General features: G+C 47.3%; 6 protein-coding genes across 9 annotated transcripts; 4 read left to right on the plus strand and 2 right to left on the minus strand.

The window, feature by feature from the left end:
* The first annotated feature begins 27840 nt into the window (after positions 1 to 27840).
* gpatch1 (G patch domain containing 1) lies at positions 27841 to 35105 on the plus strand. Its single transcript, XM_029145171.3, has 20 exons — positions 27841 to 27981; positions 28599 to 28733; positions 28830 to 28915; positions 29628 to 29788; positions 29933 to 30030; positions 30307 to 30365; positions 30848 to 31096; positions 31172 to 31322; positions 31459 to 31538; positions 31891 to 32107; positions 32202 to 32528; positions 32675 to 32853; positions 32969 to 33096; positions 33228 to 33316; positions 33445 to 33641; positions 33763 to 34051; positions 34396 to 34470; positions 34595 to 34710; positions 34790 to 34908; positions 34987 to 35105. Exons 1-20 carry the CDS (start codon positions 27912 to 27914, stop codon positions 35015 to 35017), a joined length of 2856 nt encoding a protein of 951 aa, XP_029001004.1. The 5' UTR covers positions 27841 to 27911; the 3' UTR covers positions 35018 to 35105.
* A 581-nt stretch (positions 35106 to 35686) lies between these two features.
* Positions 35687 to 39096, plus strand: LOC114852085 (WD repeat-containing protein 88-like). 2 transcript variants are annotated; one of them, XR_003785316.3, is made up of 12 exons: positions 35687 to 35821; positions 36263 to 36373; positions 36514 to 36602; positions 36891 to 36954; positions 37052 to 37190; positions 37262 to 37391; positions 37546 to 37730; positions 37847 to 37929; positions 38005 to 38073; positions 38367 to 38465; positions 38661 to 38874; positions 38966 to 39096. XR_003785316.3 is itself a non-coding variant. In XM_029144175.3 (11 exons), the coding sequence occupies exons 1-11, from the start codon at positions 35741 to 35743 to the stop codon at positions 38784 to 38786; spliced, it is 1176 nt and encodes a 391-aa protein (XP_029000008.1). In that variant the 5' UTR covers positions 35687 to 35740; the 3' UTR covers positions 38787 to 39011. The 2 variants fall into 2 exon arrangements, 1 of the variants encoding a protein (XP_029000008.1); XM_029144175.3 differs by having other exon boundaries at positions 38661 to 39011.
* A 63-nt stretch (positions 39097 to 39159) lies between these two features.
* Positions 39160 to 48144, minus strand: wdr59 (WD repeat domain 59). 2 transcript variants are annotated; one of them, XM_029144169.3, is made up of 27 exons: positions 48029 to 48144; positions 47563 to 47612; positions 47287 to 47422; positions 47136 to 47221; positions 46768 to 46848; positions 46635 to 46672; positions 46156 to 46244; positions 45950 to 46066; positions 45787 to 45864; positions 45376 to 45532; positions 45172 to 45251; positions 44976 to 45099; positions 44678 to 44799; positions 44285 to 44449; positions 44003 to 44098; positions 43825 to 43929; positions 43599 to 43720; positions 43256 to 43409; positions 42748 to 42804; positions 41505 to 41638; positions 41331 to 41412; positions 41153 to 41265; positions 40852 to 41002; positions 40653 to 40734; positions 40446 to 40566; positions 40210 to 40352; positions 39160 to 40008 (listed from the first exon to the last, which is right to left on the minus strand). In XM_029144169.3, the coding sequence occupies exons 1-27, from the start codon at positions 48080 to 48082 to the stop codon at positions 39773 to 39775; spliced, it is 2973 nt and encodes a 990-aa protein (XP_029000002.1). In that variant the 5' UTR covers positions 48083 to 48144; the 3' UTR covers positions 39160 to 39772. The 2 variants fall into 2 exon arrangements, with proteins under 2 accessions (XP_029000002.1, XP_029000003.1); XM_029144170.3 differs by lacking the exon at positions 42748 to 42804 and having other exon boundaries at positions 48029 to 48143.
* Positions 48145 to 48832: 688 nt separating this feature from the next.
* On the plus strand, positions 48833 to 51240 carry LOC114852086 (uncharacterized). Its single transcript, XM_029144177.3, has 3 exons — positions 48833 to 48968; positions 49759 to 49915; positions 50051 to 51240. Exons 2-3 carry the CDS (start codon positions 49759 to 49761, stop codon positions 50986 to 50988), a joined length of 1095 nt encoding a protein of 364 aa, XP_029000010.1. The 5' UTR covers positions 48833 to 48968; the 3' UTR covers positions 50989 to 51240.
* A 561-nt stretch (positions 51241 to 51801) lies between these two features.
* On the plus strand, positions 51802 to 54754 carry nob1 (NIN1 (RPN12) binding protein 1 homolog). Of its 2 annotated transcripts, none has more exons than XM_029144173.2 (10): positions 51802 to 51961; positions 52197 to 52329; positions 52410 to 52543; positions 52655 to 52726; positions 52807 to 52941; positions 53114 to 53251; positions 53429 to 53638; positions 53737 to 53834; positions 53907 to 54051; positions 54266 to 54754. In XM_029144173.2, the coding sequence occupies exons 1-10, from the start codon at positions 51893 to 51895 to the stop codon at positions 54533 to 54535; spliced, it is 1404 nt and encodes a 467-aa protein (XP_029000006.1). In that variant the 5' UTR covers positions 51802 to 51892; the 3' UTR covers positions 54536 to 54754. The 2 variants fall into 2 exon arrangements, with proteins under 2 accessions (XP_029000006.1, XP_029000007.1); XM_029144174.2 differs by having other exon boundaries at positions 52810 to 52941.
* A 114-nt stretch (positions 54755 to 54868) lies between these two features.
* cog8 (component of oligomeric golgi complex 8) lies at positions 54869 to 57885 on the minus strand. Its single transcript, XM_029144172.2, has 5 exons — positions 57404 to 57885; positions 56885 to 57092; positions 55916 to 56740; positions 55558 to 55726; positions 54869 to 55340 (listed from the first exon to the last, which is right to left on the minus strand). The coding sequence occupies exons 1-5, from the start codon at positions 57730 to 57732 to the stop codon at positions 55036 to 55038; spliced, it is 1836 nt and encodes a 611-aa protein (XP_029000005.1). The 5' UTR covers positions 57733 to 57885; the 3' UTR covers positions 54869 to 55035.
* Positions 57886 to 58251: the final 366 nt, after the last annotated feature.

The following is a 58251-nucleotide window of genomic DNA, read 5'->3' on the forward strand; positions in this document are numbered from 1 at the left end:
GACAGTGAGAAACAGGGAGCTGCAACAGAACCAGTGTAGTTGCCTGTTAGAGTTTGGGTCCGGTTTGACTGACTCAGCTGCTGAATCTCTATCGGGGAAACACAGCCCTGCCAATCAAGCCTCTGGTTCTGGTTAGCCGTTTGACATGAGGCCAGACACTGTAGGTGTGTTTGCTTTGTGTTTCTGTCCTCAGTGGGACTTTCTGGGAGCGGTGCCATTGAACACGGACTCAGCATTCCTCCCAGTTTATAGGAAGAGATACGAGCTCTCCAGGGTTGATTTGATTCAGTTCTAACGTAACAGAAGAGATAAAGATTAAAGCAGCGTTCATCAGGAGAGAAGCTACAGCTCGACCTGTCGGCTCATCATGCTATACAAGGTGAACCCGACATTAAAGCCCCATGGTGGTTCTGATGATGTCATACTTGTTCCCTCTGTAATGACGTTATAATGATGGACCAGGGCTTCTCGTGCGGAATGTGCTGCCTCAGCGTCTGATTGGAGGAACCCACCCTGACGCATGGTGTCGGTCTTGGGTCGTTGACCCATGACGCTGGTTCTTCCTAGACAAAATCGTACCCAGCACCAATCCAGCTGGACCAAAATCAAGTAATGGAGTTAAAGAAATAGCAGTAATTTGGCCACTTGTCACCAGAGACATCAGCTCCGAGCAGCCACAGCAGTGGTAACTCTGTCTGTGGCTTAGGGTCAAGGTTACCAAGATCTTCACTGGGGTCTGGCTCTTTTTCTTCATGTTTTGTGTTGCTACGATGTTTAACAGTTAAAACCGTTACACATCTGGTTCATTGATGTCTAGCTCAGGGTGAAGGTCAGAGAGACACACCAGGACTCTCTGTGCTGCTGCTCAGTGCTGAACTAGTACACACGATGATATAACTTAGTTCACCAGGAAAACAAACACAGATTCAGAAGGATGGAAACGTTCTGAGCGTGTGAGGACACTGAGATTGAAGTCAATCAATCAATCGAAGTTTTATTTATATGGCGCCTGGTAACAACATACTGCTGACCGAGGTGCTGAACAAAATAAAATTACAATATAAAAGGTAAAAAGCCACATACTCTGTGATATGGAGCGGAAGGTTGCTATTGGGAGTCTACAAAACCAGCACCAACAATCTTGACGTGGCAGAACTTTCTGTGGGTTCTACTGGTTCTGACAGGTTCTGTTCTTAATCATCATTTCAGTGACTGCAGAGTTGAAACAGATCAACAGTGAACTGCAAGTGGCGTTTATGAACCAAGAGGCAGCTTTGCTATGTGTTTGGATCTTAGACGAGGCTGCGCATCCAACCAGAACCGGCTGTGTCTCAACATGTTCTGATGTTTCAGTGTGCGGCTGTTTTCATAGGGTGGGTGTGATGTGATGTGATTCCACGGAACGAGACACGGAATCTGTCTCATGTTTTCTGCCAGGGGCATTAATAGAAAGCTCACCACCATGTTTGTGCTGACTTGCAGATCGATGTCCAGATCCCACAATGTCGTGCAAGTGTGACCCTGGCAGATGGTGAAAACCAGAAGTGAAAGCAGGCAGATGTTTCCATGAGTCTCTGTCAGCAGTTTGACGGACAACGGCTCATCCAGCTGTGAACAGTCACTTCACACACATCATCATCACAACTGACCCGTTGGTTCCGACAGAGCGTCACACAGTGTCTGCACCGTGCTGCGTCCTGACCCGTCGAGCCTGGGACCATACGCCAGCAGCAGATCCTCCAACTGGTTGGTTCAGCTCTTCTCACAGGTACTGGACTAGACTCCTCAACCAGAACCAGGGAGCATTGTCCTGCGGGAAGAGGCCAGAACCTTTACAGAATTTGTTTGATCGGAGGGTGACAGGGTGTGGTCATCACTGGGGTGGAGCTATGGGTCACAGTGACATTCCTCCAGAACATGACCCAAAGCAGCACACTGGCTCACATGACCTGCTACCACTGCTCTGTGGTTCAGTTCTGATGCATGGACCCTGACTGGTCTATAGCCAGTGAGCAGCTTTCCTAACACCCACCCAGTCTTAGCTGGGTCGGACCACACGTGTCAGAATTCTCTCCTCACGTCCAGTGATGATCTCTCCTTGGACTTTTGATGGATACTGACTACTGCTGAGTGGGAAATATCCAAGAGGTTCTGACCCGATCTTCACACTGTGGACATGGACTCTCATTCAAATCCTAAGACTGAGGAGATGTTAGAATTGAGCCGAGTTTCATGTTGTAAAGTTTGTCTGTGTGTGATTTGAGACTTCTCACCTAATTTCTTGTAACAGTTTGATTGTATTTATTACGTCATAGCATCTGCTGGCGTCAAAGTTGTCTGACAGCATCTAAGCAGAACCAATGGACTGAACTAAGATAACGGGTTTAAATACAGAAGCAGCAGTTTTAGCATCGACTGACTCGACATCTTTTCTTGGAAAACATGTAATGATATTGCAGCAGCAGAGAACGCGTGTGTCTGTGTTTACCCTGCTCGGCTTCAGCCTATTTAAAGGGCTCGAGTATTTATGTCAGATGTATACAGCGTGGAGGAGCCGGCGGGGCTCGCTCTGCCGCCGTGGTTCTGGACAACACAACAAAGCACAACAAAAACAGGCCTGTCGTCGTCTGGGTCGAGTCAGGCCACGACAAAGTGTGTTGGACAAAAACTGCAGGTTTCCGTGAGACGAACAGTTAACACAACCTACAGTAAATGCCACAGAGCTGCGTCACGGCTGGTTCTGACCCGGCTCAGAGCCTCCTCTACCTGAGCTGCCTGCCCCAGCAGGATGTGCAGCAGCCGTCGTGTCATCCTGCTCAGTCAGACATCAGCACGCTCTTATCGAAGCTCCCATATTGACACAAAGCTGTCGGATCAGAAAGGGGCTCATAAATGTCGGATCAGATTAGATTCAGCTTTTATCAGCATCAGGTCCGGAACAAGGCATTGCTTCCAGTGTCGCTCCCCTTTGAGATGCTCCTGTCCATCAGCATCCTTTACTCATCACATCTATACAGTAGAGTCCTTGCTCTCACTGACTTGTGTTTTGCAGCTGAAACAGTTTGAGTCACGCCAGGGCTGGACTTCTTGCAGCCGTACATGTTGTTCTAACACAGCAGCCAATCACCTGCTTCTGTCTGCACTTCCTCCTGCAGCCATTCGGCACCAAACGCAGCTTACGTAACAAAATAAAGCTGAATTTATTCCACATATCCTTCATACAGACTTTATGTAACTGCTGAAAGAGTCGAGACGCAGACTGAGCCGGAGCAGGTTAAAGTCCAGAACTGACCCAGTAAGCAGGATTTATCAGCGCAGACTTTAACCTGTTGTCAAACCAGTAAAGGTTACTGATCAACCTGCAGCCAGGGAATGCAGCATGAACAGTGACTTCTGACCCGAGCCAGTCCACCTGCTCACAGTCCATCACACTGGTCACACGAACCGTTCCCGCGCCGGCTCCAGCCTCCAACACTGTACATTGCTACTTACCCTCGGCTGCAGACTCACAGTGTCGAGTCACGGCGGCCATGACTCGGCAGCGGCTGAATGAGGACCAAGTGTTTCCTGCGAGGCCTTGTTCAAACTAAAAATATCAGTCACCATCACCTTGACCATTATTTCTATAATGAATAGCGTCAAACTGCAGAATCACATCTGGACAAAGACCCACATCATCAACAAGTCTGGTTGTTGTGTTTCACTGCTAGATGTTGAAGTGTGAGGTTAAACTGCCGGGAACTGAGCTGATCAAAGGCATTATGAGCATCTCTTACTGGATAGATACCTGCTGACATCTACCCAGTCAAGTTACCAGGGACCAGTGAGATGGAGGATCAGGGACACATGGCTGTTTGTGGAGCTGCTTCACACGTTCAATCATTAACACTGTTCATACAAGGCGTCACGCTGAAACATAACCAAGAAAAATATGCAAGGTTTGTCATAGTTGGAGGTTCTCCACAACCTAGCAGAGTTCAAAGGGCACAGAGAACTGCAGTGAAGGGTCTCAGTGTAACAGTGCCAACAGAGTCCGATCAAAGCTCACTCTGGCTCTGGACAAACAAACACAGAACCAAAGCAGAACAAGGTCCCGCGGTTGCTGAGGGGGAAATCTTGCATTCATGGACCCTTAGGGAACCTGCAGGTTCCCATGTCTAAATGTGACAACAAGACCAACAAATGAATGGTTTGTCTGGTGGTCTACAGAAGCTGAAGCCAACAGAGCCAGAACAGCCTCCATCCACTCCGACCACCTCTTCATAACCAGCTCCACCAGCTCCAGTCAGTCGTAATTGTCATCAGATAAAGGTATCCCGGTAAAGCACCTGGACAGAGTCCAAAAGCGGGAATATGCAGCCAACCCGATATGCGGTTCTTCAAGAGAAAGCTGAGCAACGAGTGAAAGCCGGCCTCTTTACGCAGAAAACAGAAACACTGATTGTGTCAAACTGGAATGTGTTTCAGTATTTTATGACCTCGGGCCCCGTGCTGATGTGTTTTTATGCCTCAAACTCTCTTGCAGTAATCTTGATCCCGGTCGGGTGGAGGAAGTCCAGCAGAGCGAGATGCTATCAGCGCCTGCAGACACAGAGCAGGAAACCACAGCTCCAGGAGCAGAGACGAGCGAGGAGGAAGAGCGGCTGTGTAACCGAAGCTCGGATGTGATGGTGGTTGAGCTCTGTCTGCGTTACGTAGCTCTTATCTGGCTGACATAAGGGCAGAGCTACCTTAACACACACACTGGTTAAGAATAGTCCAACTGATCCTTTGTGTGAACATTGAAGGGAGGTAAATGCCCACACGACAGCAAATGTCTGAATGACCTGCGTTAGGACGGATCCAGCGTTCTGACTCATTCCCCTTCACATCAGTGTGAGTAGAGTCCACCTGACCCTGGATGTTGTGAGTCCAGCCGTGGCGCCTTGTCTTCACCAGTTTACTTTCAGTTCATCGCTGACGCCTGCCGTTCTCTCAGACTCTTGGGCTCCTGTCTTTGTTGTGTAGGAGGTTAAACCCTCCTACGTGATGCCCGTCCAGCTGTTTTTACTCTGTGGCAGCCTGGTGGCTCCAACTCTGACAGTGAAGGATGTGTGTGAAACCTGTGTGTGTGTGCGTTTCCTGCCTGATTTTCTTCTATATTCTTGTTTTACACAAACCAAAATGAAGGAGGTGATGGAGCCAAACTTGACTCTGAGGAATTCCTGAGTAGACTTTTTACGCTGCTGAGGTTGAAATGATGTGTGACAGCCCGACAGGCTGCAGCCTCATTGTTCTGTTACCCCAGAAATGGTTGGAGGACCTCAGACCTATGGGCTGATACAGTAACATTTGTTTTGAAGTGACAGGAAAGGCCTAAACAAGACAGCAGTTGCTCCACAGGCCACAAAAGCCTCGTCTGGGCCTCAGTCTTTGGATTGACACAGCCACAGCTTTAGGGCAGCTCTGGCTGCTTTAGGGCTTATCTGCATGTGGAAGGTGAGTTGTTGTGATGAGTCACATGAACAGATTAGTGATGAGTCTGGACCAGCAGGACATGATGGTCCAGAGCGACAGCTGCTCACATCCACTCATGAACAGGAAGTCGGGATCTATTAAAACCGTGAATGAGAGTCACTAGTCTGGACCCGGACCTGAAACCAGTTTCCACAGTCGATGGCTTGGACTCTAGTGAGTATTTGTTTCCAAGCATGCTGTTAGTAAAAGGACTCTGGTCCACATCCAGACCATTACCTCACATGTAATTGGACCCATGAAACCTGGAACTACTGTAGAAATAGAACTCTAGTTCTAGTTCTAAAAGATATAAAACAAAACAGTTTCACCATCATGTACAGTACATGAAGGAAAAACTTAAATGTCCTGGTTCTGTAGACTGTTTGGACCTGGGGCTGGTTCTACACATTTTCACAGTTCTTCACAACCGCTACTGGATTCAGTGGAAACAGGTTCAGCGATGGCGCCAAAGATGAACAAACCTGAAAAACTGTTCAGCGCTTTGCTTGACTTCCACTGGAGCTGAAACGCCAACGTAAAAACCTCAGCTCAGCCTCCAGAAGCTGCTTCGGCACAGCGTTATCATGCTGTAATATCTGACTGCAAATAGTTCAGGCTTATTTTGGGCTGATGTGTTGAACTTGGCACGTACCTGCAACACTCTGATTGTTAAATGGTTGCTGGGAAAAGAATCTGGAACAGAAACCCGGCTGGGGACAAGAACCTGGCCGGGTGAGAAAACCGGACTGGGAGCAGGAACCTGAGGGTGCGAGGGAACCAGGCTGAGGGTATGAAAGAGGCTGGGTGCAGAAACCTGTCTGGGAGCAGGAAACTGGCTGTAAGGAGGAACCCAGCTGGGGGCATCAACCTGTCTGGGGGAAGAAACCCGACTGGGAGATGAAAAAACAGGAACTCAGCTGGGGATGAGAAACCGGTTGGGGGCATGAACCTAGCTGGGGACGGAGTACCGGCTGGGTGCGGAACCCGTCTGGGAGCGGGATCCCAGCTGGCTAAGTAAGACTCATGTCTTACGCTGCTGAATCTCCTTCGTTCTGAGGAGAAACATGAAGGTCAACTTCTCCCCAGATGCTCCTCTTCATCTTTTTCCAGTCGTTTCATTTAATTAAACCTCAGATAAGTTAAAAGAAATAAAACATGGTTTTCAGATGAGTAGGAGTTCACCAGGTTCCTCGTTCTGCAGAAGGTTCAACTCCAGTACCTGGGTTCCAGCTACGGCTTGTGTAAGCAAGTCAGTGATGTATTTTCCTTTCTAGATTTTCTCACGAAATTGCAAAACATGAATGATTCCTTGTTTAAGTGTGCAAAATGCCTTAAAACAACTGAGAGTGTCAATAATTTTTGTGGATTAATTTTGCATTAACACTGAGGATTATTTTCTGACAGTATCTATTGCTCATGTTGTCTCACTGTGCGTCAGGCAAGCGGCCAAACGTTCTCCCACAGAGCAGAGATAACGCAGCTCTACAGCAGCAGAGTCATGCATGAATCATGCTGACGGTCTGGGTGGACGCTCATGACTCAGGGGCTCGATGCTGGACGCGCCGGTGGGAGACGTCACGGTTGTTATCAGAGCTTCTCTGGACGAAACCACATTCACGCTGTAGTCCGGTCCACCCTCCGTGACCTTTGGCTGCTGGGCTCGTTGAAGGTTTGACCTCTGACCTTCCCTTTGTTTAGAATGCTGGAGTAAAGCGTGTCTTGTGTCCAGTCCTTGTCCATCCAAACCATCCTGTCCTGCAGCCGGAGGCAAGGATGCATCAGCAAACTTATTTTGCAGAATCAGCAGTTTGGCACTAACTACAGGTAAGAAAGGCAGTCACCAACAAGCTACCAAACGCTTCAACTCTGCACAGCTCTCTTTTTTAGGACACATGCATGTAAACGTGATAAACCGATAACCTCAAAGACCTTAAACAATGACAGTAAAGTTGCTGTCATGGTGGCTGCTGCTGGGCGTCACCTGTGACTCCAGCCGCTTCCCTGTGATTTTGCACATCTGCCGTCTCACCATGTTTTTAGTGGATCTGGATTCTGATGGACCTCGGACGTGTCCCTGGAATCTTTATTCAACAGATTTGACTCTGTTCAAACATTTTGGCTGTTCAGTTATCATGTGCTCAGACAAAATATTTGTTCCCATGATCCTTTAAAGTCAGTGGCCATTTTGACAGTTGTAGTTTATTGTATGTGTGTGTTTTAAACATTCATCAACGGGCCGGAGATCAGCTGATGCCAACCTGTTTCAGCCTTTGATTTCAGTGTGAGGTGTCACGTGACAGCAGGAAGTTCCACCAAGAAGGTGAACGGAGGGTGGCCCCGCCCCCAACAGGTGTGTCTGAGAGGACAGACAACACAGACACTAGGAGCAAGTGGAAGAACACTCCTCACTGTCTGCAGGAGTTTGATCCCAGCACACACAAACACAAATAATTTGACTAGGTCAAAATAATAGTATAATAATAGTATACAGTAATAGTACCTATAATAATAGTAATGTTAAAATCCAGTAGCTACAGAAGATTTATTTTGAAAGTATGTCACACTAAAATACTGCAGAGTAGAGGCCCTTTTTTCACATCAGCTCCTCCTCAGTCATTGATGAGCTGATCAGAGGTGATCAGGTGAGTGACAGGCTGAACTCAATGATGTAGAAAAGCTGCTAAATCTATGGTCTATGTTTAAACACTTTGCCTGGAGATCAAAAATCTTTGTAAAGCATGACAGTGAGAGTGACTGGATGCTGGAGGATGACATGGTTGTGAACAGATGCAGACCTGCATCCTGTCTGTCAGTGTGTGACTGTCCGGCCACTCACCGTGAGAAGCCTCAGTTTGGCAGCTCCAGCGCACTCACTGCAGAACTATGCGAACCACTCCACAGCGTGGTTTAAAAATAGAAGCGTGTCGACAGGCAGTGATGACATCACTGATACGAGAAACATCGGTGCTGGAAGAAATGAATGAAGCTCGCTTCTGACCCGTCACAATCAAGTGTAGACCTTATATTCTACGTGTGACTGGCAGAGCTTTGTTGATGGTCTGACTGAAGTGGGACAAGAGGTTCTGGTTGGTTCTGATTTATTTCCTTCTTTGAGGCCAGTTAGTCCCTATGAAACATGAAGTGATGCAAGAGCAGTAAGATACTTAGCAGAGCAGCTGCCTAAAAACAGGTGGAACCTGGAGAACACCTGAGGCCACGCCCACCTGTCTGTCACCTGTTTCAGGGGCGGAGCTAACAGCTAGCTTCACCTCTGACTTGTGGCCCAACCTGAGAGAGAGAGAAGCAGTTGGCCAACACTCTGTGTTCTTCTCCTCCACCCAGAGGAAGATGCTGCAAGCGGCAGAAGGCTTTCCTAACGAGTAACGGCCAACACACACACACACACACACACACACACACACACACACACACACACACACACACACACACACACACACACACATACACACACACACACGCACACACACACACACACACACCCTAGGCAAATGTCTAACTCTTGTTCTAATCCGAACCAAAACTTAATTATAAAATTGCATCTCAAACAGGCCTTCAAAGAAGTGAGGACCGGCCAAAATGTCATCACTTTGTCAAAATGTCCTCACTTTGGTAGGAAAATACGTTTTTTGGTACAAGTACAAGTTCAAGTACACACACACGCACACTGAGGATTCACAACCTGCAGCCGGACGAGGAATCTGATGCAGTCAAAGTAAACTGTGTTGTTGTTGTTCTGAGCAGCAGGCAGATGGGCGCAGAGATTAGATCTGACCTCAGATCAGAGGCTGTTATTTAAGTTGTGGTGGACCGCGAGTGCTCGTTGGTGTAACAGCCAGCTCTGCCGGGGAGACGGGGGGGCTGATCGAAGCTGAGGATGATGGGAACCACAGCCTCCCCACTGTAAGGATGGCCACAGGAAGCATGTGGCCCTGCAGGAGCTGAAAAGCAGCACAGCACACTTCCTCTTTTCACTCTTTACACACTCACTGTCTTACATGAGCAGCGCTTCATAGGAGACACATGTTTGTCTCAGGTGTGTTCACCTCAATGGTTTCCATCAAACGCAGACTACAAGCAGCTTGGATCTGTTCCTACTTTTAATTTTTTACTGTACTGCTCATTTGCATGTGTCATAGCTGGACTCCAGATGTTTCCTAATTGTCCATCGCTGTGTCTGTCTCAGACTGGATCCTGCTGGACTGAAGATTCTGTGCTTCTGAATGTACAGCCTCATTGATTTTAATGTTATCCCCAGGTTTTCTCTGATTTCCTTAGTCAACCTTTACCATCGGTAACCTGATTGTACGCATTACACTAACTATAAGGTTATCAGAGTGGATAAACATCTCCCAGTGACCTCTGACTCTCCGGTCGTTGTTGTGCTTTGGTGTTTTCTGTCGAATCGTCAGTTTTCTGATGAGTCTTTAAAAAGTCAAACTCTGCTTTTCTCAGTGACTCACAGAAAAAGAGAAGAGATGCTGCAATTAGGGCTGATTTAGCTGAACACGGTTCTGATCTATGAGTTTGGACCCATCAGTACATCTGCAGGATGGACGATGCTTCAGCAGAAGAATTAAACACTGTGATGAGGATTCACTGAGACGCCTGATGTCACATCTTCTAAGTAAAACATTTGTTGTAGACTCTGTTCGGTGCCTAATGAGCTGCTCAGCCATGAATCCTCTCCAGTATGGGTTCTGATCTGACCACGTCACACCAAGCTCCTGCCTCTCATGAGGAAGCGGAACTGGCTCAGCTTGAAGCCGCCTGAGCTCGGGCCGATGACGGTGGACACAGGCCCGTTCCTGCTGCAGAGGTTCGTCCTGCAGTTGGACGTGGGTGAAGTCATTTTCCCCTTTGTTTTGGAGGCCGTGTAAATAGTTGGTGATTTGTGGCAAGCCGAGCCGTCAGCTGTCTGTCGCTCGCTCCCATGGAAACAACATCAGTGCTCCGCTGCAGCGTGGCGCCGAGCCTGGCCGCGGGTTTGTGTCCCTGCGGAGCTGTGCAGAATCCTGGAAAGTCTAGACCTGCTGGAGCTGAGTTTAGAAGAGCGGACAGATAGTGTTTCAGCAAAACCGAAGCTATTACAGATTAGTGCTTTGTTGGGTTCGCCCACGCAGAGAAGCCGGCGTCAGTCTGAGGCTGAGAACAGGGCACAGCAGCACACAGATCACGGACACAGACCGGTACCTCATGTTACTGCTTTGTCCTTAGTCCGTTCACATTGGTGTCCAGGCGGTTCTGGGTTTCTGTTTCTGGCCTCAGACCCATCCCCATTAACCTGTGGCCTTGATTCTTCTCTGCTGTCTGGACCCATCTCTAGGTTCAGGCCTGTGAATTGGTTGTCTTTGGGCCGAACAAGTGGTTCTGTCTTCGTTTCTCCTTCCTGTCGTGTCTGTGGATCAGCTTCTCGTCTGCCTTTCGTTGTCGTTTCTCCAGATAGAGGCGTAGGCAGCAGCTGTGTTTTACTTCTTTGTTGTTACAGTTCCGGATGTTTCCTTTCTTTGAATGGTTCTGTGGGTTTAATCTTTGTCCAGTTTTTCTTCTGTTTATTTAAATCATACCTGAGATGTGGAAGAAGCTTGATAACTTGCCTGACGTGTTGGAATAGAAACACATGGCCTTTGATTATCTGGGCTGATTGCCACCCACCTGGTACCTAGTGGAGGATAAAACAAACTGTGAAGATTCTGTCAGCACTTTCAGTCAAACCCAAACAAATAATCATGTCTGGAGTGAAGTCATCCTCACAAAGAAAGAAGCAGCAGCAGGTTTCGTCTCAGACCTAGAGGCGCTGCCAGAGTAGTTGCTGCACTTTATATGTCTGCTGGCAAAATTAATTCAATTAGTAATAAATGAGTGGAGGACGTCTCGACTCTACTCACAGTAAAAAAACGAGCGGCTCAGCAGATCAGGGAGGAATTTGATGTGGGGGAGACTTGCCTGAGCAGCTGGACTCATCACTGACCCTCGTCTGGTTTAACCTCCTAGATTCAACAGAAGCCGTAACATTCATGAAATCCGATGAGTTTTTATCTTTGATGATGTCGTTAACAAAATGTTTTGTTTGCACCACATTAAAACAACATTCCTGCTCTCCAGAGGATGATCCCTAAAGCCTGGCTTCTTAAGCGCCTGCAGAACAAACCCCCACATTTACAGTAACTGTCTAGATGTTTTTCCCCAGCTCTTCACCGTGAGAGTAGATTTCTGCTGCAGCTGAAAATGTGCAAATATGAAAATGAGAAGCAGGTTGATGTTGAGCAGCTCCAGCACTTCGTTATCGCTGGAGAGCGGCCAGACCAGGATTTATGTCACAGCGCTGAGAACACGTGTGAATGCTCCATCAGTCCTCACGCTTTAATTGGCGCAATTACTGCAAATCAACAGGTCCCACCTGGTGATTTGCGGGTCTGAGGGAGGAGGAGGTCAACAAGCTTCAGGATGGCTGTGAGTAAGTCATCTCAGACGGAACCGAATCAGAAAACCAAATTCAGCCGTAAAACACACAGTTCACAACAAAATTGAGCCCAGAGGCACAGGAGGCGGCCATTGCTGGTGGCCAGTTTAGTGTCGAGGAACATGTTGGACTTTTTAGTAATGATGGCAGAAGTGGAAGCTGGGGTGTGACCCAGGCGTTTCCCAGCACCCAACAGGAACACTGAACATGCTGGAACAAGAGCCAGGTTTGATGACACAGACATTGTGAGGTTCGATCCTGATGTGTTTCACTACTGTGGATCCTCTGTCTGGAGTGTTTGTGTAATTATTTGGTTGCTATTTCAGTCTATAGTTCTGGACCAAGCAAAGTGACTGAAACCTGAACACCAGAACCTTCAGCAAAACAAAATATCTGTTTGGTGTCATGAACACCCCAAGGCCTCCGCACCGTTCACAGCAGATGATGTATCATGATGTTTAGAATGATATAACAAAAAACAGGAAATATGTGAAAAGGAAAAAATAATTAATCTTTAAACAAACACAAACTTTTTAGTAATTATCTCCAGGAACGTGTGGTTTCTGTGTGTGTGTGTGTGTGTGTGTGTGTGTGTGTGTGTGTGTGTGTGTGTGTGTGTGTGTGTGCGTGCGTGCGTGCGTGAGCAAAAAGGGGAAACTTACGGGAAGGAAGGAGGAAGGGTAGCAGGAAGTGTGTGTGACGGGAAGGAGCCACAGCTGGTACCTAAAAATGCCAAAACACAGTCTACACCAGAACCAGAGGAGAACGGATCAATCTTATCATTCTAAAGCTGTACCACCACTGTTACCCCTCTCTGAGCCGCTGGCTGCTCATGTGGAAACACCCAGTGAGGTGCAGGACAGGCAGCAAGAACCGAGGCTGATTCGACTGATTGTGTGTCCACAAACAGCAGAATAGAAGAACATGGTGTTGTTAGTTCTTTTGTAGGTAGATCAGACACAGCCACAGACAGCAGCTACAGCTACACGAGAAGCTAATGTCATCACGGGGAGAAGTTTCATCATGGTGATGAAGCTCTGATGCAACACAACTGCAGAAGCACCAGCGTGTACACAGAGCCGGGAGGCAGCACATGGCTTCAGCAAATACAAAGCACACACGGCCAGCAGGTAGACCAGGCCCTGGGTCAGCTCATACAGGCCGCAGATGGGAGTCCACTTCAAGGTCCAGTCAAGCTTAATGGCTGAGGAGGCGACGGGTGAGTCACCGTGTAACGGCCGCTCCTCACCCTTCTCCCCCTGCAGAGGCCTCCTGGAGAAAGAGGAAGCGAAAAGGGCTGACGGAGAAAAACTCCTTTGGTGTGTGGTGTTGTTGTATGAGATACACACACACGCACAGACACACACTCACACACACGCACACAGACACACGCACACACACACACACGCTGCATGATGTGTCTGACGGCGGCACCAAGCTCCTAATGGAGACGCTTCTATTCGGACTCGTAGCGAGAGAAGGTCAGAGATCACAGCAACAGACACCGGAGAATCATGATGTAACGTGTTTGTGGACAAACAATTAACTCATGAAGAAGATGCAACAAAAAATTAATCATGCAAAACATTGGCAAATAAAACATTTGCACACCGACAACGATGTCAAGATCAATGATGAAAGAAGTCTCAACCAGAATTCAGTGAAGGGGACAAGTTTGGTTTGGTATGTGCACACCTCCATCTCTATGGAAACCAGCAATTTGGTTTTTGGTCTGGTGGAACCAAAGCCTCTCTGTCCGAAAGAGGTTTTATAAGAGTCTGATGTGTTGGTGTCTGGGTCCATCCTGCAGGGAGCCGGGACCAGAACAGCCTGATGGGAAAACAATGTCAAACTGGGGGTTCTGGTCAGAGACCGACCACAGGATCCCTCAGATTGTTAGTCAGCGAGGAGCCGGGCTTGGTTCCACGCTGTTCCCAGCCTCCCTCCTGTTTCCACTGCCATGCCTCAGACCCAGTAGGATGAGGAACAAGTGTGATTGGCTGGGAGGCAGCTGGGGGCGGGGCCGAACGGGTCGGCCACTGTCGGGAGACGCAGCCATATCTGTGGTTTGTGGAGGAGAAGGATGAGAAGTAGCTGCTCATCACTGTCGGCTTTGTTCTACGCTGGATTCTTCTCATTTCATCTCACCAGAGTTTTATCACCAGTCAAATGAACTTTACTGACTGTGACTCATTATGGAAACAATAAATGAATAAACCACAAACAATGAGACGACAACAGCTTTAATGAAAATGAGCCACATCAAAACACAACCAAAGCGATGACATGAGGTTTATCTGCGCCGATGGACGCCAACGGATCCTGCATTAGTCCAGACTGGATGAAGTTCAATTCAGTTCATTTTTATTTGTATGGCACCAAATCACAAAAACGTTCTCTTGAAGAACTCCACCAGGTTCCAGACCTGACAAAACTAAAACCCAACAACCCACAGAGAGAGAACCTTTAATAAGTGGAGTCACACACAGATATGTTTGAATTTAATTATAAAGTTCAACTGAAGCTGACACACAAAAACACACAGAACCACATGTAGAACCACACAAAACCACACGTAGAACCACACATATAGCCACATAGGACCAAGCAGAACCACACGTAGAACCACACAGAACCTAACAAAATCACAGACAACCACACAGATCCACAAAGAAGTGAGCACGGGTCACACCGTGGTGGTGGTTCTGGTCAATGTGATCCGGCCTCTGCTCTGGACCCAACTGGCTTCCTGTCACTGTTCAATATGAACTCGTCGTCTGTCTATGGATCAGCTGTGAGGGTCCGACACACTCTCACCCTGTTCCATGTTGATGTCCGTGTGTGTGAATAAAGGTAAAACCACTGAGTCATTTCTGACCCAGTGCTGAAAGAATAAAATCCCCGCTGACCTTTAGCCCGCTCAGTCCAGCTGCTGGGGTCAAAGGGCAGATATTCAAATAGGCTTAATGCTCCACACAACAATTGAACTCATTTAATTCACAGTTCACCAACTGTAAAGCTGCTGTTCAGCTTATTAAACCTCTTTGTAACGACAATCCTCACAGGTCTTACTCTCACTCTCATGACTCCGAGGCAGCAGCGCTGGCAGAGGGAACGCCAGCCAGCGGTTCTGGGATTCAGATCATCTGCTTGATGAGACGATCTCTGACACACGGGTCCAGTGTGTGAACGTCCTCTGACGTCACCTGCTGCTTCTCCTCGAGGCGTCGGGCTGTGACTTGGTGGGTTTCGTTGACTGGACCTCCCACCACTGCTACTCTTCATCAGGTCTTGGTTGGTTGCTAACTTCATGAACGGACCCACTGTCAGAACCTGGTCTCTCCCTCCAACCCGTTATCGTTCCATCTATATTAAAACAGCAGGAGAAAGGATTCATCTCCTCCTCCTTGTTCATTAACTATTCAGAACATTTTATCTACTGTGTGGACACGATGCATCTTCTCTTCCTGGTGCCATGTTTGTTCTGGTCGGGCCTCAGTGTGAATGAGGCAGCAAGCTGCTTCACCCAGTAGCTTCAGATGACACGCTGAACCAGAACCCAACAAGACCCGGAAGGAGACTGGGCCACATGCAGCTGCCAGACTGGTTCCACCTCCACAGAGCTGTGGTCCTGACACGCTGAGACGAAAGCTGCTTCCTTGGAACCCAGACGCTGCCAGAAAGTCAGGTGACCTCACCGGTCCATTCTGACTCAGGCTGACACCTACACACATACCTGCTCACACACTGCTGCAGGATTCTTGAGAACCTAGCTGCACCAACGCGTGTGGGACGTCTGGCTCGAGGGCACAGCGGCACCAGAGTGGACCAGCTGGAGGCTCTGATCACTGTGATCTGATGTGATTCATTAGGATTTTTCCAACAACAGCTCCGCCAGTGAACAGAACCTTAAACACAAACAGACCGAAGTGCAGCAAATGGGCCGTGAAGAACCTGCATACCCTGATGTACAGCAGGCGCCTGGTGAGAGAATTTGACCCTTTCACCTCGGCTTCTGCTCCTGTGTGGTTCCAGAATCAAGGTTCTGATCTGAGTGTAGGTGTCAGTCGTATGGTACAGTAGGAAGCGTGATGTTTATGATTCACGTCTTAAAGCTTCATTCTGAACTGATTTCCTGGTAAAGGTCCGGTTTCCTGTGGGAACCTGAGTTGGATCAGACATCGGTGAAGAACTCGGGCCTGGATGCTGCTGCTACATGTCCAGTCTGACTGCGTCTGCATTTGCTCAGGTTGTTGGTGTTTTTCTTGGCCCCGACACGCATGATCCACATTAACAGAACTTCACACACATATCTTGAAAACGAAGCCTTCAAGGCTGCGTTTTCCCAGAAGCCTCCTGAAAATAATTCCTCCTCTGCTGCTCAGGAGGTGAACTGAGCCCAAGAAAGCTTCAGGGAAACCTGGGAAAGTTGTTCTCTGGATTTCAGCCGCTGTCATCATCTGAGCTGAGAGCCGGTGCGAGGGAAGCACAAAGTTCTGCCGCTCTGTCACAGAGCGAGGCTGAACTTTTGCAGCCGCGTCACTCGGAAGTTTTTCCAATCACCTGGAGTTTTCTCCCTGTAGACTCAAACCATGAAACTCAGATCTGGCACAGGTGCTGCTCTCACATTCATTGTCATTGTGTTTCTGAATGTGCTGCAGGTGAACGATGCCAATGAAGAAGGTCCACGTCCAGTTCTGGACTCAGATAAAGGCAACATGTGTTCTCGCAGTAAATGCAAAGACTTCCTTTTGTTGTTGTTTGTCTCCTCTCCCCTTTTCCTCTTTCCTTTTCCAGCTGTTTTCGTGGTTTGTGGTAGCAAAGAAATGAAGACACCCTATTAAGAGAATTTTTGCCTGTAGTGAATGTGTGTGTGTTTTCTATTAATCTGTTTCTGACCTCAGATCACATTTTGTGGTTAGCAACATGTTTGAAATTATACCATAATTTTATTCTGTAAGAACAATAGCACGATGAATCGTCCCACTGAGCAGCACCAGCTGATGGCCGTCTGCCTCCGCTGGGGCGAGCGAGTGGGGAAGAGAGAGAGGGAACTAAGGCAGCTGGGCTCTTGTAACACACGAACACACTCTGTACTCAGCACCAGAGCAGCAGGAGAACTGTCGGGTTTCTGGGTCTGAAGAGGTTTGGACAAAACAACGAGTTGTGTGAGAAGGAAGAGGATGTACTCGTGTCCAGTGAGACACGGACCTGGTCGGGTCAGCGCATCAGTGACGGCAGTGAGCAGCGTCAGTCGTCATCTGACCATGAGGTCCTGGTGTTTCCTCTCCTGTGACTCTCTGTCACATCGCTGCTGACTCTGCTCACGGTTATATTAAACTCCACGGTGTCGGTCCAGCTGCAGGACACTCTGAACTGACACAGAACCACTGAGGTTCTGGAGAGTCCTGCTGTATCAGGGGAACATCAGAGATTCTGCGATGCTGCATTTGTCATCATGTCTAAATTTACACTCTAGTCGAGTCCTGGTGAGGACACGTGACCACAAAACCACAAACTCCTGAGTCACGTCCATCTGTGGTCACGTCCAGTCACTGACAAACACAGTGGAGTCACACAGAACCAGCAAACCCAATTTCGACCCGAATTAAACTTATAATGATATGATTAATGAAGTAGAACCAACGGACATTCATTGAAAGCATGGCGACGTTAGACCGAACAACAAAAACAGATCCACAAACAGTGAGTGGACAGATTGATCCGGGTCCCAGTCCTGATTCATGTGTAACATGAGCTGAAGATAAACTAACAACAGACATTACATATATGATATAATATATTATATGATATGTCTGGCAACGCAGCACTGGTCCAATGGTCGGTGGAGACCCCCCTGCTCGTTTAACTGTCTAATCACAGGCTGTTGCACCAAAATTGTCTCCCACACACAGAGTAAACATGGCAGCCGCCCACCCGCTCCACTGGGCCGGGATCCAATCGGGTCTCAGTGGGTTTGGACCGTAGGTAGCGACTGTGAGTCCGACCCAGTGATGCTGCTGATTCACACTCAACAAAGTTCGGTCTCTATCTGGGCAAAGAAGCCACTTTAGCTAGAACCCAGACTAATTATTGGTTTTAATGAACCCGCCGTACCGTCCACTACATCATTAACACATCATTTGGCCTCCTGGCCAAAGAATACACAGATCAGAGAAGACAGAAACATCTGTCACTCACGATAAAGGTCAGAAACTCCACTAGACATGAAAGCTCCAGGACCCCACTAAAGGAGGAGGACAGCTGGTTAAAGCTCCAAAGAACCAAGTCTGTTCGCAGAGGTAAAGATGCTGCCTGGCAGTGACCTGGGGAGCAGAACCTCAAACCATGACGTCTGGACCACGACCCAAAACGTACATGACTGCTGGCTGGACAGAGCTCTGGAAAGGTCCAAGTCCCAATTTTACAGGCATGGGAACTGAGCTCAGCAGGTTCTGGCAGAGGTTTACTGGCAACATCAAAGATTCAGTTTACTCAACATTTAAACATCATTTATTTATTTGTTTGATGTCAATATTTATTAGTTTCATGCTAATGAGCCGACATTGCAGCGTGAACACTAAATAGATGTGTACAGTAACATTAGCGTGAGGTCAGACCACGCCCCCTCTCTCACCTACGCAGGGTGTCTCTCGCCCGGTCCTGTGGGTTTGGCAGGCGAGGTGTTATTGTCTCTGTGGTTTTGGAAGAACGATGCAAATGAAACTCGAGGCACTGACTCATCAATCACCACGACCCGTCACTTCAATCATGGGACAAGAGCGTGTGTGTGTGTGTGTGTGTGTGTGTGTGTGTGTGTGGTGTGTGTGTGTGTGTGTATATGTGAGTGTGTTTGTGTGTGTGTGTGTGTGTGTGTGTGTGTGTGTGTGTGTGTGTGTGTGTGTGTGTGTGTGTGTGTGTGTGTGTGTGTCGGGACGGTGGGTGTGTGTATGTGTTTGTACTTGTAGTGAGAACCCAAACATGTATTTTCCTACCAAAGTGAGGACATGCTGACAAAGTAGGCCTTATGGTTGGTCCTCACTTCTTTGAAGGCCTGTTTGAGGGTAAAGATGTGATCTTAGGCCCAGGGTTAAAATTGAGTTTTGGTTTAGATTAGTGCAAGGATTGGTTATGAGGGTTAGGGTTAAAGTAAGGGGCTAGGGAAGTGTGTGTGTGTGTGTGTGTGTGTGTGTGTGTGTGTGTGTGTGTGTGTGTGTGTGTGTGTGTGTGTGTGTGTGTGCGTGCGTGCGTGCGTGCGTGCGTGCGTGCGTGCGTGCGTGCGTGCGTGTGTGCGTGTGTGTGCGTGTGTGGCGTTGGAGAAAGCACAGCTTCCCACATGGTTCTTCAGAACCTAGATTCCAAACTATAAAGTTTAGGACAGATGTGCTCCAGCTGTTTCAGGAACAGATTAAGAACCTGCAGTCGTCGGAGAAGCGGGCCGAGCTTCAGATATAAAAGCAGTAATGGTGCTATTGCATGTCATCTCAGTTCGCCTGGTTTGTATGTAATGTTCTGGGTCTGTTACTGAGCTCTGGACTTTGGAGCTGTAATCCCAGCCCCCGTGGCTCCGCAGGCCTCCGGTGGCCTCGACTGGCGTGGTGTTGGTTTCACTGGTCGGCTGGCACTGAGGCCTGAGCAGCAGTCACCCAGTAAGAGCATTAGCGTCTTTGGGCATTGTTTGAAGACCAGAGAACAGCTGGGTGACGTAACAGCATTACATTAGATAACACTGATGTCGAATCCGGAGGCGGCGAGCAGCGGCCGCCGGAGAAGTTCACACTCACAATTCGGGTGTATTTAACGAAAAGTTGTCAAAGGAGCTGCAACTTCCTGTTTGTGCGTCGTTGGCCAATCGCTTGAGACTCGTCCCGTAAACAGCGACGGTGTTTTGCAGAACTACCTGACCACAGGACATCAATAAAGAACAACCGTCTTCACCCGCATATTTCAACATGCGTGCTGGAGCAACAACGGTGGCTTTCAACATGTGGAGCAGCTGCAGGTGAAAGTCCGTCCATCAGTTCAGGCTGAGGACATGCAGGAGCCCCTCATCCTCTGATTGGTGGGGACATCCATTACCATGACAACACAGACAATCAGCAGAGGAGCTGCGCGAGCGGCTGTTCATCCTCCTCACAGCTTGTAGCAAAAAAATATTTTAGAATAAACAGTGACATTCTTTCCGTTCAGTCCTGATAAGAAAGCCGATCTAATCTCAGGCCCGGATCGAGACGTCAGAGCAGATTATTGGACTCTCTCCCTCCCTCACTCCCAAAGACGCGAGCAGATCAGCACAACCCGTGCACAACGCTCTGCTGGGCCGAACAAAACCGATGAGACGCTCCCTCAGGATCAGCGTCGGCTCTAAAGGTCTCGGGGTCATGGGTTGCTGGAGGTGTGGCCCACATTCAGCTCCTGGGTCGGTTCTGGTTTGCTTTGCTGTCTGATTATGATGCTTCGTCCCTCCTGAGCCCTGGCTTTATGTGTGTGACCAGCGAGTGTTTCTGGAGTTAGAAACTCAACTGATCCTGCAGTTTGTCCTGAAGCCGGGGCCTTAAATTCGCTACAACCCAACACCGAGGAGGAGAAGCGAGAGCTGCTGCAGGACTCGGGCCCCAGCTGTTTACGACGCTCATTACTACTGAATGGCCGCCTTTCAGCTGCTGAGTGTTTTCATGCTCTTGTCATCTCCTGGATGTGCTGCTCTGCGGTTCACCGCGGCCCTGTTAAATCACCAGCGCGTTCTCTCCAGCCCAGAGCTATAATTGTGGTGCAGAAACAATCTGTGGAAAACAAATAAACTCCTGTGAGCCGGACCCAGCAGCTCCTCTTTGAAAAGCTTAATCCGCTGTCTGATTGAATCAATAAAACTCAAGTCCTGTTGTGTGACTCTGAAAGCAGTAATTACTTTGTCACAGTGCGGGGAGTGGGAGGGGGTGTCTCTGATGGATGGGGAGCTAAATTAAGGGCAGGGCCAGCAGCCAATGAGAGGCCGCTCCAGGAGCAGAGGGTGGGGCTTTGCTGGCATGGAGCTGTGATGTCACGGCGCTACCTGGGCAGGTATACAGAGGCAGGAATGATGTGGGCGTAACCACGACAACAGATTCCAGAGATTATGTCATTATGGGCTCAGCCAGGGAATTTCCACGTGTCGCAGCACAGACGACCACAGCGCGTAGTCCTGACAGACTGTCTGAGGTGTGTTTGTGTCGGGGGTTTGTTGGTCTCCTGCTGTACACAGTCGGCATTTCATCAGCTTTTTTTCATCTAACGTGTCAGTGGCGTTGCTAGGGTTACCTGCAGGCGTGGTAAAAAAGCTGCGCGTTCTGGTTTTAGCTAATCCAAATCCAGTGATTATATGATTATAGAGTAAAGTCAAATTAAAGGAAAAGTTCAGTACGTGACATTTTGAACATGCAACAGTTTTTGGCACCTCCGATTATTTCAGTGGACCTTTGGGTCAGATCCAGATACAGAAACAAGACCCAACTGCAGGGACGGAGGCAGCTGCTGGTGCATTCGTGTCCACTTTGTTCCTTTTTTACTCTGACATTATCATGGTCAAACTTCCTGCTTTTAAATGAAGCTGTGGTTTCAGCGACAATAACAGAAACGCTTCAAGACTAAACACAACTTATCTGCTTTTAAACAAAAACATTTGGAAAGTGTGTTTGTCATGTTTGTCTGAGCCCGTCTCCTGCTACTGCATCTATAAATATCCCCAATGTGACCAGACACAGAAGAAGAAGAACCGAGACAACGTAAAGACAGAAGCTCATCGAAACACAAATAAACACGAACAAACTGAAAGTAATCAGATCTCCCAGTAAAGGTGCATTGTGGGTAAACACGGGACGCAATACATCTTTTCATCACAGACAGGTTGGACGAAACGAAAAAGAACAAAACGTAATTTAGAAAAGGGTCAGGAGAGAGGAAGCTGCTGCTACACGTCTGGTTCTACACCTTAAGAAGCAGGTTTGTAAATTCAAACACACGGTGCCCGTGCAAATCATTTTACATTTGTTTGTTTGTTTTTCCTGTATTCTGTTCATTGTGCTGTTTGGTGATTCTCAAACCAGACAAAAATCTCTGATCATATGGATGAAGGTCGGAGGTCACGATCAGCTGTGAAGCAGACATCAGGCTGAAGCTGAGGATGGTGACTAATGTGGGGATGTCTGTGTTGTCATGACAGTGGAGACTGTGTGGATGTGTATGGAGCTAAACTAAAGGTCAGACAGATCAACAAACAACAACCTTAAGTTCAGTGTCTTAAATTTAGAGGAAGGATTTAGAGGAATCATCACATGTCACAGGGTCTAAAGCTTGTGTCCACCCACAGTAACTGTGACTGTTCTGTCACAGTCGTCATCAGGAAGCTGAACCTGGTTGACCTGTGTTTTTTAGCAGCCGTGCACTGGACGCATTCCTTCAGCGTGAAGGACGATCCGGGGACAGATGAAGCTGCTCACATCAGAACTTCAGCTCCTGGGTCAAAGGTTCTGGTGCTGAAGCTGCTTTGTGGTGATGTTGAGCATTGCTTAAAGTCTTTACGTGCTGGCTGCAGGTTCTAAAGCTGCTCTGAGCCTTATGTAAGTGAGCTGTGACGAACCGGCACATGGTCCATAAGAGGATTCTGACCCCGCAGAGCGAGTTGTTTGTATGTGGTTCTCCTCTCTCCTCTGTTGCTGAGCCTGACAGAGGAAGTCGCACAAACCGCTTCCTACTTCTTAAGAGTTTTAGTTGTTGTGCTGATTCACTGTTGTTTCCACTACTATTCAGCTTCACAAGCCACCACTAGTACTGGTCCCAGTACCAGTCCCAGGAATGGTCGACTGGTGCTAGTACAGTACTGGAATCATCTGACTTCTGTGTTCTGTCTGAGCCTAAGCCCAGTTTCTTCCACTCCACTGTCTAACGGTGCTGCTCAGTGGTACTGATGGGTTTTCTGCAGAGCTCGTTGTTGCTGTGTTCTGTGAGGTCCACAACCAAGTTTATAAAGACACTTGTTTGAACTGTCCTGAAAAGAAACAAATGTTTTAGTAGAAGAGCCTTGTCATCAGTACGTGCTGTTCCTAAGCTGAGCAGCTCAACAGCTGTAGCTCAACGTTGGACCTTCTGGAACCACAGTGAAGCTGCACCAACAGGACAAGCTACTTGGTCACTGACCCCGGCAGAACCGCCTGTGAAACAGAGCAGCTGACATCCAGCGCCCCGAGGAGACGGGTCAGAGCCTGGACATGTTCCAGCTGACACAAGCTCAACTCAGTGGGTTCAACAACCTGCAGGTTATCTCACAGGATGGAGCCTCCAGGTCTCTGAACACTTCCTGCCGCATCGGTGCCGTCAGACTGACAGGAGCAGAAGCAGAAGAAGAAGCAGAAGTAGAAGAAGAAGAAGCAGAAACAGAAGCTAACTGTCTCTTGAGTTCTCCCCCTCCTCCTTCTTCCTCCCTTCACTCCCTCAGTCCTTACCTACCTCTTCTCTCCATCACTTTCCTGACTCTCCTCCTCTCTCCTCACCTCCCCCTCATCTCTTTACCTCCTCTTGCCATCCTTCCCCGTTTTCATCCCCCCGTCTCTCCGTTTCATTCCTTGTTTTCTCACCTCACATCATCTGCTTCATTGTATTTTCCTCTGCTCCCGTTCTGAATTTATTAGTTGTGTCTTTAATAAACTGCTGAAAGTGCCACTAAAGCACCACCCTCACAGCACAGGTGAACAGAGAAAGACTGTTACCGTGGAAACGCAGCTGCGCCGCCGCTTACCTGAGGTGTTCACCCCGTGTGGATTTACATTCTTCAGCGCTGCGTCGCTCCCCATACGCAGCCTCTCTAACTTAAAGCAGCCTGATCTGCTCTAATCCCCTTGACCATCTTAATCCCCGGTAAAAGTGAGGGAAACGAGCATGTGATAGCAGCGGCTGACAGAAAGCCACAGTGGTCTGTTTGTGTAGTGACATGTTCAGAGCTCCAGTCGCACCATATGACTGCTGGCGTCAGCTGGGAGGTCTGCCTTCCTCACCCTGGACCTGGAGCCGGGTTAACGCAGAGGACGCGCGGGGGTCACGCAGGGGTCAGCTGGTCCACTGGTCGTTTCAGGGACCACTGTTCACCGTTAACCTGCTGCAGGTCCAGTGTTTGCAGCTCAATCCTGCACTACACAAAAGTTACTGAGAACCAGTTTGACATCAGAGCTGAGCAAACGCAGATCAGGAAGTTTTACAGGCACTCTTGATCCAACACTGGCCCGATTTACACCACAGGGCAGGAGGGAGGAAACAACTCATACTCATGAACGGCTCCTGCAGCCTGTGAATCCCCCACTAAGGTTTGTGCTGCGCAGCGTTTGGGACTGTACTTTTTTTAAGTTGAAACAGCGTGAGGATGGGATGAGTAGACTAGTGGGTCAGAACCTCACCAGAACTGATCCAACAGTCGAGTTGCCGTACTGTAGGTGAGCATCAGAACTGGACCCCAGAGCCAGAAGTTCTGGTCTGATGGGTCAGCGCTTACCTGGAGGACTCATGGCCTCAGGTGCATTATGGGAAGGACGGGCCGGTGGAGGCAGTGTGATGCTTTGGGTCATTTTCTACTGAAAGACGTGGATTGGGTCTGCACAACCCATGTGATGTTGTGGTTCCTGTTGCTGCACGCCTTCTCTGAGTGACAGCCTAAACACGGTGGACCTCACGATGACGGGTCCAACTGTGAATGTGTGTCTATGGTTGGAGTACGGATATTCACCAGCAGCAGAAGCTGACCCAGCTGTAACAGGGCATCTTTACACACGTTTCACTTGTACGAGTCCAGATACCGTTCGTTTCTGACTGAAATGAAAACCTCCCTCTCCAGCTGCTTTTGGCCGATCGACAGCCGCTGACAGCGAGACAAACAACTGGGCAGAGCTGGAAGAGATAAAAACACACTCCCTCATTGTTTGTTCGACCCACACGAGAATCCGACCGGAGCCAGATCGCTCCACATAAACAGGGCCGAGCTGCAGGAGGACTCAGGGCCCTGCCATCAGGAGCAGCAGGGGGGGAAGCAGCAGGTCTCATCACCGGCAACCATCAAACTGATGCGGCCTGCTGTCACAGAGCAACACGTCTCTGGGTCTCAGCCTGGGTCAGCGCAGGAGGTCCGGATCCCGCAGAACTTCTTTATTCAAGCTTCACATGGCTGGTTTGACTTTAGGGTTCTGGTCCTGACCAAAGTAACAGCTGCTTGTCTTTCACCTCTCTACGTTACTTACTTAATGTCACCTAACTTGCCCCCTGAATCCTCTCCTTTTGTTCGTACACTTCCTCATTTTCTTCTTCTCTCACTTTTTATATTTCTCTCCTTCCTCTTTTCTATTCCCTCTCCCTGCTTTGCTTTTCCTTGGCTGCTTCGTCCCTTTCCTGCTTCCTCTTCACTCGCTGCCTGGCCCTCGGTACCTGCTCCCTCACATCTCTACTTCCTTCCCCGTCTTCTCTCCTCCTCTCCTTCACCCAGCTCAGAGCCTTTCATCGTCTCCTCTGGCTGCCTGCCGGTTGCAGTGTGTTGCCTCATGCAGCAGCAGCCGGCAGAGGGAGATCAGAAGCAGCTCTTAATGCTTTAGTCATGAGTTTCTGTGCAGCAGCTGAACGTTGCTCTCTTTAATATTTCAGGCAGCTCTGCATTATCGCACCATGATGACATTTAGAGCTGAGGCGCTGTAACAACCCGAGGACAGAAGCTCGTCTTTGGGTCGGGTCGTCTCAGGAGAAGAAAGTTAACACGTTGAGTTTTAAACTGCAGAACCCGTCACACGTGAGCGCAGCATGATGGAACCGGATTTGGATTGTTCTGAACGTCAGAGGAACAATGATCCAGTTTTGAGTGTTCTTCTGGGCCGCTGGGTTTTATTCCGCCCTCCAAAGTTCTGCTGGTTCCCTGGTGTTTGAATGTCAGACTGACCCATAACACGACTGATGAAATATGATCAGTAAACTAAACCTGTTCAGAGATCAGTAAAACTTAGTGAAAGAAAAATATAAAAACGTGTTCATCAATTTATCAAGTGAAATGATACAGGGTCAGTTGTCTGTGGGAAATCTCTAAATTATTATTACCATATTTCTCGTAAAGTCCCTGAGTTTTATCATTTGTCGCCACAATTGTCATCAGCCTCTGGAAATATTCAATCTATCAAAAAAGCAAGTTAAGAAACATGTGGAGTAAAAGTATCCATTAATAAAAGTTTTGTAAACTGTGAATCTTTGAGTCACTATCAGTTGGTTATTAATAAATCTAACATGCTGAGTTTGCAGGATAGTGTGTGTGTGTGTGTGTGTGTGTGTGTGTGTGTGTGTGTGTGTGTGTGTGTGTGTGTGTGTGTGTGTGTGTCAGGTTAACTGTGAAAGTGGTCACACAGCGACACCTGCTGGTCGCCAATAAAATAGAGCGACATCAAATGATCTAAGCGTTTAATGCAAGTTGTTAGTTAATGAGTGTAGAACGTTGAGAGGCTACAGCTGGTCTCTGAGTATCAGACCCTCTGCAGGAGATGTGACATTTGACTCGTGAGGCTCATGTGATACAATGTGAGTGTAGCAGTTTGTGTCTGCTCTGCTTTCCTACCACTGTCCTAACACTGTTGCTTTGCAGATACAATCTGGTTTAGTTCTTATTGTTTTCATCTCTCCTGGTCTTTCAGTGGTCTGTTCTGGCCTTTCCTTATTTGCCCTGGTTCATCCTGCTCTGTCCTGGTCTGTTCTGCTATATCCCAGTCTATCCCAGTTCATCCTGGTCCATACTGGTCCGTAATGGTCCATACTGGTCTGTCCTAGTCTGTACTTGTCCCAGCCTTCTCCTCTAAAACAGTGTTCACCACCCTCAGCTCTACTGCATCAGTTTGTTTAAACCCCTGAAGTTTGCGGACTGCGAGGAGGGAGGGCCCCATAATTTCAGTGTAGTCAGTGTAGTGGGGGTCTCAGATTTGGATCTTTATGAGGCCTCAGCTTTCTGCTGAGCCAGGACTTTGGTTTGTGTGGAGCAGCGTGAGTTTTTATGGGTGACTCCAGGGGTGTGAATGATATCAGGCTGAAAGAAAACAAATGACAAACTGTTGTGAGCTTTGGACGAAGCTTCAGCTCCTCAGAGAATATCACACAGTTCCCTGAGATCCATGAAATCTATGGATATTATTATCTGCAGAGTTGACATGCTCGACCCCGGCGACCCCTGCGTGTCCTCAGGCTCCTGAGATTTGACTAAAGCTGTGCTGAGGAATTGTGTCTTTATAGCAGTAGAGCTGATGGATTTAGCTCAAAAATATAACTAACTGGGTCAATTACATGATGTTCATCATATGCAAAAGTGGAGGACAAAGTTCAAAACCACTAAAGGTTGAGAGTTATAGAAAATAGATGTCACAGTTAGTAAGGTAGAGATTAACTTAACTAACAGATATATGTGAGTCTACACATCTAGTCCTCTGCAATCAGCTTAATGCTATGACAGTCCATGATGGTGTATAGTAGTCTGTGATGGTCTATGCTGGTCTGTTACGATCTGTTTGTAGATTTTAGCTATGCATTTATAACACGTGCTCAGCTGTAAAGAAATCAAGGCAATACAGCTAAAATATCACTTAGCTTTCAATGCACAGTTGCACCTTCAACCTCTATCATTGTATTGTATTGTATTGTATTGATGTACAGTATGTGTATATTTTATTATATATATTGTTGTCTTTTTAAAGACTCTCTATCTTTATCTTCATGGTGGTTTGTAATAGCCCATGATTATCCATGATGGTCTATGACGGTCTGTGATGGTCTATGGTGGTTTAACCTTTGACAGATGAGACTGCTGAGATGCTGTGTTTTCCCGCGAGATGTCGCTGTGCCGCTCCGCTTTCCCATTCACACTTTGTCCTTCTGCGCATGCCGTACTTGTAGTAAAAACATGGCGTCGGACAGTGATAACGACGAGGACTTTGTGAGTTACGGGACTCCTCTGGAGCCTCTGGAAGAAGGTGCTGTTAAATTAAACTAACTATACTACTCGGGTAGTTTGCACTTAAGTTTAGATTGACTGTGTAATGTAGGAAGAGTCGAGCTTGGCAGCTCTAGTGCTCTCTGGATGCTAAGCTAACGATTAGGTCAGAGGTGTTAGCCAGGCGCCCTGGTCTTTGGTGCATAGAGTTTAAAAAGTATTGTATTATTAAAAATAACAAAACAAAACATTAATAATTTTTCTGACATTTTCTAATGCTCACCATTCTAAAAGTGTGTTAGTGTTTTTTAGGCAACGTTACTCAGATGACGTACAGGGAAATTTACCAGAGCACAAGAGCACAACCTGAAACGTCAACAATAGCAGCAGTATTAGGACTCTTCGTCTCTGTCAGATGAAGGCTATGTTTTCATCTAAACTTTAGTAACGTGTGAGGTCGTTCTGCAGCTAAATATTAAAATGACATGATGTGATGGAATGAGTAATTGTTGATGTCAATCTTCTGGTTAGTAAAAAGTGAAGTGAACGTTTCCAGTAAACATCTAATGAATGGCTTGAGATGAATTGATGATTTTCTAAAAATCACAGTAGTTTAAATTAAGTAGTATGTATTTGTGTATCATGTGGGTGTTGCAGACGAGCCCCTAAAAAAGCCTGTCCCGCTCCACGAGCAGACGGTCAAAGATGAGAAGGGACGATATCAAAGGTTTCACGGTGCCTTCACCGGAGGATTTTCAGCAGGTTACTTCAACACTGTTGGCTCAAAAGAAGGTAAATGATGCTGCATGACAAACCCACTCACCTGTGTCACCTGCTGACAAGAACCTGGCACAGTCATGGTTTGGATTCTATGCCTATGTTTTTTAGGTTGGACTCCATCAACCTTTGTGTCGTCCCGGCAACAGAAAGCTGAAAAACAGAATGCTAGACCCGAAGACTTTATGGATGAAGAGGTACTGAGAGATAAAACAAACTCAAACATGCCTCGTGAAATGAATGAGTTAAATAAATGAATATGCAAGTCCTGTTATAGTTAGGGGTTTTACAAAACTAGATTGTGAACTGCAGCTTGTGTGATACTATCTCTAAAAAACACTCAAACTGAAGAGTTGTTAGAGGTGGTAGGGGAGTCTTACCTTTTTTGTCGATTTTGGCACCAAACCATATTTTTTAAAGCAGCACACCAATTTTCTGAACTATAAACACTGTTCCCTGCTTTGACTTATGAGTCAAATCTAGTGAACCTGCTGAGGTACAATAACAGTTGTGCTTTGTAGTAGCTAGGGGAATAAAAAAAAGTGCCAACGTATACTGTGTGTTTTTTGGGTGACAAGATTTATAGAGGGGCGAGACTGACAGAGTTGCTAGTTTTGGTAAAATTGAATTGGATTTAAGTTTTTAACACTAGTGTTAGATTGTGTTGCAGTGTTTGTATGTTTGAGGCCTTGTGTGTATTGTTTGAGAGCAAAGTTTGGTTTGGAGCCAAATTGAATGGTTTTGCTCTCCATGAAATGGAGAGGTTTATTTTGACCTGAAAATTGGTTTAGAGTTTAGGTGTTTGGAGAATTTGGTGAGTTTGTGTTTACTGTTGTGAAGCGTAGTTCAAACAAACGTGTTAAAGCAATCGAGAAAAACTTTAATACATAAGTGTACCCTGTGTGTCAGGACTTTGGCGAGCATGGCATCGCCCCCAGAGAGATCACAACCAGTCAGGAGTTCTCATCCAGCCGCAGGGACCAATTCAGAGAGAAGGCAAGAGAGATCAATGCACAGGCTGCGATTATCCCAGGAGACACACTGCTGGAGGATCTGATCACGCCTGCCAGGTACTCGCTTACTGTGGCACACCAGCATCATTACTAATGTCCTTAAAACTTGGGCTACTGCCATATTCAGACGTGTTGTTAATGTTAGAGGCTGGTGCAGTTTAGAGTGAGTTTTCTTTTATGTGTGTTTGTTTGGTTTATCAGGTTGTCCATTGGTGTGGAGCTGCTGAGGAGGATGGGCTGGAGGGAAGGGCAGGGCGTTGGGCCTCGTGTGAAGAGGAAAGCTCGCAGGCTGAAGAATGGTATGTACAAAGTCACATCATACTCCACCGCAGATGTGTTTACTGAGTATCATCAACCTGCCCTGACTGACGTGATGAATGTCATGTGCAATTAACTACACCTGGCTACAAGCACTGACTGCTACATTTTGAGTGCAAAAGTAGTAATTGAGGGCAGTTTTAACAATGTTTGCCCTCTTTCCTGTTGTAAAGGTTATCTGTTGTAAAAGACAGATTCTTACTTTCTTGAAACAGTTTCTGAAAACTTTTTATCATTTTCTTTTTTCCTTATTAAAGATGGTGGATCCAAAGTTCACGGCTGTTCTCTGCCTCCTGAGGGTTCAGAAGAATCTGAGGTGACAATACTTAGTGCAAACACAAACACTCAACTGCAGTAGATGGCACCAGTCTAACTGTGAGCCACACTGCATCAATAAAAAACAGAATAGAAACAGCTGTCACTGCAGAACACATTTACGGCTTATTTAATATGTTATTTGTGAGAAACCCTTCAGAGTTTCTTGGATGGTGACATAGTGTTGGCCTTTGAACACTATGGCTGTTGAACAGCTGCCTCACTGATGAAGCTATTACATTATGCAACATTTGCCCAGAGTCTACAGAGTCTGTGGCTGACTAAAGAGACAAGGTTAAAAAAGGAGCTAGTTAATTTCAGGGGTGTGTTGTAGTCAGATTAAAAACTAAAAGGTTCAGGGCCTGATATGTAACATAAATGTAGCCTGTTTTACACTAAAGTCCTGTTTTCCTGTCTAGCATTTAAACTATCAAACAGTTAATTAAAATCAATCATTTCCACACTTGTGTGTCTGCTGGTCAGGAAAATGATGACAATGAGGAGTTTGCTCCAGAGAATGTCACATTTGCACCCAAGGATGTGACTCCTGTGGACTTCAGCCCCAGACTGGGGGTTCAAGGCCTGGGATACCGTGGTCTGGACCCAGGTCTTGCGCTTCTGGGCCGAGAAGCAGCTGAACACATTGACCTGTTTAGACCAGAGTCTGAGACGAGGACTCGGCTATTTGGAGGCACACAGAAAGGATCGCGCAGAGCAGGAGTGACCGGACAGGTGGGGTGTTTTTCTCTGATACAGTAGATGTTAAATGTCCTCATTCTCATGTTGCTTCTAACTATTGACCTGCAGGCATTTGGGGTAGGGGCTCTGGAGGATGACGATGACGAAGAGGTGTACCACAGAGACTCCATGTCCAGATACGATACGGTGCTGGGAGGAGAGGAGCCTGGAGATGGGCTGTATGGCTGGACGGCTCCGCAGCAGTACACCAAGAAAAGAGGTAAAACTGCCTGGAGAATGCTGGATCATTGTGGGTTAACTTAACCCAATTAGTTGTTTTATTGCTGATATGTCAAACGTTGCTCACAAACTCTGACTTCAACAAATGTAAGGTCAAGTGCTTTTCTTGTTCACAGACAAAAGCAAAGATGCCTCATACCTTGGAAAAATCCTGGAGGGATTCACTCTGGCCCAGAAAACAGCTGAGGAGAAAACTGTAAGCAGTCAGGAACATGAGGTTGTCTGTCACTATAGGCTCTATTCATCCCGCTGTCTGCCTAAAAAGGCCTGAGGCTGCATGGGAAGCTGGGAAGGGGGAGTCTTTATTGGGATTCATTTTTTTCATCATTCTAGATACCCTTGGTTCCATTTTAACCAATTAGCCATAACACTGCACTGAAGTATGGAGAAGACACCATGTGTTGTTGTTGTTGTTGCTGTTCCTGTTGTTGTTATACTTAACCAGTTGATTCACTGTTTCACCTTCTTTGCAAAACACATGTTAAGGTAGACAGGTTCTCATCTGTGTGGAAAAACTCTTGACTTACTCTTCTGTATCTTGTGTGTAGATCTTCCCTCCTCCCTCTCTGCCCAGGAATTATAGACCGGTCCATCATTTCAGACCATCAGTGGAGGTTTTGACTCTCTCTGGGGTCAGCCCTGCTCTAGCTGAGGCTCTGAGGACCTCCAGGGGACACATGGTTAAAGAAGAGTCCCAGCAGGTAGGACGTCATCAGCTGGACTCTGGCCAGAGAAGGACACTGCTGGGAGAGGATGGTCTACAAGGTCAGAAATAAGCAGCAACCGATTAACTGAAATACTAGGACAAATGCTTCATACTTTGACTTTTTTTTACTTTGACCAACCTGATTTCATACAGGTCCCAGCTCAGTCATGGAGCTACTCAGGCCAGAGGACAGAGAGCGTCTGCTCAACCTCCGCAACTCCTGTAACCCACCCTCCACTAAAACCCCCACCCTGAAGTCCACTGAGGCCCCACAGTCAGCTGGGTCAATGGCAGGGACTTCAACAGGGGTGTTGTCCCAGAGCAGTGCTGCCTCGCACAGCCTCCAGCAGCAGCAGGAGGCTCTGGTAGCCTGGAAAGGTGTGCAGACCTCGACTCACACCTTCAAGCCATTTGAGAAGAACCCAAGCAAACAGGCCCGCTATGAGCTCTACCTGACCTGCCTCCAGCAGGGACAAAAAGGTAGGATGCTCTGGTTCCCAGGTTGAAGCCAAAACTAGAACGTTTTAGTTAATTGTTATTCTTCTTCTTCTTGACACACTATAGTAATTTGTTAGAATAAATGGAATTTAGTAATCAATTAGGCAACTCTGCTGTAACTCTGTCAGATGCCCTGGAACAGAGTCTGGACTCAGGGATGACGGAGTGGGAGCGTAGCAGAGAAAGGGATGAGTTTGTCCGAGCTTCCATCCTGTACAGACCCACCTCCTCCTCCCTCTCCTCCCGTTTCACCAGAGCCAAGCAACAGGAGGACGATGACACTGTGGAGGTCGCACGGGACCAGGAGGTAGGAAAGGTTTCCTCCAAGAGTACCTCTGGGCAAACGTAAGGGGAAGTGATTCTAAAGGTGAATTCACACAGATATTTATGTATGTTGCTTTTTGTGGCTGATTTGCTTTTAGGGCGACTTGGATGACAAACAAGCTGCTATCAAGATGAAGATGTTTGGAAAAATGACCAGAGAAACGTTTGAGTGGCATCCTGACAAACTGCTCTGCAAGAGGTTCAACGTCCCCGATCCCTACCCCGGGTACCTCCCACTCTGCCGATCAGACCGATGATGTGACCCATGTCTACAATTAACTAGACGTGTATTCAGTGTTGAGGAGTTCAGAAGTTTTGCTTTATCTGTAACTGACATCTCAGTGATTGGTGTTTCAGGTCAGGTTTTGTGGGTCTGCCCAAAGTGAAGAGAGACAAGTTTTCAGTCTTCAACTTTCTTACTGTGACTGAGAGCAGAGAGATGACAGGTACTTTCCTCACAGGTTATCAAGTCGCTCCACACACACTCTGTGAACTGGCTGTACTCATCTTAACCATCGTCAACATATTCATTTTCCTCTCATAAATATTTAACTTTGCCTACCTTCATCTTCAGCTCCGCCAAAACCTTCAGAGTCCAGCAAGAAGTCTAGGTGGGATGTTTCAGATCGTAAAAATGAGAAGAAGCACGGTGACTCTGAGAGTGAGCTGCACAACACTGCACAAACATCTGAAACCAAACTGGATCAAACGTCTGCACCAGCGCTTCCTGCATTACCTGCCCCCGTTCAAACCTCAGCCGAGAAGACGGAGGTATATAGTGTCCAGCAGAAGCCACTGAAGCCTTTTGTTGTAAATGGTTCATCCTCTGACCTGTAGGTGAGTTTTTAGATCAATGTTGTAACTCAAATTCACCTCAGTTGTCTTCATCCAGACAAAGCCAATGGATCAGGAGAGCTCAGTCACGAAGACAGAAGGAGAAGAAGAGGAGGAGGATGAGAGCAGGCCTTCCATGGATCTGTTTAAAGCCATCTTTGCCAGCTCCTCTGATGAGAAGTCCTCATCCTCATCAGAGGAAGACGGTGAGGATGAGGAAAACGAAACCAGCACAAAGGAGGATGAGAGAAAAGTCGACAGTCAACCTGTGAATCTGTTCAACATCACCACCTCCTCCACCACCACCAACACCTCCACCACATCCACCACATCCACTCAGCCTAAAGGTGATTCTTCATACACTTGTATTAACTAATGCTTGATCCGTGACTGCATTTGTATTCTACCCACATGCACCATGTGTGCACAGAAACTGGTCCGGCGCTTCACAGCTCCTGCACGGCCTGCATTAAAGCAGGCTGGAGCTGTTCATATTATCGTTCAGAATATCGTTCTGATTCTTCTGTCTCAGATTTCAAAATAGGACTCTAAGGTCACTGCCATGTTTTTTTTAATTCTTGATAGTATGTCTGAACCTGAAAGTTCACTGCTGGTCCTGGAATCGGCACGTGAGACAAAATGCTGTGTGATGTTACTAACTTGGACCTTTTCTGCTCTGTTTGTGTAAAAGCTGTGATTTCATCTCAAACCTTGACACAGGAAATGGAGTTTGGTCCAAAGCTGCCTCCTCCTTCAGCGGCTTTCAGTGAGTCACAAACTTAAAGAGAAATTCAGTTCCAACTGAATGTATGAAACAACTCTAATAGCGTTCTCTGCGCAGTGGTGCCTCTACATGTATGTGGTCTAGCCTCATGTTGTGTTGTGTTCAGGCAAAAGAGAGTTCACCTCTCGCTGTTCCGCTGATGAAAAGGAAAAAGACCAGAAGAGGCATAAAGACAAGAAACACAAGAACAAGAAACAACACAAACACAAGAAAGACAAAAAGGTGGGGAAAAAAGGGAAACCACACACACTGACTGAAGTTAGAGTTATCAGGTCTCTGATACATTATTCTGGTTCTGCAGAAAAAGCATAAGAAACACAAACACAAAGGGAAGCAGCCAAAGTCTAAGAAGGAGGCGTCAGACTGCAGCTCTGAGGACAGCGAAGAAGAATGGGTGTCCACCGATGATCTGCTCAGCAGGTCAGGTCGCAAAGTGTTTATGAAACAGCAGTCATATATAGCGGCTGCTCACATTTAAAACCTGTGCTTTCCCTCCAGACTGAAGAAAGTCCGGTCCCATCAGAGCTGATGACTCCTGTGAGGACAACCAAACCAGGAGCACCTTCCCCAACTTACTTTACTTGTCTTTTGTTGAAAGTAATAAAGTGTTAAGCATTTGGTGGTTGTTCATGATGATTTTAACTTTGACCACATTTTGTAGTTTATGTAAAAACTTGATGCACAAACAGCTGCTTTCAATAACGCATCACATTTCTCTCTCATACGACCTGCCTCCCTCACGTCACAGACTGAGCAGTGCAGAATATCAGCAGATCAACACATCTAGATCCATAGTGTCATCTCTAGTGCCACACTTTCCAGACCACTGTTTTACTGTGCAAAAAATCCGAATCTGGGAATTAGAGGTGTAAACAACAATAGTCGTGACTGAAAGCTGAGGTCTAGGAAACCTGCTTCATTTTCTATATTAATGTTTAGGTATTAATATTTAATGTTCAGAATTGTTTTTAGCAGCATTTAGTTTTTTTAGACAGAACCGGGGTCATGGAGCGACCATCGGCATTGACTGGTTAGGGGGAAGGGGGAGAAGACTGTTTATAAGTTGACACAATTTGTACATTTTAACAAAAAAACTCCCCTCAGACGAGGTAGAGCCTGTGACATCAAGAGCGTGAAGGACTCCTGATCCTGTGTCCTGTGAAGCAGCTGTTGCTATGGTGACCGCGCTGACTCAAGCCTGAAGCGTTCGCCGCCTAGCAAACTTTACTTATCTGTACCGGACGTTGTGTCTATGGCAACGAATAATTGTGTGAACCCTTTATCTGTAGAAGAAGAAGAAGACGATGAAGCAGAGCGGAGTCTGGAGTCTCGGGTAAAAGTCCTTAACCCGGTGTTAGCGTTAGCCTGGCGGTCAGAGTAATGTAATAAAACACTCCCAGCCTTGTCACAGTTTAATGAGGGGGAAAACTCTTAGAATGAGCAGAAAACTGTTGTTTCACGGTTCTAGTTGGTTCTTCATAGTCTACGACCAGTTAAGTAATAGTAACTATGACTGAAAATAAAAGCCGATTTTAACAGTGTTCACCGGTGCGCTGCTTTTTGTGTTGCAAACTCTGACGTAGTAGCCTATGACGTAGTGTGTAGACGAGCTATTAACTTTAACACTAACTTCAACTAATGACAACCCACACACCGCCAGAAGTGCATGCGCTTGCTCCAGTATTTGCACCAGCTGTTTTCCGCTACGGCTCTAGGTTCTATAGTCGTGAATAGTGTCGTGTATGTGAGGTCCAGTCCTCGGCTCTGTCTGCAGGTTCCCGTGAAGGTGCTGCGGGCTCACACGGACTCCGTCACTGCCGCTCGGTTCTGCCTCGGCGACCGGTGCCTCGTCAGCTGCTCGTCGGACCGCAGCGCCATCCTCTGGGTAACGTCATCTGCGGCGCACAATGCGCAAAAACAGCGTTAACGCAAAATTAAGAGGCGCTGAAAGGTTTGACGCTGTATAAGTTCACAGCGGGTTCGGTACCATCCGACAAGTTCTGTGTCATGTTCATGTCTGTGCAGGATGTTCAGAGCTGCAGACCTCTCAGGGTGTTGGACGGGCTCCACAAACGGGCCATCAGTGATTGCGCTGTGATCCCAAACAGCAGCAGGCGAGTGACGAACCCTCACTACGCACAAGGATGACGTCACTGCTCCTCAGCTTTATCTAGTTTAGTTTTGTGACGCTGGCGAGTTTGTGAGTCTGAACTGGTTATTTGTCAGTCAGGATTTGTGTAGGTCAAAGACTTGGACCTACACAAATTAACTGAATCGACACACATTTCTAATGCAGTTTCACATTCACAGTCATATTTATGCAGAAACCTTTCCTACCGTGTTCACAACCTGTCAAGCTCCTCTGTCTTCATGACAGTAATTAGAACTGGACTCTGTGACAGGATCATCACTGTGTCCTGGGATAAGAAGATTGCAGCCTGGGACCTGGAGACCGGACAGATTCTGGTACTGCAGGACCTCTGCTGGTTTAAACATGGTCGTTCTTTGAGGCAGTATGAAATGTCTGGTAGCAGTGAATTATCTGGAGCGTGTGGTTGCACAGTGGCAGTGGAAACGCGCCGGCCTGCTGACCTCCTGCCACGCCTCGTCCGACGGCCGGTGGCTTGTTTGTGCAGCAGAGCCACAGAGCGTTGTTTACATCAGTGACGCAGCCACCGGACAGACTCAGCACCAACTGAGCGGTATGAGCATCAGAGCAGTCTGGGCCAGTGCTGAGTGGACCGTTACTGAGGGTGCATGCTTTGTTTCCCAGAGCATCACCGCTCCACCATCACACGCTGCCGGTTCGACCCTCAGAGCCAGCGAGTGGCCACAGTGTCGTCAGACCGCAGAATTATTCTGTGGGACCTTTTGGCCCAGAAAACCACTGTATCCATCAACAGGTACAAACACAAAAAGCTTTGTTGATTTGTTTTTTTTCCACTGTTTTAGCTGACTTTGTAGTTTAGTAACTCATTACAATGAAATATCATCATTCATCAGTTATAAGTCAATAGTTTGGGTCCAGCTCCTAAAATGTCCTTGCTCTCTCTCTAGTAACCACGACAACGTGGTGTCCGACTGCTGCTTCACAGGGAACGGACATTTCCTGAGCACGGCATCATGGGATAAATCACTGAAACTGTGGGATCTGCAGGCGGGAGGGTTTCGATCTCACGGTGGGACCAAGCTGCAGAGAGGCCATGCAGGCAGCGTGAGCTCCTGCAGCTTCTCTGCTGATGGTGAAAATAACCGATCACTACTTCAGATGTGTGCTGAAAAAACAGGAGAACTGCAGGAATGTGAATATATGCTGGTAGAACAAGCTCATGACCTCTGTGTTGGTGTGCGTCTGCAGCCAGCCTGCTGGTGTCTGGCTCTTATGACAGGACGGTTGCTCTCTGGGATGTGTCCTCGCTGTGTCAGGTTCTGACCCTGAAGGTGAGTCAACTCGCAGTGCATTTGTGTTGTGTGGTTTGTGGACACTCAGCTTGTGTTTTTTTTTTGTTGTTGCAGGGCCACAGTGACTGGGTGACAGACGTGTCAGTCAGCGCTGACAGGAAGTTGGTGGCCTCCGCCTCTAAGGTGCCAGTGTTCCTGTTAAATGAACATGCTGTGCCCTAAAATATACTTCGGTGATGAAGAACATATCAGATGCTGAAACAGACATTTCAACATTTTATGGAAATATGAGCTCATCTTAAATCTGACGGCAGGAACACACCTGGTCTCGTGGTTCTTTCACAATGTAGTGTTTTTATTAACAGTTAGAGGCTTCTTGCCTCTTGTCTTGATGTTCCCCCGGCTCATTTCTTGCTGCCTGCCATTCTGACCCCCGTAAAACCTTGCACTTTTATGGCTGCTTCCCTCCTCTGTAGGACGGGACTGTCAGACTATGGGACATAGAGAACATGGAAGCGATTCCAGAGGTGATGGAGAAGAAGAGGACTGAAGGATCAGGGGTTCACATCCTCAAGGTCAGAGCGCGCTTCCTATTTCATATGGGGCACATGTTTAATACAGAGCGAGAGTCAGGAAGGTTTTCTACCAGAGCTTGACCTACTCTAACTCTAATTTGGATCAGGTCAGGATGAACGGCTTTTCAGGACAGAAAACTATGTTGAAATGGACTAATAATGAGTTATTCCCATCACTTGCATTTGTGTTTGCAGTGTGAGGAGTGTGACGATCCCTTCCCAGTGTCCAGTCTGCTGACGTCTGACTCGCTGGCCCGGTGCGTCTTCTGCAGACTCAAATCTCCTTCCAAATACCAACCCCAGCTTCCGCCTCTCGTATAGTTTCCTGTCCAGGTCAAGGGTCAGTCAGATACTAACAGCTGGTAGGGATTCAACATCAGGGACACTGAACAGTGGGAGGTCCCAGGAGGTAGTGATGAAGATGTTTACTGGCTACCTTGATGTTTAAACCCTGCTGTAAGTGACTGTGATATGTCTATTTATTCTTTGAAACACTGTAGTTTCAGCTGCTTTAGGTTTTTCTCCACACCGTTGCCAGACGAGCAGCCTGCTGGATTTAAGACACGACAAGGACCCAAATATGTTTCTATCAGTCAGCATGTATAAAATATTAAAAACCACTTGCTAAATATTTAAAATGTTATTTTCTGGTAGTAGTAGCTGAGAATTCAATCCGAAGCGTTCATAGAGACGATGACATTTCACTGCTTTTATTATTTGACATACAGTACGTACTGTTCAGGGTCCATATCCCAGAGTGAGTTGTGAGTGTAGAGATGATAAATACAGGAGAGATAAGCTGGCAGACCCATGTTGGCCCAGTCAGCAAACATGGGAACTTTGACCTTTTGACTGTGACGTCACCAGGGACAGAGGTTTCAGGTGTTCAACCTGATCAACCACCAGATTTTTAGAGCTTTTCATGAAGAAAAGTTGAGAAACAGAGATGATCATGTCTGCCAGAGATGAATGAGTCCAGATGTTACACTGGCTCTTGACAAAAGACACCCACAACTGTAAAATGTCCGATGTCCATCACTGCTGAAAATAAGCTGAAAGAAACTGTTTTTCTCCTTTGCTGTATAATAAACCCGTGTCTTCTTTTGTTAAGATGTTGTAAGTGCTTGATCTTTTCTGTCTGTCCTTGTTAATGTCCTTTCCACCAAGGCACTGGCCTGGATCTGTGACTTCTTAAGATGAGACAAGAAGGTCAGGCCATCTGGTTTGGATCCAGTCTGACTCGTTAAATGGGTTCCCATGTGACAGAGGCTGGAGAATCTAGTGATTTTGGTTTTGTCTGCAATGTCTCAGAAGGTGCTTTGCAGCAAACAGTGGCAGCCACAGCCTGCTGGACACTCGTCCTGGCGACGGAACCAGTCCATCATGTGGCTGGTGTGTCCCCCGTGGCCGCAGCTTAGGCAGAAGTTGGAGGAGCCTCGTACGGCCACGTGGCATATGGCACACTGGAAGGTCAAACGTTTACAGACGGCGCACTGAGTCCCACGAGCCTGGCTGCGACAGTGGCAGCAGTACACTCCGAACTCTGGAGGGAAAACACACAGATTTTATCAGCTGCGTTAGAAGGAGAGCCTGATTCATATAAATATCATCTCCACCCAGGAGAACCAGTATTGCTTCTCTTAGCGGCTCAGTAGCAGCTCTCAGCCCAGAGGCCCCTCGTGGTACAGCAACAGCAAATCTCTGGTTGAAAAACCACACAAACCAGCACTCAGAAACAACGTACCGATGCCTTTGTGAGGTTCAGGAGGGCAGGAAGCAAACTTCAGCACGTCAGCTCTTTTCTCCCTCAGGCCCCAGCGGTACAGGATTTCACCATAACACTTCTTAAACTCGTCAAACTGCACCGTGTTAGCGGGGTCCAGCAGCCTGTGTGGGAGCAGAGAATGACGATCAAACCATTTCTCCCATCACGCGGTAGCTGGTAAGCATCTGCCTGCTCAGCAGGGGGCACTGCATCACCTCTTGTTCATGTCGTGCTGCTCTCGCTCCCGTTCCCGTGGATCTGCGTAACCCTGGTTTCCGTAGCGGTACTCATCTGGAGAGGATTCACCCCAGGGGTTGGCGTGCTCCGAGTCTCGGCCTGAAATGACAGTTTAATCGCCTGTTTAGGTGGAGAAAAGTCAAAATGCGGGGTAAGACATATGCACGGGACTGATTGGAGCTCACCCGCGTTCCAGGTGGTTGTAGTGATGGAGTCCGAGGTGCTGGAGCAGGAGCCTGAGGTGACGGATCCGGACGTGTAGCTGGGCTGAGCAACAACACAACACACATTAGTTCGTTTTCTTCCCTAGTTAGACTGAATATGTAACCATTACCTGGATCAGCCACATTTGGTCAATTATCGTTTCTTTTTCCACAAACTTACGTAGCGTGAGTGATGTGGAGGGAACATGGAGGAGCGTGACGGGTGGTGTCCGTACAGGGGGTACGGGTCGGGAAGTGAAGCCTGAGGCCTGAACACGCTGCACAGCATGGCCAGAGTCTGAACATCGCTCATGTGACTGTAGTGATCCAAACTGAAGACGACACAAACATTTTATACCAGAATCTGGACAAGCAGCGCTTCCTCGGTCTGTTCAAAGCTTTCACCATAAACAGGAAGACTGCATATCATGATTCAGCTTTGCTGCCTCAGTGGAGCAGCATCAGCCTGATAACTAACTCACAGAGTCTCCAGCAGCTGGCGTCCAAACGGGTGTCTGGCCCAAGGAGTCTCTGTGTCCGGGTCAGAATCTGGACTCAGCTCCTGACTGGCAGCTGCTGAGGCCAGAGCCCACACCTGTAATGCATGGAGGTGAGTATGAGTCAGGCAAAGAATCCCAATGGCGTGTTTTAAATCCTGACCTTTGCCACGTCTCTTCGTCCGACTACGAGCGCGGCTGCGGCGTTCTTCTGACACGTGTCCTGGATGTCATTCATGTTCAGACTGAATGGGACAGAAACGAGAATGTTGTGTTTTACTGCTAAACAGTTGTGAAGGCTATTGATTCATCATTGGAACTCTTTGGATGTCCTCACATGTAGCTCTCCCCCAGAGCTTTGTGGACAGGCAGCAGACAGGAGATCTCCTGGATGATGACTTTCCCAGCCAGTTTGATGGGACGGTTGCTGTAGTCTGTCCCCTCTCGCTTGGTCTTGAAGCGTCGGGATTTCTGAAGGACAGATGGGTAGAGAGGGAGCAGGAAGACAGCAGGTCCACAGGAGACAAAGCACCACCTGATTAAAAGTGGTCTGGATCACAATGGACTGAGACAGTTCACAGTGCAAGACTCTGACTGAAGGTGACGAGGACTGATCCAGGTTCATTTATTTCTGCTGATGTTCACCAGGTGTGAGGACGAGTGCGTCCTTTGACCCACTGCAGGATGAGCTGTGTCGTCTGCGGACTCTGGACTCGTCACTTTGTGTCTGAGCTCTTGCAATATGAACACATTGCTTTCATGTTACTGAACTAAAGCGTAGCATAAATGCAGAATTACCTCAAAAATAGCTTCAAATTAAATTAAAACCAGGTGAAAACACACCGGCTTCCTAAATGTTAGTGAACATTAGGATGTTGAGACATTAGACAACGGGGGAGATCGCATGAGCATTAGTTAGTAGATTTGCCATTTGCCTGGGATGCTCTGAATTTTCATTTTTACGACACTGATGGCGAAGCTGTTTCCGAGTCAGGACTCTCCAGGTTACCTCCAACTTAGACATGTAATCTTTAACAGCTGCAACACTAACATTGACATAAAGCATGAGCTGAAGGAGGCGAGGACACATTCACACTATGAGTTGATCGGGAAATGCAGTAGTTTTTTTACAATGAGTATCATATCAGATACAGGATAAAACCCCTGAAAGTAGTAAATTTACTCCTGTTTTACACCAGTTACTAAGGTTATTTGATTATAATTACTGATGCATGTTAATAATGGAGCTCACTTCTCACCATATGCACCGTTTGATCACATTAAGGAGAAGAAAATAAAGGTAAAAGGTATGAGCTCCTGTCACTAGACGTTGACAGACAGAAGGCAGCTGTGCTTCTGTAAATCTGTTAAGAAGCATTTAAATGTCCTCGTCTCCCTCACGCTGTGTCTTCACCACCCACAGTAACTGCACCGTCTGTTCTGCCTGTTCAGCGTTAGTGGACAGAGCATCATGCAAAGACGTTAATGTGAAATCGCATGAAGAATAAAACCCCCAAAGAAGAGTCACGATGAAGGAAAAGACAAGGAGAAGGATGGAAGCGTGGACAGAAGCTCAGTACCGGCCAATCATGGAGGGTTTGGACAGACCAGCGGCGGGAGGCAGAGATTGGGAGCTTCTGATTGGAGAAGAGTGAGAGGGAGGAAGGGCCCACAGCATCATGGGGAGAGGTGATTGGTCAGAGAAAAACAACACAGAAAAAAGTAAAAACAAACAAAAATCGGTCAGGAGGACAGAGAGGACAGAGCACAACAGCAGGAGTAACGCCTCTGTGTCCCACCGCCCACTCACTAACACACTGGATGTGGTCATGGTTTTCTGTCCAGCACTGGAGACAGAGCTGCCTAAATACTGTAGCTCCCACCAAGTTGCAGTCAACCACGTCTCCAATCCTCCGGTCAAAGTCTCTGGACCATGTAATGAAGCTTCTTTTCATTACTAGATTTTGTTCACAGTCTTTGTAGTTCATTCAGACACCAACATTCAACTAGTAGACACCATTTGTTAATATCCAGCTTTAACTCCAAGAAGCTCTCAGGTCATTCATAGTAGAATCACGTGTTTCTCACCCGTTCTTTGTAATAAAAGGAGGAGATGGAGACGGTGTCTTTGTCGGACCGAGTCGGGCTGCCACTGTAGAGCCGCAGCGTGCTCTGAGACTCTGAACGCATCTTCATGGGAGTCAACACGCCACTGTGATACGCCGACAAGGCAGACAGAGACCTAAACACAAAAACCAGGAAGCATCAGGGACCAGCGTCCATTCCTGACTAATAACCCTGTAATGAGGTTCTTCTGCTTTCAGCTGAATTTAGGGGCATTTACCTGAGGATGCAGAGTCATTGAAGTCATTTAAGTAGCTCAGATACGAGTGAAAACATGTGGAAGTCGTGACGTGTGAGTCGTGGTTACCTGGGTGTGGGCTCGGTGGGTGGGACAGAGCGGTGCATGGTGATTGGCCGAGTGAAATAAACGAGGCAGCCGGTGCCGCAGAACCGAGCACCTGAGGTGCGAGGGAACGGGATGTTGGCGTCCTGAGATGAGGAAAACGTATTAAATAAATTAACAAACACAAAATGACACAGAGCTGAATACAGTAAAACATGATCATTCACTACTCGAGGTGGCCCGTGCTTACCTGGTAAGAGCCGTATGTGTTGGTGACGCGGGGGAATGCCTGCAGGCCTGGAGTGACTGGGTTAGAGAGAACGAATGGACCAGAGGCCGGACCGTCGTCCTGGGTCTGAGACAGACGTTTGAGGCCAGAGTCAGCTGCGTGTGTGTGTGTGTGTGTGTGTGTGTGTGTGGCTCCTCACCATGTCAGACTCCAGACAGGACACCAGCTGCCGGACACATGGCTCCAGACAGTTCTGGTTCCTCTTCACCTTCTGTAGCGATGTGTCCGTCAGGATCTGAACAGAGGACGAGAACCAGAGCTTCTTATTGTCTGTTAGGCAGGTTATTGCAGCAGTGTCATGCTTTTAACTCATCAAAATTATTAGACTCTGAACCTGACGTCATTCCTCACAGACTCCTGCTCCAGTTCAACCATTGGTTCAATACTATTGGCCCATTTTTAAGCAGTTAGCCATCGGTACCTTCTGTATCTTGATCCTCATGTCAGAAGGGATGGTGGTCGGGGAGACGAACTGGAATGTGGGGGCAGCATTGTTGGGGTACTGTGCGGGAAACTTCACCACCAGGTGAACCTGATGGCTGCCGAAGTGAGCAGACACCACACAGCTGCAGTTCACCGCGTCCATCTGGAAAAACACAAACCTTCGATCGTTGTAGAATAATATTATTATGTAGAATAATATATTAGCTTAATGCTGAAGTGGTAAAATGAGACTTCACTAGCACTAGAACAGACTAGCATCTGTTCACTGGGGACCTATCTAAATCTCAGGCAGATCGCAAAGTCCTGCAGTAATCCAAACTGGCTTTAAAGACTCATGTAGGAGTAGAAGCAGCTGCTGTGATACTCTCACCTCCACGTTGACGTTCCTGATCTGCAGGTTGACCAAGGAAAACTCCTGCTGCAGAGTCTGAGGGAGACCAGAACCCAACACCGAGTCCTGACGAGCAGCGACGTTCACAGAGACGCTGTGATCTGAGACGACAGGTCAACACTCAGCATGCTAAACTTTTAACATAAGAGTACTGGTACTGCTCATCACTTGATGGACTTGGATTTGGTGTGGTTTACAAAGTCGAGGATGAAGGTCCACTTTGAGCCCGGCTTCACTGCTAGCGAAGCCTCACTCTGGGTGTTTGCGTCTCCCTCACCCTGCAGGTTCCCAGCAGCAGGACCCACACTGTGCTGAACATCTGGCTCCTGGAACGACCTCTCTGCCTCCACGCTCAGAGACATCCCCTCCATCAGATCCTCGACCACGTCGCTGACGCACAGCTGCACCACAACAGCAAATCGTCAGGAACAATCAGATCAGAGAAGGCGTTTGCCTGATGTCTGCTCACTGACCTTCTGCAGCTGAGGATCCACCCTCCAGATCCTCAAGGTCTGGTCTCTGGACCATGTGACCAGCTGGTAATCCTTAGAGCCTGGAATCAAACAGGAAACATTTGTTAGAACTGACACAGCGTGTGAGCACAGAAAGGGCAACAGCATCAGATGATGACTGCAGGGTAGGGAGCTGTCACAGACGCAGCTTCTGCAGCCAGGCACCTTCTTTCTGCGGCCTCCACTGGAACTCGAGCACAACGTCGTCGTGTCCAACGAAGGCGTGGACGGGGCTGTTGAGGTCGAGTGTGCTCCACATCAACAGACTGTTCTCTCTCCTCAGCTGAGGAACCATGACGGTGACCAGACCGTTGGAGAACGGCTGAGGGCGACAAATCAAACACAGCCTCACCATTACATTCTACAGACCCTCTGCTGCCGTGTGCTAAAGCCTGGTCAAGTGTCTCTTTATCCATTTCATCCATTTAAGACTAAATCTAAGGATCTGAAACCCGTGTATTTTGACCAATAACAAGTACTAGAGCAGCAACATGAGCAACCAGTGACATCCTTCTTTACATCCACTGGTCCAGTGACTTTTCCTGTGGCCATCTTTCTGTTTAAATAGAACCTCACCGTGTACCTGGCCTTCCACACCGGCACCTGACAGGACAGGATGTTCAGGTACTTCCTGGGCTGCCGATAATCCCAAAACTGCACAGAAGGAGAGACGGGTTAACAGGTGTGGGGGACAGAAGGTTCCCAACGTCGTCTCAGCCGTGTGTGTTTGACGTCTCACCCTCACTGAGTTGTCCTGGCTGGACGTGGCAAGGATGAACTCGTTGTCTGGATGCCAGTCGAGGCCGTGGATCTTGGACAGATGAGCAGCCACGTACTCGGTCGCCGTGTTGGGCTTCTACCAATCAGGAGGAAGAGAGCGCCTGTCACTGATACCGCCACATACTCACTGACTGTTCAAATCTTTCCGCTGGCTTTAACCCTCACTCTTTTATCCCAGATTCGGACATCTCCATCGTGACTGGACGCCAGCAGGTTCGGGTTCCTCCTGTTCCACTTCACCTGCGATGCGCCGGCTAGAAATGACAGCAAGAACAGCTGAAACTTTAACTGTAACAGATACAACCTTTGGCAAGGCTGCATTTTTAATCTGTGATGCATTTAAGGACACACGAATCAAGCATCAACCAAATGTTCTTTGTTATTCCTCCTCCAGAAAGTGGTTTTAAAAGAAAACCAGGAATAAAACACATAATCAACCATGCATTAATGCTGCATTTGCTGTTTCCTGATGATGTTTGACATCACGTCATAAAAGTGGCCTGCTAGAAAGTGACGCATCATTAATGTCATGTTGCACCAGTGCACATTTTAATACTGGTTGATGGTTTCATCAAAAGACACAAACGTACACTGATAGCTACAGCTGTCTCATCAGTGTGGTGAACCTGGATGAACAAACTCACCGACAGCGGACAGCGGCACAGCCGGTTTCCTGGTATCCCTGTAGAAAATGTATGACACACACATTCTTCTGATTCAGCTGATGGATGGGTCTACAGATGTTAACGTGGAACTAAATGAAATACCATCTCTGACCTTGTGTCCCATATGTAGATGTAGGTGTCCACTGAGCTGGTGACCAGGAACTCTGGTTCAAAACTGGACCAGTCCAAATCACTGGAGACATCAAAATGTCACAGTGAGTCCACGGTAAAAGTCCATCAGAGATCAAAGAACAAGTTCAAGTGCACACCAGAGTCCCAGTTTTGAGCCTGAGCCTGCTTTTGCTCAAATTTGGTCAAATCGTGTACATGAGATATGTGTATTGTAAGGTACAAATGAGTAGGTCCGGTCCAGGTTTTTAATGGTCAGACCTTAACCGGGAACAGGCTGCGACGAGACTGCTGTTTGCATTGCTTTGTTTATGTCTGTGTGGTATTGTGCCGTTTCACTGCTGCTGGTACCTGATGACCCGTGTGTGTCCCTGCAGCGACGTGTGAACCTCTCCACAGCCGTGCTTCCATGAATACAGATCCACACGCTGGTTACTCTGTACACAAGTGTTTCTGTCAGTTCAGGATCAACATTTTTGTCCCAGTTAATAGCAGAACTCACCGATGCGGCGAAGACGTGAGACTCCGATTTGTGTGGGTTCCACTGGACTGTTCCCACGTCCCATTTACTCTGACGGCTGATTTTCCGAGGAGGTTCAGATGGAGCCTCGAGGTTCACCATGTAGAGGAAACGACGCCTGGAGAGACAAGGATCAAAACCTGAGCAGGGGAGAAGTGACGCATCCACTCAAGTGTCACAGAGTAAACGACCTGAGGCCCTGATGGTTCATTTACGAATTTGGTCAGGCTGGGGTGCATTCAGGGCACCTGAACTCACCCTGAGAGCACAGCATGGGAGCCCAGACAGTCCACTGACATGGCGGTAGCCTGGAAATCAAGGAACAGATGAAGACGTGTGGATCTTTAACACACTCTGTTTAACGTCATAGATAACAATAATCACTGTGTCAATACGTTCCAGATGGCACGAATAATACATTACACAATTGAGTTAATTTACAGAAAGTATGATTTGTTTTGACAAAAAATCATTTGAAATGTCAGTTAAACAAAGAGAGAAACGTTTAGGATCTTTGACCCGGTCCAAACACAAAACGGATGCAGTCAAGCAAAACCTTCTGCATTTGCACTGACAGACCCGTAACTTCAGACGCGTCTCAATTAAGTTTGCAACGTTACTGATTATTCGATTGTCCACATTAAGTTCGAACAACATGCACAACTATTCCGGTTTAAACCTCTGTGTGTATCTATGTCCTTTTATTCACACCGGGGCTAAATACCTGGGCATCCCGAAACTCCACCACCACATTCTCACTGCTCCACCGAGCCGCCATCTTCCTCCTCCTCTCTCGACTGTCAACAAACGTCACGTGACTCTATAAGGCATAACGTTGCGTTCGCTGACGCACATTGCGTAAGCACGACTAAGTACGTACGTACGGAAGTACTTATTGTTTATTTTATTTATGACAACGTTACTTATAGAAAGTCACAGATATATAATTAAAGATAACAAGATAAACAAATTTGTAATTGAATAAATAATTTATATAAAATCATTAGAGCAATTATTTATGGAATGAATTAAAAAAACTAAATAAAAAAACTATAAACAGACAAGTTCTGATGATTGTTAAGAAAAGGACGGTGAAGTGCATGTTAACTTTTAAATTAAATAGTGAGATTAACTAATCATGGCTCCGATTGGGTTTAATCAGAATCAGAATCAGAATAAGCTTTAATGGCCGAGTTTGCCCAGGACAACAAGAATTGTATGTGGTCTCCGTCTCCGTCTTGTTTCCGCACAGCAAAAACACAATTATATACGATTTTAAATATGTTTTAAATATAGTTTTAAAAACAAATTAAAAACATTAAAAACTGTGTCTCACTATGTGACATTCAATGGTGGTTTGAAAGTGTTTATTGCACATATATTGCACATATAACGTGTCATTGTAAGTTGCAGTACGTATGAATAGAATGAAAAGCAGCTAAGTAAAACGTTGCTGCAAGAATTATTAGTACATCCGAGTAAAAGAGCCAAAGCCAAAAAAAGACGACGAATAATGACAACGTTAAAACTGGTATAAGAGTCATACAGGAGGAGGCAGCAACGCATCGGACGTCGGCTACCAGAAGACCACAAAGAAGAAAAAGAAGAAGCAGCAGAAGAAGAAGAAGAAGAAGAAGCAGCAGCAGAAGAAGCAGGTGGCGGCGGTAAGGAGAGATTTTAAGGTAACTTAGCCTAAGTGAGAATAATTCATATATTGTAGTTTGAAACTAATCTGATCTGATACAGACGCTGATGAGAGGTTACGTGTTACTGTTCAGAGATGTAGAGAGAGAGCTACGTGCGTCCGAGTCGAGAGCAGTGTAATAGTAACGATTACCTGGAGCTGTTAGCATAATAGCATCAAACCTGTCAAGTGTCGAGCTGTGGGGTCACGATGTGACCACAGCTGATCAAATGTGTTCAGGTAACAAACCTTCATGCGCACTAGGCAGAAGAAGCTAGCTAGCGTCGCTAGAACGAGCGCTAGAATAACGGGACTTTTTATCAGCGCTAGCTGCGGAACCTTGAAAGTTTACCACATCCAAACCAACTGTGTTTACTACTAGTAGTTGTTTCTCAGTTTCGAGCTCGATCGGTTAAACTAGTGACCGTATACATTTAACATTGAAAGGTTCTACAGTGTGTTGTGGAGACTCTTAACTTCAGACCAGGTTGTAGAAATTTTAGAGATCTTTACTAATGACACCATATGTCCATATGTGTAGAACCTGATCACATGTTGCACCAATGTTAACCAGCCAGTGACGAGCTTTACCACAAGAACATGTTTATATGTCAGTGTTTAGCACTGTTCATGACTTTATGAACTTGCTGTGATTATCAACATTGCCAATACCCGATTTTACTTCTGAAGCATTTGGAGGAAATATGAAATACAGAGCTGTTGTATTTTCTTCTTTTTTTTCAAAATTGCAATAAATAAATGTTTTTCAGATGCACTCTTCAATAATAAAAGTTGGTTCGCGGCTGGAGGCCTGTGCCCTTGATGAGACACTGTTTACCTGTCCGCTTTGTCCAAAGTTAAAGACATCTGCCAAAAAGATGAATGGACACATGGAAGGCCACATAAACATGGCAGTACATTTTAAAGGTAAACAACAAAGGCTTAAATGTGAATTCCAAGACTAGTCTTTGTGATTGTTCTGTATTATGTGTAGGTGTAATGTGTTGCACACAAACTGTAAGCATGTTGTGAACTAAGTAACATGTTTTTCTCTTCCTGCAGATAAAATTCTTTGCAGATGTAACCTGCCATGCAGACGCTTGCCACATTACCACTGCCCGTACTGTTTAAGGACCATCATAAAAATGAAAGATGCAGAAATTCATGTAAAGGCCTGTTACTCCAAGACCACTTCACTTTCACCATCAATTGGGCTGTTACCTTTATCCCAGCCACCAGTCATGACACAAATAATGTTGTTACAAGACCATAATTACGCCCTGGAAAAGGAACATTGTATGCCCACTGCAGACACACTGCTGTCGCCAACCGTGCCCGATGCCGTGACCCTGGAGCCGCCGGCCGTGACCCTGGAGCCGCCGTCTGTGCCTGATGCAGAGATGCTCACACCGTCGCGTTCTGTAGCTATAGATCCTGAGTGCCCACAGTCCCTGGTTTCGCAGAATGTTTTCCCCGTGATGCAAGACCACGACTACTTGCAAAACTCTACATTGATGTCTGAAAACAGTTCAGTTTCCCCTGAAGCACTGGATTTACGATCATCACGTGTGAAATACTTGAAGGTGGTTAAGTGCCCACACTGTGCACTTGTACTCTATAAGAAGAACTTGGCCACACACATTCAGAGAAAACACAAAAAAACAAAAGACAATACTGCTACCTACCATCTCAAATGTGTATGTGTTGATGAAACTCATGGGGAATATGCTGTCCAAAAAGAAGACTGTCAAAGCTTCTCTGTGCCTGTTCATGTCCAGCATAAGACTGACACCAAGCGTGAAGCTGTGGAGTGCGGTCAGAGTCAGCTGCTTGCACTAAAAGGTGGTCTTTCCAGTTTGTGTGAACACATCCAATCACTGGACAGTTGTGCAAACACTGCTACAGATAATTTCCTTAAAGCTGAAGTTCTTGAGGAGATGTTGGCATTTAGGGAGATTTTGAATTCTCATTTAAGACCATTAAAAGACCTTGTCAAATGAGACTTGCATCTGTCACATTGTATGTGTTTGTCACAATTGTCTGTCCTAGTTCATGTATATAATGTTCTCTGTTTTCTATGGCTGTACAATTTCAGTTGAGCAGTGAATTGGATGTGTCAAATAAAAACAGCACCGATCAGTCAAAACTTATATTTATGAAGCTCAAAGTTTAATTTAGTTATGAGACACAGTTTAATACAAACTTATCAATTCTTGATTGAAGGCAGCAAAGATGAAAATTTTTTTTATTTACTTTGGTATTTGGCAAAATGTGTGGTTTGTATGTAAGTTCATTTGTAAGTTCAAATGTGGGATGATTCACAAATGTAACATAAAGAACAATAGCCACAGAAAAAACAGGTTCTCTTTCTCATGGACAACAGTCTCAGGACAGAGGTCACAGACTGTGCCAGTATCGGATCTAGAGTATTTTCCAGTAGGTTTTAGCTGATTGAACTTCTTCCCATCATCATTATTATCATTCTTATAATTTAACAGCTGTACAGTCGGAGAGCTCCACCATTTATTAGTGTAGTCCTTTAAAACAGGACCACTCTCACCCAGGCATCTGCACTACTTCATTCTCAAACAGCTGTCAAAAGAGGAGAGGTAACCGCTAGACGGGTTCCCTGTCCACTCCAGCTCGTAACAGCACCAGCAGCGTTCACTCTGTGGAGACAGAGCTCTCTCCCCTCCTTTTTCGTCGGTAACTTATAAAGGTCGAAGCGTCTTTATGCTTCTGCTATTTTCATTTTTGGTTGAAACATTGTTTTTACCTTCCAATGTTGGGAAACGTGAAACTAGTGTCCTGATTAGACGTCCTACGTTGATTGCTCCGTGCGTGGTGACGTAGTGATGCCGTCGTTTCTGATTGGTGAGCCCAGCCTCCATTCCTCAAACCAAGATGGCACCGACCCTGGTGGAGCATGTTGTCGCAGATGCTGGAGCGTTTTTAAAGAAAGCTCCTCTGCAGGTGAGACGCCGGCACTATTCGCGACATAATCGGTTCTTCACGAGTAAAATCCAACGGATGGGCGGGTCTCAATGTTTGCCCCCTGTCCGACCGCAGAACCTGGCGGCAGCTCCGCCTGAAATATCCCGAAGGCTTCGGTTTGAGCCAGCTGTCAGAGAAAAGACGTAGATGCAGCAGCGGTTTAACGTGCTAATGGGTGCGAAGCTGAAATACACTGCGTCTGTTCGTGTTGCAGGACATCGGCAAGAACATCTACACTCTGAAGGATGTGGTGGACGAGATTCGAGACAAAGCCACACGGAGGAGTTTGGCCGTGCTGCCCTACCAGCTCATCTTCAGGGAACCTCACCCGGAGCACGTCCGACACGGTGACTGCACCCAACTAACGGATCTCACTGCGTTTCCGCCTCTTTGTGTCATAGCTAAGCTTTTGTGTGTCTGCCCCCAGTGACTGAGTTCTCCAAGAGGACCGGAGACTATCCGAGCCTCTCAGCCACTGACATTAAAGTCCTGGCTCTGACCTACCAGCTGGAGCTGGAGCACGTTGGCTCCCAACACATGAGGAGGGAGCAGGAGGTCAAGGTACTAGTATTAAGACATATAGAGTCCGACCCAACAGCCTTCATATGTTGGTTAGGATCCGAACGGGGTCAAACCTGTTCCTGCTTGACGACACTCTGTTTTGTGTTTCAGGTTAACGTTAACTTCACGCAGTGCCACCCAGAGACGCCTTTTAATGTGGCAGGATTCCACTTTCCCTCCAAGGTATTCATCTAGACTTTCATCTGCAGCTTTGTTGTCATGGAAACCTGGTCAAAGAGTCGAATCTATACTGTTTTTCCCAGAAGTCTGCAGGTGGGTCAACCAGCAGAACAGCTCGTGCAGAGACACTGGACCCAGACGATGGTGACCAGTTTAACAGCTTCCAGTTCTGGAGAGAGCCAGTGCTGTCCCTCGACTGCGACCTGCTGGATTTACTGGTGAGTCCCACGAAGAGCAGACTTGTCTTCGAGGCAGCACCTGCACGTTGTTACAGTAGACGATGGATCACTGTGCTGTTTCAAAGAGCGTCTTCCCTCCTGGCATCAACAGGAGAAGCTGCTGCTGTGATGGTGACGGTCTCTAATGTGAATTAAATATGCTGTTGTTCAGGGACCAGTGCAGGCTCCAAACTCCGGCAACAGAGACAAACAGACGTGTCCTACGACTCCCGACAGTAACGAGTTCAACAGCTTCCAGTTCTGGAGAGAGCCACTGCCGTGTGTCGATGACAGCCTGCTGGACCTGCTGGTGAGTTCTGATCCACTTTTCCTGTTGTTTAAGTGGAAAAAATTAAAAGGCTACACAAGATTAAATACACGCGACTCTATGTAAACACGTACAAAAGCAGGACAAGCTGAAAACATTGTGATGGTGAAAAATAAATTGCACTGACACCTGTGTCATCATCTGATGGTTTGTCTTCAGAAAACTGAAGATGTGTCGGTGTCCAACATGTCGCCGGAAACAAACGGCCAATCAGACGAGGACAAAGAGAATGAGCCAGATGACGACGACGACGACGGGGGAGGGTGGATCACTCCCAGTAACATCAGACAGGTGACAATGGACTCTGCTGATTGGACGTCTCCTGTTGATGTGAAGGTCGGATGTCTGACCACCGACTTCGCCATGCAGGTAACAGACCTGGAAGCAGCGTTTCCTTGGTCTCTGACCCTGAACACATCTGTTTAGAAGTAACTCCCTTAAGTAAAGCCCAACTTTATTTTTTTCAGAATGTTCTCATTCAGATTGGACTCCATGTTCTGTCTGTTGACGGGATGTTGATCAAACAGGCGAGGAACTACATCCTGAGGTGTCACGCCTGCTTCAAGTGAGTTACCAGCAAAAGGTGCCAACGTTTCAGTGTCTGAAGGTTGTTAATTGAAATGTATTTAAATTTCAGGACAACCACTAACATGAACAAAGCTTTCTGTCCTCACTGTGGAAACAAAACTCTAAAGAAGGTGGCCGTTACTGTCCGAGAGGACGGCAGTGTGCAGATGCATTTCTCCAAAAACCCCAAAGTGCTGAACTCCAGAGGACTCAGGGTGAGAGACGCGTGTGTTGCGATCGAGTTAATTTAATCAGCTCTGCACCAATAAAGATGTTAAGTGTTTCAATAATTCAATAAAGTGAAATCATAATTGATTAGTTAATGAAGTTGCATTGTGTGCTCTATTAAACTCGAGGCAGACAGACAAGTTTGTCTGAAATGGGGATGTGTGTTTATAGATACGTTGTTAACCTGCTGTGTTGTTTCAGCACTCGCTGCCTCTGCCTCAGGGAGGGAAACACACGGACAACCCCCATCTGGTGGAAGATCAGCGCTTCCCCCAGCAGAGAATCTCCAGGAAGGCTCGTCAGAAGACAGACGTCTTGGCCCCGGACTATGTGGCCGGAGCGTCGCCTTTCTGCCAGAACGACATCTACAGTCGAGCTGCCAACCTGCACATCAAAGACGCAGAGTGTGGAGGCGGCAGGCGGAGAGCCAACCCCAACGCCAGCCGGAAGAAGTTCAGCAAAAAGAAGTGAAGGAGGACACAAGTCGAAATCAGACCAGCTCTGGTGTTTACTTATTTATCACACATCACTTATTAATTCCCAGTGGAAAAGAAGAAAAAATCATCTCAACAGCCTTCCATTTGTGTAATATTCCTAAATAGTAGATCACTTTACTTGGTGACACTCGTGCATACTTCTCATCATGTAAAGCAAAAGACCAGTGTTCAAATAAACCCGATACGTAACTCACTGCAGCTGGGTTCTTTGTGCTAAACTAGGTCGCCAGTTTCCCTCTGCTCCCAGCCTTTGTGCTAAGCTAGGCTAGTTTTCTTTGTTTGTGCCCTCTGGAATGAATGTCCAGACTCTTGTGTTAATGTTTATTAAAACCCAGTAAAGAGTAAGTTCTGACTAAGTTCAGACGATATCTGTTCAATGTATTTGTGTGTACATCAACAGTTGATATTAAATTATTTTGGATCCCAACTTAAACCCAGGGTTTGAAAAATAGACAGGGATAGAAAGAAGCACGCTCAGTCTAAAGAAAACTCTTCATCCTGTTTTGGCCCTTCGTCTTCTCCATCATTGAGTTCTGCTAATCCAGGAACGAGCTCTGATTCTGGTGTTCTAGAATCAGACTGGCTCAGTGTAAGTTCTGGTTCTGGGTCTGTGTGCTGCGGCTCAAACATCAGGCTGCTGAGCTCAGCGCTGGTGTCGATCTCCAGTGCCAGTGCCAACGTGTCTCTCTGTGGAAGCAGGAAGTCCAGAGGTTGAAGGACCGCAGCGACGTCGATGCAGCCCAGTCTGCCAAACTTCTGCATCTGAGTCACAGGAACGCCTGCAGAGGAACACAGATGTTTCACAATGTTTCTTTACTAACTGGACTTAGAAAACCAGAGTCAGTTCTACTGGCAGCAATATGAACTAAAGCCCAGCAGCTAGACATGGTTCCGATGTTTTTTTTGTGTCCGTCTGAGACAGTTCACCTTAGAACACAGGTGATCTACAGAAGGCTTAATATGTGGATATAAAATATATGGAAACAATCTCCTCACCCAGAATAAGAGCAAGCTGCGCCGGAGGAAGCAGAACCTGCAGACAGTGGTTGAGAAACGGCAGCAGGTCCTCAGCGTAGCAGCAGCAGAACTTGACAAAGAGTTCCTTCTCTTTGGCGCTGAAGGCCGACTCCTCAGCCCGGTGGAATACCAAGATCTGACCAGTCACCTGATGGAAAACAAAACCAGTAATGACACGTGTGACTACACGAAGGCTGAATCTAAGTGTTCAGAGTTGTGGGCACATAAAGACCGACACCAGTGTCAGAAAGGCAATGAAAATGCCCGAGGTCTCACTGGGACAAAGTCATGACCTTTAGATTTGGTCACAGACTTGATCTGTGTCAGATCTGCTCACCTTCTTCAGACCGCCTTCCAGAGACGTGGTGACGTCCTCTACAGCCCCGATGGGACAGCAGAGCCGCAGGTCGTTGAAGGCAGTCAGGATGCTGTTGAGGAAGCAGGCCAGTGGCGGGAAGTCCAGCAGAGACATGGGGGGCTGCAGGGCGCCGGGCTGGGAGCTGGGGGCCGCCGTGGGGATGGTCCCCGCCAGCACCGAGGGCAGAGCGATCAGCGTGTACACGTTCATGTCCTCCTCAAACCTGACCACGGCCTCGTCCACGGCTCTGCTGAACGTGTCCGCCGCCACTCGCAGGAACATGGGCGCCAGCTGCCCACGGAAGTCCGCTCCCACTCTGCTGAAGGACAGGCCGAAGTACATGCACTGACCCAGGAGAGAGTCCAGCCGGCTCCCCACGCCCCGCTGCAGGTCCCTCTCCAACGTCTGCAGGAACTCCGACACCTTCTGCACCACCCAGCCGTAGAAGATGGCGCTCTCGTTCACCACCACCTGATCCTCGGTGGGGGGCAACAGCGGGTCCTCGTCCGAGAAGATGGCTCTGTACTGGGTGATGATGTCGAACAGGTGGACTCTGCAGGCCTCGATGGTTTTGGTGATGTGGAAGTAGGGGTCGTCTTCGGGGATGGCAGCGAGGATGGAGTTCAGCCAGGTGCTGCGGGTCTGCAGGAACTTGACTCGCAGCTCCGCCTCTGTGAACACGTCCATGCGCCGCAGGTAACCAATCACACGCAGGCACACGGGAAGCTGCGAGTTACTGCGCAGCTGCTGCAACAGCTGGTTCAGCATCAGCTGCGTAGACTGACGCACTTCACGCACGATTCCCTGAGGAAACAAAACGTCATATTTATGTTTCGAAATCCCGAACTTTCTGATGCCAAAGTGACTGTTTTCTGTTTCTCACCGTCGGTGTCTGTACCCACTGTGTTTTAATGTCTCCAAAAATACTCCATGGACATCCAAACTCACCTGAATGACTGGGAGTGACGAGTGTTTCTTCTCCAGCCTCTTGACGTATGCTGCCAGCTCCAGAGCCTCTTCGTAGTACCCATTTCTGACGCAGGTGTCCATGAGCTGAGGGATCTCCAGGATCTCCAGGATCTCAGTGTGACGGTTCAGTGTGAGGCTGTTCATCCGACGACTGGCTCCGATCTCCTCTGCCTTCGTCATGAAGCCCCTGATCACAAAAGCCACCTCCAGTAAATGAGGAACTTCAGGTACTAGTTGGTTTTCTGTATAATAAAGTGTTGTGCTGCTGTGGAAACAATCCTGACCAATGCTTATTAGCTATATGCTTATTATTATCATAAAGCTTGTTTGTAGAATAGACCTTTCCCGTCTTCTGGATAAAGTAGAATTTAAGTAACACATGATGGACCTTTAGTTTCGGATCAAATCTTTAGCCTAATTTGTCCACGGGTGTGGCCTTGTAATGATGCGAATGTGGTGGTTTACTTTCGCGGATTCTTTCACCACATTGCCACCGACCTGCATTTCTCCCCGAAGCCGGGCAGCTTGTCGAGCAGCCTGAACACGCTGCTCTCCACCCGGCCGAAGTCCCGGTAGATATGCTCGGTGCAGTCCGCGGTTCGGATGAAGGTCTGGTAGTTGGAGAAGGCCAGCTCCCGGGTCTGCTGCAGAATCTGGGCCCGCTCCTCCGCCAGCCGCTCCGGCTCCCTGCCCAGCTTCTCCACCCCGAAGGAGCTGAGCTCTGACAGGTAGGCGGTGAAGTCCGGGTTGTCCCTCCAGCTGTCCGGGAAGCTGTCCTTAAAGATCGACGCCAGGATACTCTCATCCTCCACGTCCACTGCTGCCATGCTGGACAGCTCCGGTACCGGTTCGTCGGAACACGTCAAATCGATGAAGGGGACGCTTTCAGATAAACTCACAAAGAAACGTTTAATTCCGTCCAGGAAGCCATTCGTTGACAACCACTTCCTGTTGCTGCTTTTTCTTCTTCGTGGTTTATGGCGGTAGGCCCCACCAAACTCAGTTGTAGCTATCGCCGCCTGGTGGCGGGTTTAGGCACGACTAGAGTCCGTGTAACGTGTAAACATCAATAATATGTTTAGTCATGTTCAGAAACATATTAATTAACCACGTTTCACTTTTTATACATTGGGAGGGACTGTGAACGATTACTAATAGAAGATATTTAATCCTGACTCTTTTTCAAACATGCGATTTCCCCAAAAAGACGTTTTAGCTTTAGGATCTGTTAGCTGAGAACAGATGCCTTAGATCTGGAAGCACAGACAGATAACTTCACAAAAGAGGTGCTGACAGCTGATGGCTGAGTCTGAGTAAAAAAGCAGAAACACAAATCCAAGCTTCGT

This window comes from Betta splendens, chromosome 3, assembly GCF_900634795.4.
Source record: "Betta splendens chromosome 3, fBetSpl5.4, whole genome shotgun sequence".
NCBI lineage: Eukaryota > Metazoa > Chordata > Actinopteri > Anabantiformes > Osphronemidae > Betta > Betta splendens.

Bases quoted from the DNA above. Each gene is read 5' to 3' on its own strand.
- gpatch1 (XM_029145171.3), top strand. From the start codon at position 27,912: ATGGCGTCGGACAGTGATAACGACGAGGACTTTGTGAGTTACGGGACT. The intron at 28,734-28,829 runs GTAAATGATGCT...TATGTTTTTTAG, and splicing joins CACTGTTGGCTCAAAAGAAG to GTTGGACTCCATCAACCTTT. The intron at 31,097-31,171 runs GTGGGGTGTTTT...ATTGACCTGCAG, and splicing joins GAGCAGGAGTGACCGGACAG to GCATTTGGGGTAGGGGCTCT.
- LOC114852086 (XM_029144177.3), top strand. From the start codon at position 49,759: ATGCACTCTTCAATAATAAAAGTTGGTTCGCGGCTGGAGGCCTGTGCC. The intron at 49,916-50,050 runs GTAAACAACAAA...CTCTTCCTGCAG, and splicing joins CATGGCAGTACATTTTAAAG to ATAAAATTCTTTGCAGATGT.
- LOC114852085 (XM_029144175.3), top strand. From the start codon at position 35,741: ATGGCAACGAATAATTGTGTGAACCCTTTATCTGTAGAAGAAGAAGAA. The intron at 35,822-36,262 runs GTAAAAGTCCTT...CTCTGTCTGCAG, and splicing joins AGCGGAGTCTGGAGTCTCGG to GTTCCCGTGAAGGTGCTGCG. The intron at 37,191-37,261 runs GTATGAGCATCA...TTTGTTTCCCAG, and splicing joins GACTCAGCACCAACTGAGCG to AGCATCACCGCTCCACCATC.
- nob1 (XM_029144173.2), top strand. From the start codon at position 51,893: ATGGCACCGACCCTGGTGGAGCATGTTGTCGCAGATGCTGGAGCGTTT. The intron at 51,962-52,196 runs GTGAGACGCCGG...TTCGTGTTGCAG, and splicing joins TAAAGAAAGCTCCTCTGCAG to GACATCGGCAAGAACATCTA. The intron at 53,639-53,736 runs GTAACAGACCTG...TATTTTTTTCAG, and splicing joins CCACCGACTTCGCCATGCAG to AATGTTCTCATTCAGATTGG.
- wdr59 (XM_029144169.3), bottom strand. From the start codon at position 48,082: ATGGCGGCTCGGTGGAGCAGTGAGAATGTGGTGGTGGAGTTTCGGGAT. The intron at 47,222-47,286 runs GTGAGTTCTGCT...ACTTGTGTACAG, and splicing joins CTCACGTCTTCGCCGCATCG to AGTAACCAGCGTGTGGATCT. The intron at 41,266-41,330 runs GTCAGGATTTAA...CATGCATTACAG, and splicing joins GACGAAGAGACGTGGCAAAG to GTGTGGGCTCTGGCCTCAGC.
- cog8 (XM_029144172.2), bottom strand. From the start codon at position 57,732: ATGGCAGCAGTGGACGTGGAGGATGAGAGTATCCTGGCGTCGATCTTT. The intron at 57,093-57,403 runs GTCGGTGGCAAT...TTTTGTGATCAG, and splicing joins GGCTTCGGGGAGAAATGCAG to GGGCTTCATGACGAAGGCAG. The intron at 55,727-55,915 runs GTGAGCAGATCT...GTTTTCCATCAG, and splicing joins TGGAAGGCGGTCTGAAGAAG to GTGACTGGTCAGATCTTGGT.